The 70679-nt window shown below is 41.3% G+C and overlaps 3 protein-coding genes across 4 annotated transcripts in view; 2 read left to right on the forward strand and 1 right to left on the reverse strand.

The window, feature by feature from the left end:
- Positions 1–6072: 6072 nt before the first annotated feature.
- SAMD8 (sterile alpha motif domain containing 8) lies at positions 6073–24419 on the forward strand. 2 transcript variants are annotated; one of them, XM_054277006.1, is made up of 7 exons: positions 6073–6141; positions 7368–7520; positions 13751–14356; positions 16118–16213; positions 16905–17022; positions 17821–17971; positions 18875–24419. In XM_054277006.1, exons 3-7 carry the CDS (start codon positions 13782–13784, stop codon positions 19177–19179), a joined length of 1245 nt encoding a protein of 414 aa, XP_054132981.1. In that variant the 5' UTR covers positions 6073–6141; positions 7368–7520; positions 13751–13781; the 3' UTR covers positions 19180–24419. The 2 variants fall into 2 exon arrangements, with proteins under 2 accessions (XP_054132981.1, XP_054132982.1); XM_054277007.1 differs by having other exon boundaries at positions 13754–14356.
- A 14487-nt stretch (positions 24420–38906) lies between these two features.
- On the forward strand, positions 38907–52937 carry VDAC2 (voltage dependent anion channel 2). The gene is made up of 9 exons (XM_054276893.1): positions 38907–39095; positions 42700–42771; positions 43731–43780; positions 46009–46161; positions 46251–46303; positions 46739–46966; positions 48101–48251; positions 49150–49207; positions 49992–52937. The coding sequence occupies exons 1-9, from the start codon at positions 38912–38914 to the stop codon at positions 50081–50083; spliced, it is 1041 nt and encodes a 346-aa protein (XP_054132868.1). The 5' UTR covers positions 38907–38911; the 3' UTR covers positions 50084–52937.
- A 12386-nt stretch (positions 52938–65323) lies between these two features.
- The window catches only part of COMTD1 (catechol-O-methyltransferase domain containing 1), a 6282-nt gene continuing 926 nt past the window's right edge, over positions 65324–70679 (reverse strand). Inside the window, exons 2-7 of the mRNA XM_054277214.1 lie at positions 70100–70224; positions 69021–69126; positions 68145–68263; positions 67842–67896; positions 66183–66316; positions 65324–65685 (exon numbers count right to left, since the gene is read on the reverse strand). Coding sequence (XP_054133189.1) covers positions 65533–65685; positions 66183–66316; positions 67842–67896; positions 68145–68263; positions 69021–69126; positions 70100–70224 — 692 coding nt within the window. The 3' untranslated portion in view covers positions 65324–65532. The remainder of the gene's footprint in view (positions 65686–66182; positions 66317–67841; positions 67897–68144; positions 68264–69020; positions 69127–70099; positions 70225–70679) is intronic.

Genomic DNA, 70679 nt, shown 5'->3' on the forward strand with positions numbered 1-70679 from the left:
GATGCTTTTCCTCTGTAAGCCTGGCAGTCCAGGAGAGAAGGTGACCCAAGAGGAGAAGCTTATTGCTAAGAGTTTCCCCTGTAGAAAAAAAGGTCATTCCAAGAAGGAATTCTTGGTGAGGTCTGAGCCACCTTCATTCCATATGCATTGACATACTATGATGGATTTGCTTTATTTTATCAAGAGGTATATCATGGACATTTCAAGCTGGAATGGAATGTATGTATGGAATGGATTTATGTATTAAAATCCGGACTAATTAGGAGATGAGAGATCATCATAATACAATGCAATGGTTTCCAGCTTCAGAGGAAAAAATTACATGCAGCAAGGGAAAAGAGACTTTGTATAAAATATTTCATGAAGCAGAAATGACTTATACTCTGTGGTATTTAGGGAAGAAACTGTTTAAAAGCTTCTGGTATACAAAGAGACTTCTTACTCCCCACTGCCATACATGTTCTGACCTAAAATAATGAGGGAAACTACAAGTACCAGTGCTGCAGTGCTTATTTAGAGAGCATAGTGGGACAGGCAGCCAGGCTCTGCTGTGGGTCAGGCAACCAGCTGGCAGACCCAGCAGAGGAGAAGACTGGAAAAATGGCTAAAGTTCTATTTCAAGCACTATGTATATGCCCTTAATACATTACCTTGTTTTTCTGTTTTGTTCTTGGGTTTGTAGTTGTTTCAGTAAAATACTGTGCTTTAAGCTGATTGATGAGTGCCCTTGAATCAGGAAAATCAACTGAATGAGCAGGTTAAGCTGTTCAATTTAGTTTACTTTTCTCAGGTTTCTGGGTGGAGACTCAAGGTGAGGCTTTACTATCAGTTTTTTATAAATGTAACCCCAGCCCATTTGTTGTTAATCAAGTTCTGTGAAAAAGACGAAACTCATGGCTAGGTCTAGCCCTTTTCAGCTGTAAGACTTTTACTGGCCTCTCCACCAACTGCAATGACTAAGAACTCAAAGTTCATCTGTGCTATGAAAGGTGACAGAAAAACACAAACTCCAGAAAAGTGATCCCCAAGTCCTCTGTGCCTTGAATTTGTATGCATAACATCCATCTATTTCAAAACTTTGCCATTCTATATCTAACATCTTCTAAACATTTAACAGTCTGCAAATGTGGCTTTGGTAAAGCCACTGAACTTTTTTAGCCAGGAGTTGCCTTTGAAACAGACAGGAGGCAGAGACCTGGCTTTCAGATGGATTTGCCTCTACATCGGTGCTTCTTGTCTGGCCCTTTCAATATCTGCTAAGAAAGGATGTAGAAAGCAACAGACTGATATATGGTCACACTGAATGGAGGCAAATTTAGCACTCTGTGCAGGAAATACTTTTTGAGATTCCAATCATTTGGTGGTTCATCTGGCTGTTTGAATGCTGGGCAACTGTAATTTGTGTGCAATTATATATGAACATTAAACAGCTGCTATTTTAGCTGAAATTAATGCATGCCTAATCTTGGAACATGCAACAGACATCATTGTAACCAGACTGTGCCTTCGTGATTGCTTAGAAGGTAGCACTTGGTGCAATAATCTAAATCAAACAGTCCCTGGCTAATAATGTATTAGGTGGCAGCAGTGTAAATTGCCATGGGGTGCTCTAGTAGCACATGGCATTGCCAGGAAATTGTGCAGCAGTTGGAAACAGGAAATTCATGGTGGCTCTTCTATTTCTTCCCTTGGAAATACTCATATCAGTTCTAACTGATGCCATGCCATCTCTCTACTGAAAAAAGAGGCAAAACCAGACACCTTTCACATACCCTAAAAGAAGGCAGCTTTTATAGTGAAAATGTTACAGCATGACAGTTCAGTTAGATAGGATTTCATAGATACAGTGTCTCCAGCTGCAAAAGGGTTCTTATCATTTCACTCATTAGCCTGTTTTCAGGATTGATTTTTAGGATGGTTAACTACTGAAGAAGAATATAAGTATTTGAACTCTGGTACATTTTGAGCGACACTAAGTAAGTGAGACACATTTTCTGGTGATCCACAACAAAGTGCTTTTAACACATGGAACAATTTTGTCTGCTGAGGGTATGGAGTTTATTCTTTTTCTTTTTTCTTTATTATTCTCTTCTAATAAGCATGTTTTCTGTCTTAGAAAAATGATTATGGTTCACTACTTTGATTAGTCCTTAGGCATTCAATCTCTTATTCTTCCATTGCAGAATTAAGACATTTGAATATAAAATAAATGTGTGAAAGTTCACACGACTGACCTAAGTATGCTTCAACTGAAGTACAGAGATTGTGAAGAAATTATAAGGCAGGACTTGATCTGTAGAAAAATGAGATTACCAAAAACCCCACCCCAAACCCAGAAAAAGGAAAAAAAACATTATTTAAATCAACTAGCACTTCTAGTGAAAGATACCCCTGCCTTGCCATGTGTATTCTTTGCTGAATAAGAATTTTCATAAGCAATTAGTTCTCTGTTCAGTGGACGCCCTTTTTTGTCTGTGTAGGTCCTTAACATTTGAGATAGATTATTTCAAATTATTAAAGCTAACAATATTACTTAATGACAATGTTTTAAAAAAAGAAAAAAAGCCCATTACATTAACACATCTAATTTTCCTATGCTCTGTAATATATTGTAACCTAAGCTAGTTGGGAATTTTCAATATAAATTTCCTTTCTTTTATTGCATTGTCAGCCTGAACATTAAATCAATATAACTATTTGAATTGAATAAATTGTTTTCAATCTAAAGATACATCAGTGTTATTACACATTTAACACTCTTTTTTTCCTTGGCAATCCACAGTTGTTTTAAAAATGTAGCATATAATTTGTCATAAATTCTCAAACTGACTTGTCAGCACTGGCACTGCCTGTCAAACTTACATCAATGCCTTCATGTCACATGGCATGAAGTGGCATAAGTCAAAGTGACAGAATGAGGTTTATTGGAAATTTCTGTTAAATAAAGCACCAACTATTTAGATAATTCAGCCTTTTAAAGATCATCAAATGTTAGCAAGAAGTAGTTTTCAGTTTTGAAGTGCAACAACTAAGCAGCTATTACATATCTAAGTGTTAAAGTTTTAAATTATGTTCTATTACTTTTCTGTGCAATCTTATTTAGTAATTTTCAAAATATTTGTTAGATGATGAAATTAGAGCAGAAAAATGCCATTAGCAGTGATAACTTGAGATGGAAACTGACCATCAAGCCTTTTTCCAGTGCTGAGGCTCACAGAATCAGAGATTAATTAGAGTTGGAAGTGATCCCTGGAGATCATCCAGTCCGAACTCCCTGCCAAGGCAGAGTCACCTAGAGCAGGTGACACTGGAACCATTCAGGTGTGTTTGGAATGTGTCCAGAGGAGACTTCATGCTCTTGCTGGGCAGCCTGTTCCAACCTCCACATAAAGAAGCTCTTCCTCACATTGAGGTGTATTACAGCGATTTGATGAGGTCTCCAGGGTGAGAGAAGGATGAGAATCTTGTTTCATGATCAGAAGGTTAGATTTATTGATATATGATATATAATACATTATAACTATACTAAAAAGAATAAGGAGAGAAGTTGCAGAGGCTGCTAACTTAAGAATAGCACAGAAAAGAATCTAAAAACAAGAGAGTTCTCTGTCACTGTGTTTTAGAGAGTTTGCCCTGTGATTGGCCCTTAATTGCACACATAGAATATGAACTAATCACAGGTGCATCTTATTGCATTCCACAGCAGCTGATAATCATTGTTTACATTCTCTTTCTGGGGCCTCAGCTTCCCAGAAGATGAACAAATCTCAAAGAAAAAATTTATATGAAAAAATGTCTGCGACAGAGGTGGAACTTTTTGTGTCTTTGCTTATGGCCATTACTCCTTGTCCTGTCACTGGGCAAATTGCTTCTGCAAACCAGCCCAGCAGCCTCCACAGCCAGGCCTGGACTGCTCTCCACTCTATATGTGTCTGTCTATCTGTCTGCTTCACCTTTGCTCTGGATGCAGCTCTTGGCCAGGGGGTCCCTGCATGGAAATCTGTTGCTGGAATAACACGCCTTAGGATCTGTAAACTTCAGATAGTCCTGGAGTAACAGGCATGTCTAAATCCAGCTCATTTTCCAACTTCTAAAGTCTGGAGACTGAATTTGGAATGTAACATTTAGGTGGATTGCGGTTTTGCCACAGCACAGGGAAGCAGGGTTAGGAAACTTCTGCTTCCATTTTTGTTTCCTTCCTACAATCTGGTGAGCTGGTAGACCCTAGTGCATGTTTATATGTAAAATAAAACAACAAAGCCATAGCACTGTGAACAAAGCAGCAGTTTCCTGGTACCTCTCCTGAAAAGAATGAGATCTCAAATGGTGAGCTAGCTTCAGGGCACGTGCTTAAGGCTGTCACAGTGACTGTTCTATGATAAGACAGCTCCATAGCCTGCTACAGTTGTTTTTGCAGCAATTTTTAATTTTAGTTTGTGCTTATTTTTACATTTTTGGTTTAAACCAGTTGTTCAGATAGAAGCAAATGCAGCCATGTATTGTAGATTTTACCAACTTGGCACTTGGAAGTGTGCAAAAAGTTGTGATTGACTGGCAGTTGGTGGAGAGGAATTAATGTAAAAAACAGAGAATGCACATAAATAGAGAAGCACAAAATCTCATTTAACTTACTTGCCTTGCCCTCCTGTAATTTTGTTTTCCTTGTCAGATACATGCTAGGGGTTTTTGAACATAAATATGTGTAAGTAAGAAAAATTACTAGAGTAAGCAAAATTACTTCAATTTTCAACCAGCTTTATTAATTGATCCATTATAAACAGGAAGACAAAGTCCATTTGATTTTTTTCAGATTTACATGTTTGTGTTTGTCACTGGTGGATTCAGATTCGTCAGTTTTTCATTTAGTGCCTTAACGGCAAAGAAGGAAAACATTGCGAGGACTGAATTTGCACTTGATTCCTACATTGTTTGCAGATGCTGCTAAACTGGCAAAAACGGAGGAACACACCTTCCAACTTCAGCAACTCATTTTGAGAAACTACAGATTATTTAGTGTAAAATCAAAAGCGGGACAGAACAGACTGCATAGAGATAAGCATCTTTGAACCAAGGCTTGTGGAAAGGAGCAGATGTTCTCACGCTTTGAGATCTTCTTCACAGTTTCTCTTCTGAATATCATATCATCTGAATATCATATCTCATTACAATTGAGATAGCACAAGAGTGCATATTTGCAAAGGATTGCTTGATGACTCGACAACTTGACTTAGCTTTGAAGAATTTTGAAATGCAAGTTTTCTTGTTTCACTATTAGCAGCATATAAACTTTGCAATACATTTTTTTCTTTATTTTTAGAACAAGGATCCGACGGCCGCTTTCTCCGAAAAGGCAAAAAGGCAGTGTCATTAACTTCATGGATACACTGGCACCTCCTTTTTATTTCAACTGAAGCTACAACTTAAGATTTTTTTGGACCTCATAGTAATTACATCATCAACAAAACAAATTCTGACTGTTACTCAAACAGTTGCAAAGGGCTGGCAGCTACCCCAGACAGTGGGTATCCAAAATAAATTTATTTCTGGAGCAATTTGCTTCTCGTTTGTCTGTCTCCTTCCATCCCCTCCACCTGTGCTGTTTGTAGGCTATGGAGCTCCCAGAGTTACGGCGCCGTGCTGAAGCTTTCCTAAGTCATGTGTGCTGTTCACATCTGTGCTTTGGATCCCCGCGCAGTGACTGAGCGCTGCCGGCCACGTGCTGACAGCCAGTTTTATTCTTTTTATACAGACATCAGTAAAGAGCAATGGTGCAACTGAAATGTTTTGTAATAACTGACTGCTCTGAGGCTGACAGTACGAAGGCCCTATATGTTTCCTCTGTTATTCTGTCCTTGCGTATGCTTTGAGTTGAAGGATGGGAATATTTGCCCATCCACCGATTCCAAACCTCTAGCACGGCTCGAAGCCCCTCCTGGCAGGGGCCTCGTCCTTCCGTCCCGTCCCGCCCCTTCCGCCGCCGCCTGCCGGCGCTGCCGCCGCCGCTTCCGGACGGGGGATGGGGGGTGGCGGTGGCCGCCGCCGCTGCCGAGGAGAGGCACGGGCAGAGGCACCGGCAGGGCGCGGAGGAGCCGCTGCCGCAGCGCCCAGGGCCGGCGCGGCGGCCCCGCCACTCGGCGGCAGGTGAGGCGGGGCGAGCCGCGGGGCCCTTCCCGGGAGGCCCGGACTGGGGACCCTTCCATCCTTCCTTTCTTCCTTCCTTCCCGCGGGGCCGCCCCGCAGGCTGGAGCCCACCGGGTCCCCATCGCTGCCCCCGCTGCGGCGTCAACCCCAGGGGTGCAGGCGGGCCCCGCGGGTCTCGGGCGAAAGGGCTGCCCCGCCGCAGAGGCTGTGCGGGAAGAGAGCAGCTTCGCCTGCCGGGGGGCGGACGAGCCTCCCGTGCTGTGTGTCCGCGCTGAAATCCGCTCCGCCGTGGTTGGCGCGCCCGCCCGGCCCGGCACATCGCTGGCGAGCGTGAGCGCCCGGCCCGGGAGCACCAGCTGCGCGCTGGGGCCGTGTCGCCGGCGGGCTTCGCGCTGAAGGGGTCAGCCCTTGAGCCCGGCTTTGCCGCTCTCGGGGAACTTTGCCGGCCTCGTTAGGAGAGGCGTGTGTGGAGGTGTGGGACGGCACCAGGGGCCGGGGCCTGCGGACCCTGTGCGGTTTGTTGTGGGGCCTGGGGGCAGAGGGGACCCGTGCGGTTTGTGACTCCCGCGTCAGCCTCCGCAGCGAACAGATCGTTCCTGGAAAAGATGCTTTGTGTCAGTCTTACAGTCAGATAACGAAACGGTTGTACCGGTCAAAATAGATATTCTTGTTACTTTTTTAAATAAAATTGGTGTGTCTTCTGAGGACAAAATGTTCAGTTTTGAATAAAAATGCTGTTGAGTGTGTAGGTTGTGATTATTAAGAAGGCAGCATGGAACAGTGCTGTTACGGGTTTGCATGTGTCCTCTTCGAGTTTCAGGGTTAAATGGTGGGGTCTGCCTGTGGGGAGAGTGTTTATACAAGTTCAGGGCCTGAACATAAAGAAGTTGAAACTGCTGGAACTGTTACCCACTCAGTCTCTTAAATCTATATTACTGATGCATTATGTGGCCTTATTCACTTAGTTATGCTGATTGCTAGTAAAACCCCCCAACACTTCAAAAAGGTAGCTTTTTCCAGCTGCCTAAGTTAATGGAAGAGGCAAATGAAAGGTAGTGTTAATGTTAACGTTTGGAATAAGTTGAAGTGGTCTCATGGTTTTGTATTTGAGGCTTCAGTTTGCAAAATTAATTTTATAAAAATTTTTGATGTGCAGTGCTCATTCTGTGTTGTAAGATGACTTGATGGCAAGATTCAACTTGGTAATGTCTGCTCTGTCTCCACAGAGCTCCCTTGTGCAGCTGGACACGGTGTCTGTGCCACCTCCACAGAGCAGCTGATCATGCTGTGCTCTGGAGTGGCAAGAGCTCAGAAGGCATTTCCTGGCATTTAAGTGCCCCTCCTGTTTGGTAGGGGGTGCATCTTGCTGAATATCAGAGGTAAGGAAATGGCTGTGTCTTTTTCTTCCTTTTGCTTTCTGTGATGTAGAAGAAAGGTGGAACTAACCTGTAGGAGTAGTGTGAAGTGATTTTTATACCAGGTGAAAGGAATTTTGTAAAGTTTTGTAAGGTTTTGTTGTGTAAGTACTGCTTAGATGTGAAGGAAATGTCCTGTACATTTGTAAAGCACAAGAATTTTAAATTATCTTGTTTGCTCTTCTATGTGGTGTTGTTTTTGCTGGCTGGTTGGGGGTTTATTTTAGTAGGATATAAAAATACAGGTTGGCCTAGGAACTGTGATCTTTTGAGTTCTGTGGTATCGCTTTTCTTTATACAGAGCGTGCTTTTGCAGCCCACTTAGCTGGTTGAGGTCCACTAACCATATTACACTGTGTCTGTTTGTTTGATAATCACATGCCTTTTAGAAGTATTTTTATTTCTTCCCTACTTTAATGCATCTAAAATGAGGAAAGCTATTAGATTTTCACTAGACCAGAAAGATCAGATTGTAAATACTTGTGGAGAGTAAGATGAAACATAGTTTCACTTCAGATATTGTTCTGGTATTCATTTGGATGGGGAGTTTGTTCATGTCTTCTCCTATCTCCATTGTAAGATGAGGGTGTGGGAAGAAAAGGGGAGAAAGAAACTTGAGTTGTTACTCCTAAGTTGTATGGGGATAAAGAGCAGCCAACGTTCTGTCACAGAAGGGATACACTACTTGAAACCAGAAGGAAAATATTTGACACTTGATATTTAGCATGTAAAATGTTCAAGAACTTAGTCAAATAGTAGTGAAGTACTGTAAATGGCATCCTAAGATAAGTGGTGGAGTACTTGATCAGTTGTTTAAAAATCACTTGTGTGTGTCTTGAATTATGGCAGTAGTATAAAAATTTGTTTTGTTAGCTGGTTAGTAGATTAGGAGCTGAGCTGCTCTTAGTGTTCACTTGAGTATAACACAACCTGTTTGGCTTAATGAGGTGTGAGAGTCAGGGAGCAGCTTGTATTCTGTTCATTTTGATGTAATATGTAACTGTACTTGGTGCTTCTTAAGACGAACATGTTTAACTTTCAGGACTTTCTGTAGTAGCTGCTGTCACTCTTGCATGGAGGTGTCTCAACAGAAAGACTCTGCTAAGAATATACAGCTAATATTTGATCCACAAGCTGCACTTCAATAAATAACTCTCAAAAAGCTCATCTTCCTTGATGGCTTAAAACCTAAGACTAAGCTAGTTTTACTTTGAGATTTCTTATCTTACCTTCATACATAGCACTAAGACCTCTGAGTACAGTTAAGCTACTGCTGATCATCTCACTTATGATACCAAAGTCACTATTTAAAACTCAATGCAGGTTTTACAGCAATATTTATGCATTTGAAATGATTGTATTCTTGCTTCAGGAAAATGCCATATGTTGTCTCATGGTGGGCATTGTGCTGTGTTCGATCAATTTTATATGTAGTATGGTAGCCATTGTATTTAAAAACTTGAAAAATCATGTATTGTTTTTGCATGTGTTCTTTCTGTCCTTCTGCTTACAAGACACCTCCTGTATTATATGTATCTGGTGGCATTTAGGAAGTAAGGACTAAGCCACTGTATGCTATATGGCAGTGAAATCTTTGGTGCTATTTGCTTTAAATAAGCACTGAAGAATTTAGAGTTTCCAGGAAGAGCAGGTGACAAGCTTCTCATGTAAGTCAGAGTCAGCAGAGTAGCTGAGCCTTGTGCTGCATAACAAGGCAGTGCTGTGTGTTCTTTTTCCAGCACAGCATTGCTAAGTTGGTGTGTGACAGTAGCCTTATTATTGCAGGCTGGCTCAGCACATGTTTTTGTGTAGCTTTTTTGTGCTGGGGAACCAAGGCCACCAACATGGGTGAAGTGGCAGCCTGTGCAGGGAACAGCCTCTCCCCTGACGTGAGGGATGTGCTCCTAGGCCAGCAGACCCAGCGAAGCGGGGCCGAGTTGGGATGGCCTGTTTTCAAACTGCAGCTTGAAACCTTCACACAGAAATGTAGGTTAAATCACTTGAGATCTGGTGGTTGTTCAGCATCCTTCCTAAAATTGCTCTCCAGGATGGTGGGAAATGAATCCAGGGGGAAAAAATCAAGGGGCAAGGCTCTCCCGTGTACCTGAGGACAGGTGGTAAAGCAGTCATGGTGCCAGTAGAGATTTTGCATATGTGTCTAGAATAAACAAAACCAGTCAGCACTCTGCTAACTGCTGCAGACCTAACTAGGTTGTTTAACCCTTAGCTCTGACTGCTCTAATCAAGTTTGCAGCCTAATGTTACTGTGATATTAATGCTGCTTTTCCTTGGCTAGAATAGTGATAAGCAGATTCAACTTCCCACGTTTTTGCCTCAATATACAGTCTCAAAGTCTGTAAGCTAAGAAAGTTAGGGAATTAATGGTTGACTGGCAGCAGTTCAGTAGATGGGAACATGATAGAATCATGGACAATCATGTTGAGGGAGGTTAATTTTCTCTAGGTATACATCTAGGAAATTTTGCTGTCAGCTAGGGTATAGTCAGCCCCTCAGAGGCATCTTATTTCTTAAGATGCCACAGCCAAATTGTAGGAATGTTTATGGCTCACAAAGTAATGTTTTTCTTCTAAAAAGTAAATGTTTATACATATGCAGTTCATATGCATTGTGCTCATGCTGTTAATTGAAAGGCTGGTGCAAGAAAATGGGACACACAACACATACTATTGACAGGCTTGCTAAGTGTTAAGTCACAGTACCAGGAAAATAATCCACTGACTAGCTACAGACATTGCTGATGTCAGGTGAAAAGTATATTTTACCCTCTGACGCTTAGGTCTGTGCTTGCTTTGTGTTACTCATGTGTGTTATTCATCATTAAGTAATGTTACCCATTATTTGGTTCAGTGATAAAACTAGTAATATGGAAGGCAAAGTAGTTTCCAGAGCTGTTTCCTTTCAGAAGAGAGCTGCAGTTATCTAGGGGACTTGGCCTCTGCTGCGTTATTCTTACATAGCAGTCTAGTGGTGTTTTAGTTATGCAGCATTCTTCAGCTTCAAAAAGGAGCAGGAGCAGTTGCACACAGGGCTCTGTACTGTATTCCAGGTGTTCCAATTATTAGGGAGAGTGCCTTTTACCCTTTAAACCACACAAGTGTCACCAATTGAGTAGTCTGAAAGGGAAGGCAGTTTCAGGATTTAAAAAGTTGCTTTGTCATTGAAAAATGAGTTTACCTGTTGCTGTTGAGATGAAATTAGCTACCTGCTCTGTGTAATATTTTAAATTTGTGTTTTGTGGTCATTTCTTTGTCTTTTCCAGTTGGTTAAGTGTACTTTTGTTGACAGTGTTTAAAAACAGAGCAGGTCCTATCAGTTGCATCTTGAGGTTAATGTAGACTTTCTCCCAGGTCCAGCCCATAGTGACCTTTGATGGGTGTGCTGATTCAGTGTTGTAAGGTTACTTTTATTACACCTTTAATAAGGGTTGATTTTTATTCCAGCAATGCCAGATGAAGGAAAACTAGGCTGCTGTTAGGCTACTTGACTTGTAACAAGTGGATAGAATTCTCTTAGGTTAGGGACAGTTTCCTGCCTTTGTCCTCAGAAGCTGCTTTGGTTAGAAGACAGCATCAGTAAGTTGAGTGTGTTTGTGTGGTGAGTTTACATTCACTGCTTTTAGAAAACCCATGATGATTACTATGTTATAAAACTCACTATGATTAACAACTTCTTTTCTTTTCTGTATGTAATCTGTTTTTCTGAGTAAAGAAAGCTGGAAGTTCAGTTTGGCAACTCAAGTTTGTTTATTTTTACTGGATGTTTTGGATTATTATAAGAACAATGTTGACAATACACTCATGTTTTAGATGTTGCTCAGTGGTGCTGACCCTAAGTCAAGGAGTTTTTGATTTTCCCCTGTTCTGCCAGTGAGGAGGGGCAGAAGAAGCTGGTAGAGAGCACAGCCAGGACAGCTGACCTGAACCTGGCCCACAGAACATTCCATACCATGGAATGCCCTGCTTGGTATATAAATGGAGGGGGAAGATTGGCCCAGAGGGGCCAACCACTGCTGGGAAACTGGCTGGACAGAGGTCAGCAGGTGCTGAGCAGTTGTAATGTGCATCATTTGCCTTTCTTGGGTGTTGTTCTTCTCTCTTTTTGTTATTTTCACCGTAATTATTACTGTATTTTACTTTATTACCATTATTAAACTGTTCCTACCTCAACCCCTTGGGTTTGCCTTTTTACAGTTCTCCCCCCCCATCCCACTGCAAGGCGAGTGAGCCAGGACATTTAATCAAATTAAATATCATAATTTATTTCATTAGCTGTGTGACCAAAATAATTATTAGAGTTATTTTTGAGCTACACTTTCAGAAATAGCACAATAACATAAAAATGAGAAAACACCCTTTCATATGGAGAAGGAAGCATATAGCATATGCAGATATTCTAGTAGTTTGGTTTTTTTTTAATTTTGGGCAACTATTTAAATCAAGGTGTTAAAGCTTATATACTTATTGACTGTATATGAAGTATTGAGAAATTTTAGCAATTAATTAAGTACAAGTTTTTAATATACTTTTCATATACAAGTTTTCATCTATTCCTGAGAGAATATCTTCAGATGTATTATGCCCTTAATTATTTTAGAAGGGTAAGTGTGATTTGTGTGCTCATTTTTCTTCTAAAATATTGCTTTTGCACTGCTGGGAAATCTCATTTGGCAAATTGAATCTTTTCTGACATAGTATAAAATACTTTATGGTTCTGTTAGATGAAAGCCAGAAGAAAAAGTTGCATCCAGTAATTATATTAAGAGCACAATAGGTACTGTACCTCCTTAAAAAAAAAGAAGTGAAAAGGAAAGACATTCTGTTTTTGGAGGAGCTGTGCCCCTGAAAAAGATGCAGAACTGTGGTGAATATTCATGATGGATTTGAGTACCAGTTTACTATAGACAGCAGCTAAATAATAGATTAAATACACTGTTTCTTTGCTTTCATTCTGAAAGCCTTGAATGATGTATGTGGCAGTAGAGTATTGTAGTGCCTTGTATTTTCTGAGATTTGGTTGGCATGATTGAAGCATTTTAGTTAATTAGACTGTTTTTTTCGAGTACAAAAGAGCTGTGAAATTGTAGCTCTTTCTTGGATGGTAGCTGTACATGAGCCACCAAATATAAATTATGCACAAATCCATTCTCTACTGCTGTGGGTCTTCAATATTGCATAAACACTTTAGTACTTTTACTTCACTGGTAGCCTGTCAGAGTTCTGTTGTGTTCCACATAATGTCCTGTGGTTAACTTTTTTCTTGGTTGTTTTTCTGGTGACTTGTCACCACCATGTGACTAAAATGTTGCTGAGCTGACTCTCCTTCCTTCATGAAATATTCTAGAGTCAGGAACACAATTATTGAGAAATCTGTATGAAGAGAATACCTCTCTTCTGTTTTTGGTGTGTTACTATGCTATCTATTACCACATCCATTTAAAAAATGCTTTGAAGCTTAAACCAGTACTTAATTTCTAGTAATGCTATTTTTGAAAGCTGAGTATTTTAAAGGATTCACAATTCAGTAAGTATCTATCTTAATTATTGAGATCAAACAAAGAAATAGGATTGTTGTACCATCATCATACAACTAGCATACTTCAGTTCAATAGTGTTGCAGATATCTAGACTTAGGTTTACTTGGAAGGAGTGGGGGAATGTCATGTCATCAAAGCTTCAGTAGTATTTTAAAACAGTGGGATATATTGGACTGTATTGAAATGTATTATTTCAGCTTTAATTCAGTTTTGTGTGTTTGCTGGCTGTACTTCCTCGTGTAGTTGATGAACTGCAAACAGTGGAAAAGTCTAATGATTAAGCTGGTATTTAAAGAGTAGTATTTGATTTTCATTGCCTAATGTAATTAACAAAGCAGGATTTATTTATTTATTTGCAACAATATTAGAACAGTATACTGGATATGTCTAGGAAATATTCTGCTTCTTGGAAACTTTAGGTTTCTATTTAGGAGCAAATAAGATAATCTTAATTTAGATTTCTAAGGCAAGTATTACAAAAAAGCATTGCATACTTGCCTTAGAAATTAGGTCTGTTTTTTAGCTATCTCTTATGTAAAATGTCTTGGGCTAATTGAGCATCTGAAATGGCACAAGAGACGCTGGCATTTCAGTGGTGTGTGTTGAACACTCTGGTGTTGTGTCTCTCCTGGCTGTGCAGCAGGCGAGCGTGAGTGGCGGATCAGGGCAGGATGGCGGGCAGTTCCCAGCTCTGCATTCGGCGCTGGACCACCAAGAACGTGGCCAGGTGGCTGAAGGAGGAAGGCTTCTGTGAGTACGTGGATCTTTTGTGCAACAGACACAGGCTGGATGGAATTACCCTGCTGACACTTACTGAGTATGACTTGCGATCTCCTCCTCTGGAAATCAAGATCTTGGGGGATATCAAGAGGCTGATGTTGTCCATACGCAAACTGCAGAAGCAGCACGTTGATGTCCTGGAAGAGCTGGGTTACACCAGCGATGGTCATGCTGGCACGGTGTGCCCAGCTGGTTCACTACAGGGGGGAGATTGGTTTTGTAATGGTGAGGTACCTCGGGACTATGATGGACCAATGACCGACTTGAATGGTGATCAGTATCAATATGCAAACGGAAAAAACAAACATGCCACACGAAGACTGGACCCAGAGTACTGGAAGACAGTTTTAAGTTGTGTGTATGTCTTCATAGTGTTTGGCTTTACATCATTTGTCATGGTGATAGTACATGAGCGAGTACCTGACATGCAAACATATCCACCTCTGCCGGACATATTTCTAGATAGGTAAGACATTTTCTTTCTAAACACAATAGTAATGTGATGGTTAAAATACAGGCTGTCCTTTATCTGTTTTCAAAGTCTCATATGCTCTTGAAGGAAGTTTCATGTGCTCTAGAAATGCCTCTGCAAAACAGTAATAAAAGTCTAGTAAGTCCTTCTGCTAAAAGAAATGTGGATCAGGTAGATGCAGAGATTTGGGTTTAGGGGAAAATAAATTGAGCTGTTGTTCTAGCTAGTTTATATTTAGTTTTACATCTTAAACTCATTACAACACAGAAATTACTTTGTCCATCCTTGCATTCTGGTAAAAAGCGTGATGGTCAGCTGGCATAGATATGCAGCCATATGCATTTTCTGAAATCCAGTTTCTGCCATGGAGCTTAACGTGTCTAGATATTAAAAAACTTTGGATGAAGGAATGTTTTGATCTGTGAGTGAGCAAGAAAACTGAAAGGGAACAGCATTGGTACTGTATTTTTACTGCCTTCCCACTGTCAGCTTGCTGAAGATGGTCTAGAGAAACTCAAGTTGAATGAAAAGACCAGCATCTCTTAACAGGTTATTAAACCACTGTTGTGACTTATGCAGTACCTGCTCATTTTTTTAAAGAAACTATTTCACTTCAGGCAAAGAAGAGACACATGGCAAAGGTCGAATTCTAGTCATTGACAACACGTTTAATAGAGAATAAATGTTCCCTTTGAGAAAGAGCACTTGCACCATGGAGAACTAAACTGCCTAGGGAGTTTTAAAAAATGAGCTAAACTGTTATAAAGTTTAGCCTTTGTGATCTTCCTATTCTTGCCAGTAATTTCCATTTTCATTTATGGCTTTCAAGAAGTCAGTAAGACTCTAATCTTTTGAATAAGAGTGCAGAATCCTCCATAAATGTATGTATAACTCATCAAGGACAGACCACATCCAGCAGAGTGGAAGAGGGCGGAGAGAACAGGAGCTGTGGCATTATTGGATTTTGTTCCCAGGGTGCTCCCTGGGTATTCAGTGTGCAGGAGGATGGGGGAGGCCAGAAAGCAGCAGCTCACAGAACAGTGACAGAGGATTACTACAAAGCTCATGTTTGAGTGGTGCTTTGCTACCCCTTTGTATCAGGGGAAGCACAAAAGTACAAGGAGCAGCCTCTTGAAATCTGTTGTTCTGTATTTTGGCAACTGAAGAGTGGAAATTGTTACTGGTGCCTTATGAGTGCAAGAAGGTCTTAGATCTTTTGACAGGGAAGGCTGAAATGTTTTAATATAGTGATTATTACTGAAGTTTTGAAAACAATTTTTATTTTCCCTGATACTTTTCTGTGCAGTTCTGCTTCATTACGAGTGTTTAATGTTTTTGGCCTTGCAGCATTTAATTCATTGCATTGACATGGCATTCTTGCAAGCATAAGCAGCATAATTGACATGATGCAAGTTTTTGTCTGAATGAAAAAGGTTGTTGTGAAACAATAGTGGAGGAACACATCCTGTTAGTATGTCACATGTGAATTAAGAGAGCATACTAGAGATTTTCCCTTAGTGAAATGTGTGGAAACTGAAAGCACATTATTAGGAAGGAGATAACATAACTGAATATATTTCAAATGCTATATTTCATTCAGTCTAACAAAAGTATTTTTTACTGTAGTTTATACTGTTGTGAGATGAATGCAAATAAGTTTTGAAGTTAGAACCTCACATGCCCTTATTTTCAATACCAAGACTAGGAAAAAAATTAAGCCTTTGTATTAACTTTCTGCTTTGTCTTTTTTTTTAGCGTCCCTAGGATACCATGGGCTTTTGCTATGACTGAAGTATGTGGTGTAATTCTTTGCTACATTTGGCTCTTGGTTCTTCTGCTTCACAAACACAGGTAGATTTTATAAAATCCAAATTAACTGCTCCTTTGATGCAGAGAAAAGACCACAACAAGAATTTATTATGATTGTTTAAGAAGTTCCATTCTGTAAGAATCTTGTCAACTCCTAGTATGTCTCTGTTAAAATGGATTAGGGAGGATTTCATCAAGATTGATGGCTTGTGAATCTTTCAAAGGAGTAATCTGAATTCACCTTTCTACCATATTTATAAGTAATTTCCTTCAGAACATAGGTATTTCAGAGAGTTGTCAGTATATACACTCATGCTCTAACAGCTTTGTATATAAGAAAGTGCCACAGGAATGAATTACCACAGGATGTCTGAGCCAGCCTGGCAATTTGCTTTCACAGAGGGATAGAAAATGCTTTTGTGTGCATATGTATCTTAAGTTAAATTTTCACTGGTTCATTGATTTTACCAGTTTGCCAACAGAAGGTATGAGTGCCAAAGCTAGCATGGGAGTAGCTGCAGAGTGGAGCTGTACCTTTTGGTGACAGTAAGCTTGCTACAATGTCTCACCCTGCCATGTGGAGCCTTATTTTTACAGTACTACTTAATTGGGAAAAAAAAATTGTTGTGAAACTTGCAGTGATGATGTCAGGACTTAATGGGATTAAGTTGGGGTGAGGTGGAATGTTTCTATCATAACTTCCCTGATCTCAGTTCCTGTGTACTTTTCCCAGATCCATTCTGCTGCGCAGGCTGTGCAGCCTCATGGGGACAGTGTTTCTATTACGCTGCATTACAATGTTTGTTACCTCACTCTCTGTGCCAGGACAGCACTTGCAGTGTACTGGAAAGGTAAAAACTTCAAGTGCTTTACATTATTTTTCCTGTTTCTTTTTGGAAAAAAATACTTAAGACATGATTAAGCTTGTTGCAACCATAGTGTTAGATGTGTGTTTTTAAGAACATCATATTTCTCTCCTGTTCCCTTGTCCTTGCATTAACTGCCATAGGCAGGCAAACATCCCTAGGGATCCTAGAAGCACTTGCCACTCTGGAGAGTATATGGTTATTTGGGGAAAGTTGTTCAGAATGTTTCACACTGTAAAACAGAGAAATTCAAAGAGGTGTGTGCACTTAAGCTACTAAATTCATAAAGAAAGACTGAAAGGAAAGTAATCGTTTCTCTGTCTTGTTGGTTGCATGGTTTTGGAAAAAACCCCAACAAACTATTATTATTTCACCCCTTCTCAGAAGGGATATTCTTAGAATGTGGGATTTTATGGTTTCATCCTAACTTTTAGTTAGGAGAGGTTTGAACTAAACAAATGGAAAGCTTGATAAGGATACATTTGGGAGACTGAACACATTCAAAAAAAGGTGGCAGGCTCTGTGGGTAAATCACTTGCAACAAAATACTTGATCTAAATTCCAGTATTCATAAGAGGTATGATGAATGCAATTAGTAATTGCAGTTACTAATGTGACTCATTGCCACAGTGAAATCCAAAGATGTGTAACCTGCATTTTAATAAAAGACACAACCTGATAAATAGTATTAAACAAACATAGTGCAGTACAGCTCACTTTAGGGATCTACTGTTTGGGCCGTGGAGTTGGAACTTAATAAAGGTTAATATCACTGTTTTGCAGTTGTATGGCAATGTTTGGGCCAAACTCCAGCGGGCATTTGCAATTTGGAGTGGCTTTGGAATGACTCTGACTGGAGTGCATACATGTGGAGATTACATGTTCAGTGGTCACACTGTCGTCCTGACCATGCTCAACTTCTTTGTCACAGAATGTGAGTACAGAGTGTCAATACTCAAATGTCCCTAAGAGTATGTACAGAGGTGTGAGAGTGTAAACATTTGAATGTCCTTAAGTATTAAGAATAGCTGCTCCTTGACCTTCTCAAAAAGTTCAAAGTGTAACATTTAAGCAAACAAATACAAATTCAGATTGCTGTTCTCTTTCTCAAGTTTGTGACAGCCAAGTCACAGTGAGGAAAGGAACACCACCTCCTTCCATGGGGGAATGAATAAGGCACTTTTCAATGGACATGTGAGCCAAGAAATTAGAAAGGCTTCCTGGCTTGCTGCTGGGAGAATACTTGGGAAGATACTTAGGGGTGTCTGTTACTCTTCCCTTCCCTAGGTACCTGCCACTGGCTCCTGCCAGCCAAAACCTGGCTAGTTTTCTGTACATTTAGTATAATCCATAAAGCCAAGCACCAAACCCCATGGCAAGTGAGAATATATGAAACAGCAGTACCCTTCTGTAAACACCAACAGGGATTTGATACATGTTACAGCAAGCAAAGATAATTCGTTTGAGTTCAGCTGTGATGTAATGACTGCAATCACAGTAATGCAGCTTTCATTACATCTTCCTCCTTGTAACATAGGAAAGACATGATTTTTATTAAAAAGTTGGTTGAACAAAGAATTCTGATTTGCAGAGTGCTAAACCATTTGAGGATGCTCTTGTTAATCCAGAAATGCATTTGTAAATGAAGTCATGAACTGATAGACATATATAACTTTTGTGGTTGCTTTTGTTGGATTTATTGGACCTGTATACAACATTTTTGAATGAAGAGAATAACTTCATCTTGTTTTTGGATGAAAAATCTGTATAAAAGTTTGGAATGTCTGGGCCTGCATTTTGAGACAGTCAAGGTTAATCACTTTCTGTTTTCTCCTAGATACGCCAAGGAGCTGGAACTTCTTGCACACCTTGTCCTGGGTCCTGAATCTCTTTGGAATCTTCTTCATTTTGGCTGCACATGAACATTATTCTATAGATGTCTTCATTGCCTTTTACATCACGACAAGGCTCTTTTTGTATTACCATACATTGGCTAACACTAGAGCATATCATCAGAGTAGGAGGGCAAGGATATGGTTTCCTATGTTTTCTTTTTTTGAATGCAATGTCAATGGTACTGTTCCCAATGAGTATTGCTGGCCCTTTTCAAAACCTACTATACTAAAAAGATTAATTGGTTGAAGACTGTGTGGGTCAGTTCAGATTTTTATGAAGCATTATGACTAAGGTCCTACAAGGCTAGCTACAAGGGGCAAGTCAAGTAACATTTTTCACTCCATGATCTCCTCCTTGCCTTGTTTCTTGGATTTTTAGTCATAAAATGGGGTTTCCATACTTTATAGGGATGTGTTTTGTTTTCTCCTTGTGAAAACAGAAAACAATGCAGGGATGGGTAAAGGCTATCAGTGAAGCATGAATATAAACCAGAATACTGTTACCCTTGGCAAGGTTCTGTGTGAATGTTTATGGAACATTAACCTGAAATATGTATTGAATATAACACACCCTTTACAGGTCCAGATAATCTTTGTTACCCGAGTGCCAGCCTTTACATATACTGACAAAAAATTTAAAACTTTATAAAGCCTTTCTTTGAAAGCAGTCATACATGTAATTTTTAAAACAAACTGTGTATATTTAAAAATTGAGGAGGTCTGTGTCATAATGAAGAAAACAGTATAGTTCCATGCTGAGAGGGTCTCTTAACTGTTAAATTACAAGTCTTGACAGCATAAATGGTCTGCATACAGGTTGCCAAAAGTGAAGGTCTGCCTTGTGGCTGTGCAGTGATGATATTTTTTTAAATGAGAACTTATTTAGTCTAGTCTATCAGTTGTCTGTATGGTTGTTCTAGCACTTGAAAGTTTTCCCTTTTCTGTTTAAATGAGTTACAGTAAGTGGAACATCCACTGGAAGTAAACTTAGCTTTAGTGAGTTTAAAGCCACAAAGTAACTTTTGTGTGGTCTTAATTGCTTTATACCCAAACTCATGCATGCTTTTCAGGAGCAGTTCTTTAATGTTGGGAAAAAAGAACAGTTGTCTTCGTGTATATTACTGTCCTGTAAATGGATGGGGAAATGCATGTAGTAACTCTTTCAGGAATAGTAATAATAGTGAGTATTGGAAATAGTGCTCATGTTGATGTATGTTTTAGCACTCTGGTGTCAACAATATGGTGACTATCTCTGGATATATATATGCACAGTATGTTTGGTTATATATATAAACACACAGTATATGTTTTTCTAACAACTATGAAAAGAGGCTAGTTCTTAATTTAAGTTGCTCATTTACTACCCTGAAAGATACCATAAACAGCTGAGTTTTGCTTGTTGAAAAAAACCAAACCACAACCCACAATAAAACATCTCCCAAAACCTCAAAGCAACACTCAGTCCATAATGCATGAGCAGGGTCACACAAGGGTTGCTGGTCTCTTGGGCAGTGGATTGTAAGGGGACAATACTAATGTTGTCTGTAGAGCCTTGAAATTACATTTGTGCTAATGAAAACTGATAGGTACAAAATCATAAAAATGGCATAGACATTTTAATTTGATTATTGCAAGTTCAAATGTGCAAATGTAGTGTAAGTCAGCTTTAGAAAGTTACACAAATAATTCCCAGCTTGGTACAAGCTGACTTAATGGGCACTTTGTACTTGTGTGTGCACAGAAATGAATCCATTTGGAATTTGCAAGGTTTTGTGTTTGGAGGCTTGTAACCTACTGTGGGCTACTCCTTGCTGTATTGTGTTCCTTTTATATACCTTGATTGTAATAACTTGACTACCTTACACTCTTCATGGTATATATTATTTTTGTAACTTAATTTAGCTCCTATTCCACAGAAAAATTATGCATCTTGGAGTATCTCTGTCAACTGTAATGAGCACATGTACACTGTACTATTACAGAGATTTTTTATATTTATAACATTCCAGTTTTTAGCAAAATTGCAGATTTAATAATATATTGTTCAATCTACCATAACCTGATGGCTTTTGCCATCCAAATTGGGGGAGTATGCTTACACTTAAAAAAAAGGAGAAAATATTCTGAAAGATTTAAAGACTTGCCATTTGCTGCTCTTAACTTTCTGATTTCAGAAAGGCAATTTGAACATTCCTCTTGAGACTTTATAATGAAAGAGCTCTATTTGTTAACTTATATTTGCCTTTGCAATGCACACAGTTATGAGTGCTGTTTTTCTAAACTCTAGGAAACATCTGTTCTCAGGATGTGCAAGATTGTAATCTGAGTTATATGGAGAGGCATGCAATTAAACTTGCAAAGCAGTTGATTCTGAAAATAACCATTTGAGTAGTAACTGGCATAACTGCATCTAAACTGAAATACTATTCTGCAACTTACACATGCAGGAGAATTTTCAACTACAGCCCAGTGTAACAATGTTTACAGAAAGTAAAGCTATCATTTCAATTTTTCTTTTTGTAATGAAGTTCATATACATTGAAACGTAAGGATTCTTTGTTCTAATTTAATTTTCAAATTCCTTTAAGTAAATTGTGTTTTAAATCAGCCTTGTCTATCATTGTTTTTTAAAAGAAGCTTGTTCTTTTGTGCTGTTTCCCTTGATGCTAGATACCTAAGTGCAGGATAACTAATATAAAATGGTTGGTTTTGTTAGCAATGGAGTGGATTGAAACATTGTCAGGGTAATTGTCCTCTGCTGTTTTGGAAGTTCATTGTGTCTGTCTGTAAACATGCAAGAGGAAAGCTTGAAGGTGATAGAAGACAGAAAAATGTGATCTTGCTTGCAAGAGGGCAGAAGTCAGTCTGTAAGGTTGGGAATGTAAGTTTATTGTTAATTAGATGGAAACAAGTTGCAGGTAACTGATAGGTTTAACATTTTGTACCTCCTTGTGAGTCAGTGTTTTAAAAGCATTTTGCTGCTTCTGTTGCTGACAAACACTTCAAAGTAAAGGCAGCAGAGCACCTTGGGCCTTGGATTTATTGCTTAGTATGTTCAGGGATGTCTTCCTTTATGTTCACATGCCACCACTGCTCTCCTTTCACGTGTTGCACCTCTTTTGTGCTAAGTTGTCTTCTGTGGTCTGTGTGAGTGCCCACATAATCTGAACCCAGAATAATTAATTAATTACTGTGTAATGCCAGCAAGTGCAAGTGTCTCAACAACATTAGTACTACAGAGTGCACAAATGAATCAAGTAGCAAAGTCTGAAATTAGTAACCATATATACAAAAGAAGGGGAGGGTCACTTTTTTTTGCTAGCTTAGCAAATTTAGTAATATTTGAGACTTGGCAATAGGGTTGAGCTCTTCCTAATAAGTTTGGGGATATTTGTGCACATACCTGCAAATGATAGACACACCGGCTCTTCCCCCATCCTTTTTCTTTGATTTATTTGTACCTTATGACACAGATAGCTTTCCTAAACCTTTTGCCTTTAATTTTTCATTTCTGAAAGATCCCTAAAGTGGGTTATGACATTGCACCTGCACAGAATTAGACCTTTATAGATGTGGTTTTTAACAAATTCTGATTACACTGACAAAAACTTATGAAAGGATCTTTAAGCAAGGTTCTCCAGCTGATCTTGAACAATGCTATAGAAAGCTTCCATATATGCAATTTATCTGCATGTCCAGTGGCAAACATGGTAACACACAAAGTGTCACTACAGAAATGTAGATAGGCCTGAAGTATTTAAATGTCCAAGACTAGCAAGAATTAGATCCCATAAGTGCACTGCTTGACTTGTATGCTTAACTTCAAGCAAATTACTAAATACTCTTGACTTCAGAGAGTGTTACCATTTTAGTTTAAACATATTTTGGATAAGGCCCAGTGCATACTGTGTGGTATCCTCCTACAGTAATGGGAATAGGTAATGTCACTTTCTTTTGGATTTTCTCTGATGTGTCCCCTCCTATCTACTGGAGAAGAAAACATTCCAATTTCAAAGAAATTTCTACTTAACTGGGTTCTGAAAGAAGAAACTGTCAAAACCCAAAAGAATGAATACAACCTTGATAATTACATTACTTTAAGAAGCAATGGTCAGTTAAATTATTTGGGGGCAAAAAGTTATTTTTGATACAAGCATGTTAAATAATGTTATTTAGAATTACTGAAACCCTCTAAGGAGGATAAAAGCACAGGTTCCTATAATCTTCTTTTCTGTACAGTTGTATCTTGTGTAGTGCCAAAAAGAGAGTAAAGAGGAAGGAGTTGGGCTCAGACACCAGTAAAAGTGTTTTGCAGCAGTTAATACCTCCTTGCTTTTTAACCATTGCCTGCATGCTTAGTGCTAGACTTGTCCATTACTGTTTAGCTAGTTGTCTGATGTATGAAAGCCCTTTTGGTTTTTAAACATCAGTCATGGGAAAAAACAAAAAAAAACCAACAACAAAAAACCCAAACAGTAGATGTTATGGACCTAGAGTGTTACAAAAGGAATGTAAACCAACTGTGATAGTTTTTCATCATGTCCATGTAGTTCCTACTGAAGAGTTAGGGAGGATTTGCAGTAATCTACAGACAGTACAGATTCTATTTTTTAACCTTTTTAGAAATCTGACCTGTAACTGCAGATACCAGCATAGTCTTTCCAAGAGAGAAGTATATTTGACAGAAGTCCTAGCAGTGAGACAGCTTACCCTCTGAATTATTTTGTGCATTAGACTTCAACAATAAGAGTTAATTGATAGACCACTGGTTTATAAAATTATAAAATACAAATATTTCTGATTTATCTTTGACCTTGTCACTATTCTAATTGAAACAGTATTCCTGGGGGAAAAAAAGTTCTTTGGAGTGAACCTACTGATGTCTCGTTCATTATATGAAGAAAACCACAAAAAACCCTTACAACTCCTCAAAAACTACAGTATTGAACCTATTGAACACTGAACCTTCCATATAGCAGTATCCTGCAGACTTAGCACTCGTGTCCTAACAAATTTGCAGTGAGTATTATGTACATAATTCAGTGACATGCACATTTAAAAAGCCAGTTTGTAATAAGTGTGTGAGAACTTAAGGTGATAAATGTGGAGCACAATAACCTGACTTATTGGCCCTGACTGTGTAGTTAGAAAGACTAACTGTAACTTAGTTTTGCTCTTTCAATTCACTTTTGTCAAAAAAGAAGAAATGTTGTCAAATTTGAGAAACCACAAACTGCATTCTGCATGGTACTTAAAAAGGATGTGGAAGCCTGGCTTTTCACATGGATCTGTTACTTCAGTTTTGTCCTGACTGAGAAAATAGTGTTATCTAATGGCTAGAAGGTATGCCAGTGAAGTGTAGAATACTGTAAATAAGTAAATATTGTTTTGATTCTAAACTCAGATTGAATTAATATATTGTTTTATATCTTTGTTGTGTTAAACATATTTAAAAATACTAAAATAAAATATTTGAAAGATGACAAATGCTTGATGTATTTTATATGCAAAATGATGGCTCATTGTTAGCACTGTGACTGTGAAAGTATTCCTGAGCACAGGTGTGATGGTGTTATGAGGTTTTGCTTCAGTATGGAAGTAAGTCATGCTGACAAAATATAATTGGCACATGCTGTGGGAATTGGTTATAAGTATGTGCATACACTTCAAATCATTACTGGAGAAGTAACTGTTCTGGGTGATGCAGGAATTGTAGGTTTGCAGCTATGGTCTTAAGTTTTCAGCTACCTGTAAGGGGTTTGCTTTTTCTTTTGGCACTGATCTGTGAGAGATTCTGGTAAAATTGCAGGTTTTCCCTGGACCAGGGAAACAGCTGCCAAATACTAAATTCTTGTTGCTGTCAAAATTGTACTGAAGTTTGATACTAGGGTAGGATAGGTACTTACTGGACTATTCATAGAAATGATTTGATGTGGGCAAAATATCGACAGCCAATTTGGTAAAAGTTCTGTTTTTTTCTAATAGTGCCATCAGTTTATCAAAAGGTTCTTTTCAAGTTCTAATGCCACAGAATGCAAGATTAATTTGAAAGAGGCAATGCTTTTCAAACAAGGATTCATCATTCAATTTAAATATTTTTAAAAAACCACTTTTTTACTCCCTCACTCTGCTACATGAAGTCATCAAAACTGAGTCTGTCTCTTGATCACTGACAGATTCTCAAGTACTGTAATTGGAGGTTAACAGCCCTAAAAAGAAAGAGGCAGAAGGAAGGAAGAAGAGAAAACAGCAGGCAGCAAGTTTGTTCTTCTTAGAGTAACACTGAAGAAGGGTCTTTAGGCAATGTAGGGAATAACAATTCATAAATATTGTGAAGGAGAGTGGACAATGAAGCTTGTGTGGAGTACAAAAAATATTCAAGAGGTGCTGTCCACTAAGGGATCTCTGATGTGTGAATGGAAGCTCCAGAAAGGGGCTGATAACACTACCCTGCAATTTTGCTGTATTTACAACTTCATTAAAAGTCTCATCACAAAGGCCCCTTCCAGAGTTTTTGTATTCAAATTATTTCATGATGTTAGGGGTTTGTGGGGTATTTTTGGCAAAGTTAAGTAGATAAGACTTCTGTATCCTAATGGCACTTCAAAAAAGGTTCCTTAGTGGTTTTTTTAGTACTGCAGGGAAGTTTGTAATACTGAATCTGTACAGAACAATAACCTGATGTGACTGTTGTTTACATAGGCTGTCCTGTGACACATCATAAGAACTTCTGTGCATGATTCTGCCAGGAATACAATGAGTAGTGTTGAGCCCATCCTCCCCTGCTCCAAGCTAGGACCCAAGCTGCATTTTGTGTTATGGCAGAAGGTAAAGGGAGCACGTCCTGCTGTGCTGGAGGAGCAGGATTGTGGCAGCACTGGGCTCCAAAGGGCCTTTCATAGGCACACCTGAATTTCGTTTGCTCCAAGTGGCAGTTTGACCTACAAATGAGCCCAAGTTATGAAGAGAGAAGGCAGCAATAAAAACATAAAGCACAAGCTTCATCTTCTGTAAAACCACAAATGTTCTTTTGCTTCAGGCTCCAGCCAAGCTGTAGTCAGTGCCCAGACTAGGCCTGAGTTCTTGCAGTTGCTTTCCAGTGAGTCCCAGTGTGTCTTGGCAAGCTCTGCCTTCTTTTGTAAGACACTGACCAGGCTGTGGAGGATGGTGCCTTAGCTCAGTGTCCTGCTGAGTGATTTGAAGCTCTCCTGCTCCCACACCAGCAAACAGCACTGCAGGGCGCTGTGGGGCACTGCTCAATACCAGTGCTCCTCAAAAGACAGCAAAGTTTGTTAGCAAGTGCTTTAATGAGGGTGCCAAAAAGTGATTCAATCTGTGAGTAACAGGGTTGCAACACTTGGCCAAAGGCTCTACCTCTTGTTTCTGTCCTGCCAATTAAAAATAGCCCCCTGGCTAATGCCAGGGAATGTAACAGCCCTGCATGGCACAGGTGCAGGCTGTCAGTCAGGAGGCTGGAAATTCCTAGAAAAGCACCTGCTCTCCTGCAGGCTCTATGGGATGATCATGAGGAGAAAGCAGAGGAGAAAGGAGGGAGGTTTGCAGCAGGCTCTGCTGAAGGTGGCCCTTGCTGAGGGTCTCTGCTCTGGAGATGATTCCTACCCAAAGGTGCTCTTCTGTTCAGTTGTTCTGGTTCTCTCTTAATCAGGCTGTTTCTCCAAGCTGTGGGTTGCCACAACTGAAAACCAGAGCTTTAGTTAAAGGCTGGTGTGTGCTTCTGGCAAGCTGGAACATGGAATACCACCACTCAAGTGCTATCTCACTCCAGCACTGCAGAAATGCTGTGTTGAGGATTTGGGCTGGGATTCAGGCTGCAGGGACAGGCTGGTGTGAGGGCATGACTGAGTCAGGGCTGTACTGATGTGTGCACATTGACCAGCAATGGGGTTTATATGCCAGAATTCTTTTATCATCTTCCAGGAACAGCCTCCTACAGGACAGTTACAGCCAAATCCACAGACAGGCTCCTCCTCAGGCATTACCTCTACCACATGCAAATGCACCTGCCCTGGCTGGTGTGGCTCACAGATGGTTCACAGCCTGTCATTTTCACTTTTGCTTTCCAGGGGGATGTGGACTTTATCATCTGATGGCTGTTGATTTGCCCTCGGTGTTCCATATACTATTTATAAATACAAGTCCCTGCTCTGCTTTTCTTAGGGCATGGGAGAGCTGGCAATAAATGACAGAACAGCCCAGACCACTGCAGCACCACGGGAAGCCACAGCAGCACAGGGTGTGGTGAGCATGTCATCCAGAGCAAGACCATAGCCTGAGATTACCTTTGTTCACATTCTGCCCAGATGTTCAAAGTTCAGTTCCAGCTAATCCAAGGCTGCCATGTCAGAGGTAGGAAGAATTTACACCTAGAGCTGCACAAAGATTAAGGACCTGTCTCTGCTCTTTGAGTTAATCTGAAGAAATCCCCCACATAAGGCTAAATGCACATATCATTATCATTGTTATTCTTGTTTCAGCCCTTAAGAGGCAATGGTCACCAGACCCAGCTGTGCAAGATGTGGGAGTATAAACCCATTTGGATCCTGGGGCAGTAGGTGCTTGGGATGCAGGTCCTTGGTGTCTCAAACGCCAGTCTGACCACTGCAGAACTGTGAGAATTCATTCTCAGACAGGTAACAAAGCTGCTGGCTTAGAAAGGAGGATTTCTTACTTCCCTTTGTAAGAAATGAGGGAGCTTAACTGAGGGTGGAGTGACAGATATATAAATTCATTCAGTGCTTCTGAAGACATTTATCAGAAGTAAAATAAAGGTATTTTGGGGTCTTTAATCAAGAGTGCTGACTTTCCTTAATGGTTAGTAATATGTGGTGTTCTTGAAAGGATTTTTCTGTTTTACATCACTAAGAAAAGTTCCGTTTTCTCTGAAGATTTTTGGACATTAATGTTCCCAAGTGCAGAAAAGAAAAGGCTGAAGTTGACTTGGATTCAGATCCATATTTTCTTGATTCCCTTCCGTCCTTTTCTTCCCTCAATCACAAAAGCCTTAAGAAAAAGTATGGCATTATCCATCTTCTAATCATCTTCCCTGGGACGTTGTCCTGCAGGATCTGTGCTAGGCATGAACTAACTTGTCAGCTTGCTACAAACACAGGCAGGGTAACTGAGGACTACCACCCTATTTAGATAAAGAAACCTAAGATGGGGTGTGGCTGATAAGATTGCTGAGTCTTCCAGGACAGACCTGTGGGGAATCTCATGGCAAAACCTCAGAACTGTGCTCTCAGGCTGAGGATCTGTCTGGCACAAACCTTGTGTGCTGCTGCATCCTGTTTGCTGCCTGAGTATAGGCCAAAGGTGAAAGGTTTTTGGAAGGTCTTTTCTTCTGCCAGAAGTGATTAATGGAAAGCAGACGGCCAGCAGGTCAGAATAACAGCTTGAGTGCCAGGATCCTGCCAAAAGAAGTATCCTTGTGCATTAGGATTTCTGAGCACTGGCTTTTGTCACTTGAACATCTGTATCCTGCTCTGAGGATTTCAAAGCACATCTGAGATTCATCCTCGTGGAAAATGAAAGCACAGTAGGTCCCAGGCATGCCAAATATTGCAGTGGGCTTATCAGACAAGCCCATTACACTGCCCTAGCTTCTCAGAGAGCTTATTTAAAAGAGTGAGAATATCTTCAAATAAGTGTCCTGTACATCAATTCCCTGAGCTGTAAGAAATCAGGACTACAACAAAAGAAAATAAACACATTACTAATAAAGCTGCCTGGAATGAGGAGCTGAGTAAAACTAAAAAAAATCACAAACAAAAAACCCCAAATCAAAACGCAGCCTCCTCCCCCTCTACTCCCCAAAAAAAATCAAACCCAAAAAACTGAGAGAGAGGAAAAACAAAGTGCATGCAATTGTTCTTGGTCCCATGCATGGTGCAGTCTAAGCCAGCTGACAGAGCCTGATGGGATGGGAGCTGCAGGCAGTGCCAGCTGCAGAGGCATGGAGAAGACAAGGCTGTGCATTGGTTGGCAGGCTGGATGCTGCACAGGGAGGCAGTTGTACCAGGAAGCATCCACAGCAACACTTCACACCACTGTAACTGCAACTTGTGTCAGAAGAAATCTGCCAACTATATTGAAAATGGTGCTGGAGGCTGAAAGCCTGGAACAGAATGTGCCCCTCCTGGGCATGACCCCAGCTCAGCTGAGACACCCCAGGATGAAGTCCTACACAACATGACTCATGTTATATTTGGCACTTAGTGCAGCTAATCTTATGCTATAGTGCTGAACAAATGTTTGCAGCCATATAATGGCACAAAGTGCAGAAGTTCACTGTATCTGAATCAGTCATCCTGCACTGGGTTCGTGGATATACAGCCTGGAACTGCATTTGATTAATGCAAAAGCCATCTTTATTTTAGGATTTTTGGTTTTGTTTTTGTTGCTTCTTTTTCATAACCTGAGAAATTGTCAGAAATATTGGATATAATATTGAGTTTGATTTTCAAAGGGTAGATTCTTTGGCCCTTCCGGGCTTGAAAGTGTTTGAAAAAACCTCTTTATTCACACTTGGAAAGTGTAGATATTTCATTTACTGCTGCTGGGTGAATTTTCAGTGATGGCAGGACTCTGGATGATGATGCCACCAAGCTGAGGCATGTTTGGCTGCTGCTCAATGGAGCCGTTTCCTGTGTCTAAACAGAACCAAGATCTCCATGTAAAGCATTTCACAAGCTTTATCTTTGTCATTCTCTAGCTTCTATTTTAGTATTCTGTATAATAAATCTTATATTATTATCTTCTGATCTCATTACAGTCTTCTCCTATGAATGTCTAATCTTGGTGGATGAATCTAACACATTGAAGGATGACTTTTGGGTAGCTGCTGATTTAATGATACTGGAAATACAGAATTGCCAACACCAACCATGAGACTCTCTGCACAGCTGAATTTCTATTTCTTCTATTACTTGCAACCTTGGTACAGCAAGATCTTTTTTTCCTTTTTTTTCTCTGAAATAATTAATCTATCTAGGTTATTCTAATTAGCAGCTTTCTATTACAGTCATAAAAAGTTACAAATTTTGTCCCTCTTACCAGGAGAAATAGGGAGAAGCTGTATTATCAAGAAAGCCCAACACCTGAACCCTGACTCAGAATTATAATTTCTGTGGGTTGGTTGAATCTCCAAGCCTGTCTGCAAGAAGAATAGAAGTATGGAAGTAAAATAAGATTTTTTTTCTTTTTTTCACAAGGATACTGGGGGTGGGATAACTTAAATCAGTTTGGCACATGGGACTGAAGACCTGAAAAGCCAGATTTAGTGCAAATAAGACAATAGAGAGAAAAGTTTCTAAGTTTCTCAACTCCTGAAATGCACGAAGTCAAATATCCATTTACTGAAGCATATCAAAACCATTTCTATTTCTCAGTTTCATGGGCCCTGTCAAACAAAAATGCATGAATTCACACAAGGAGACCCTTGGATGTGCTGGATGACTGTATACTTCCAATACTCCACTTAGAAAGCATAACCAAGCTATTGATGTTCACATGGAAAATACATTTGTAGACAACCACTGCAGAACAGCAGGGTTTATAATATGTTCGGTAATTTTCTAAAATGTTGGAAGCTATTTCAGAAAAAAAAAGTTCAACTTGTTTAAAAATATATATTTTTACTACATTCATGAACTTAACACGCAGTGTGTACCTAAGTTTTAATCAAAATGCAGCTGGAAATGTGAAGTTAAAATGTATATAATAATTTATTGAATTGTAGTTCTTTGCTATATTCTATTTCTTAAGGTTATATTTTCTGTTTGAATCATGTGAGTTGCCTGGAAACTTTCATCCTGGATCTGAAAACATCCTACCAGAAAACTTTATCTCTACATGACAGAAATGGAGCAAAGGCTCACTTCTCTCTCTGAAATGATTCCTTCCTTGTGATCACTCCTTATGATCAATGAACCACGTGCTATTTCTCTATATATGTCCTGGCTAGCCTCTTAATGTTTATTACTTCCTTAATCTGTTGCTGGGTTAATTGAATCATTGGCCCATGTCCTGCTGTGAATGCCCATGCAGAGACAGAGGTCTGTTTGGTTGACAGCCCTCAGTGACATTTTTGAGAAATATGTATTTTGTGGATTATTACTTGTAGAGCTTTGTCCTAAAGATCTGTCCTGGGTTCTGGTTGTAAGTGACACAGATGAAGTGAGTGACACTGAAATTTTCCACAACTTGCACCTGTGAGCCCATCTGTAACCACACACTATCCATTTTCCACAGCACAGGCTTTTCAAGTCCCTGCAGCATATTGTATCTGAAAGGCAGCAATTTTTAGCAATAGCTACTTCTACTGGTAGGCAGCAGCATCAGACAAATGTCTCTCCAACCATAGTGTAGAAGAAATTTTTGAAATGCCTGAATTGTAAAAATGTGGTGAATGTGTTCTGAGGGTGTGAAATAGGTCTGCCTAGACATCTCTTCCTTCCAAACCACTTCCTTCCACTAGGAAGTGGTTTCGTTTTATTTTAGAATGGTGCATGATTTCTCCTGGTGGTTTGGCTGTATACAAATAACATGACCTCTTTAGGCAGTGATATGTCATATTGTTGTACCTCTCTTGTTACCTTTGAATGTGGAGGATTTTAGTGTGTGTAGATTTTTAAGCAATATCTTATCTGTCTTTCTATTACATGCTGTGATAGTCTTACACCTGGGTAGGCAAGTTTTTCAATGTGACATTAAAAAATAAAAGTTGTAGTTATGTAAGGGTTGGAAAGCAGGACAATTTTTTCAATGTTCACTTTGTGCTGGGCTGTACAAAAGAGGTCAATGTCATTACTCCCTTTTTGCAGAAGGACAAAGATTCTTAAAGGGAAGTGAAATTAATTGCTTGAGGTAAACCTGTAGTAAAGCCCTGATTTCTTCATTCTTGTCAGCAGACAGCTGTGCCCTTAGTCCTGTCACAGTTCATTACTCCCTTGTATTTGTACTTATTTGTGCTTCTGCGTCTGGATTTTGCTCCCTTTTCTCTTTCCTCCTGAGCAGAGAAGGCATTTAGTGTTCTTATGCTCCTGAATGGTTATATGTAGGGACTGTCCTTTCTGCTCAGAACCACGGCCAAATTTACAATGCAGGGTTAAATGAGAAATCTCATTTCACTGTTTCAGCTGTGGGATGCAGTGTGCACAGGTGCTCTGGGGAGATGGCTGAGACCAATTACATTAAGACCAGAGATTAAGTGTGTGCCTCCATCAGTACACCCTTAACAGAAATCAATTGCCAGACTGTACCAGGGGAGATCCTCCTCAAGTTTATAGGTTGAGTGGGTGAATTTTACTAGACAGCAAAAGGGCAATTTTTTTCATGTGATATCTGAAATACCCACCTCAACATGAAATACACAGAGCTGTCTCAAATCATTTTAAGAACTATTTCAATTGGGCAAACAGCATTTTTCCTTACAAAGCACTGAACATTTTAATTAAAACTTCAGAAAATATGTTCTGACTTACACAAATTTCTGGACTAGAATCTCCAATGTGATTAAATAAAAATGAATCAATGAAATAAGGTATTACTAAAATAAGACATTTACTGGTGGTGATTAGGTGGATCTAATGATAAGAACCACTATCATGAGCTGTGCTGCATTGAGTCCAGCACTGAGCACCTGGACACTAACTAGCACATGACTGTACATATACACTCAAATTTCTGTGAAAGAGGAAAAATTTGCCACAGGTCCTTTTTTTTTTTTTATTTTGTGTGTGTGTGTGTGAGGGTGTGTGTTCTATTATCTCATATTCAAATGAAAATGCAACCATTAAAGGACTGGATGAATCACAATTGCTGGCAAAGTTTGCTTAGGTTCCACATGCCGTGGAAGGGTGTGGACTACACAGTTTTCCAAGAAAATCATGCAGGCAGAAAAAGTAATAAATTCGCTACTTTTATATTTCTTTGCACAACTGCTGTCAGAATACAGCTGTAGATAAATGACTTCTTGTAGGTTTGTCCTATCACGACAAGCCTCTCCTCGCAGGTAAGCAGCAGTGTCAGCTTGCTCCGGGTAAAGCGCAGCCGATCCCAGGCCCATGGGTTTTCCGTCAGCCCCGTGGGCGCTGTCCGGGAGCGCAGGAACACTCGGCGTGCTGCGGCCCGTCAGTCCGCTTTAGAAGGGCGGTGCCATCAGCCCGAGCTCCCTCTGTGTCGCTGTCTCCTCTTCCAGAGCCTGGGCTGTCTCTCGGCATTCTCAGCACCGTCTCGGTGGCGCAGCCGGCCGGGAACGCCTGCCCTCCGCCGCTGCTGCCGCGCTCCCGCAAGGCAGCGCCCGGGGAATGGCGGGGAATGGCAGGGAATGGCGGGGAATGGCAGAGAATGACGCGGAATGGCAGGGAGTGACGGGGAATGGCAGGGAATGACGGGGAATGGCAGGGAGTGACGGGGAATGGCAGGGAATGACGGGGAATGAAGCGCTCAGAGAAGCGCCGGCCCTGCCGGGGCTGCAGCACGGAGCGGCAGCGTTCGGCCGGCACTTCACCCTGCATTCCCGCAGGATAAAACCGGGGCCACGCCGCGCTCCTTAAGGCTGTGGATCAGCTCACGGCCGGTCCCGGTCGCTCGGGGTCCCGGGCATCGCACCCAAAGCCGAGCGCGACAGCCGCCGCAGGCTGCGGGACCCGCCGGCCAGCTCAGCTCGTCCTGTCCCACAGCACCAGCATCCTTCCCACAGCACATCTGCTTCCAAGAACCTCCGCTTTCCCCTCTGAACCATGGATCTTCCTTCCCCCAGCCAGAGGCGATGGTGCCTTTCGGCCTCCGGAGCCAAGGCACGATCCGTGTCACAGCTCAGGCAGCCTGGCCCGGCTGGAGCTTCCTCGAAGTCCCTGGAGCCCATCTGGGGCAGGAGCTCAGGTTCCAGCAGCCTGAGCCCCCCAGCCTGGCTGTTGTACATGGCCGGCCGTCACCTGCTGTGCTTGTAAAGCCTGCCACAAACAGGCACCTTAGAAAGAGAGGTCACCTTAAGAAAGTCCTACTTGCAGAGAGAAATTGATTGAAGTGCAGATTAGTATGACAGCAAATATTATTAGGATTTTAGCATTGTTAGTTTTTTAAAGAGGGAAACTTAGTCCTTCAAAAGCAAATGGCCAACATGCTGTTACTGTAGAGATATTCTCAGGTTTAGAGCTGTACATCAGAGCAGTTTACAATAATGACCATCATCAGAATATTCTGAGCACAATAAGGACACTCTGTAAATAATGTGAAAGGTTGTGAAGCCAGGATTGCACTTTTTTTCTTTGGAGAGGGATTTGCCTGTTCTCTACTCCCCCTCTCCAAGCCCCCTTCTGAACACAGAACAAAACTCTTGGGCACAGTCCCGTGCATGTTCCTCCTCTATGGCTCAGCTTTGCTTTGTTTCCACCAAGTTGTTATTCACAACATTTAGGTTTAACCCTGGAGTGGCTTCAGTGAGAGACAAGGCCATAAAAACATTGCTGAACATCTTGTGCACCCGTGTCCCTCACTGGGTCAAGCTATACAAGGGGAAAAGCAGTGTCCTGGAGGAAACCTAATTATTTTCAGCAAGGCAAGTACAGTCTTGGAGGCCTTTTGCTCTGCAGCGTTAATTCCTTTGGTGTAAAGTGTCCTGGCTTTTCTAAGACCTGTAATCCTCAGTCAATTTCTTACAACAGAAAAATTTGTAACCTCTAAAACTAAGTGCCATGCATCCATTTGACACAGTAACTGCTACAGCCTTCATCATGAGCAGGAATGTCAACAATACAGTAGCTGAGTAACTGGTCTCATATTTATTTCAGGTGAGAACTGCTGCACCAATCTCTCAAACCTATTGTTTGGCATAAGTGATTTGGAACGCTTATGCCATCATATCTGGGCATATCTCTTTGAGCTTCTCAGTGTGCTTTGCATTAATTGTTGTGTTTTGCTTAGAGCTCAGCATCTAATTTTGTGATTGCCCCACCCTTTCTTGAATTTATCTCCTGCAAGGAATGAAGCCTATTAATTAACTTATTTCTGGGTGTCAGGACACCTGATGGTTTGTAAATCTATCAGGAATATAAAACATGTCTTATTCCTTGAAGATAAAAAAGCCCCAACAACAAGAAGGCAATGAAATCTGCAAGAAAAAGAAAATTTAAGGAAAATATTATTATCAATCAAATTAAAATTCAGAAGAATGAGTAAGTACAGGCTCTTCTGCATGGGGTTGTTTTTATTTCAGTTTCTTCTTGCTCTTCAACAGAACCTTTTCCACATCCTTCTTATTATTTATTTGGGAATAAGATGCTTTAGTATTGAACATGTACTAGAAGAGTGTGCAGAATCTCCAAAGGCCACAGTGTCACCACAGGTAGGATTGGATTTTTAGTTTGCTTAGCTTGTGGAGCTATGGACAATCACCTTTCATTAGTTATGTAGTTGTAAGGTGCTTCTGTGTCTCCATTAGTCTTAGTAGGTATTGCAAACAAGCTGGTTCCCTTGTTGACTTTCTCAAATTTGGTTTCTGTTTGCTTTCTATGATGGGTCTAATGCTGGCTAAATGCCCATGCACTAGAAATTATTTACTCATTTCCTGCTCTGAGATATGGATTAGGATGAGGAGGGCAAAACAGGCTCAAAACTTTAAAGCGTATAAAGAAAAGTTTATTAACAAAATTAAAAGAAAAATAATAAGAAAATCAGAATAAACCTTCAGAACACTTCTCCTCCCTCCACATTCTCTTTTCTTTCCTACTGACAACATGAAGAGAAAAAACCTGGGATTTTCAGTCAGTTTATAACCTCTAAAATAGTCTTCAGTTCTCAGTTCTCTTAGAGAGGGGAGTCTCTCTTGCAATGCTATGGAGACTCCTCCACAGTAAACAGTTCTCTCCTGGCTTTTAATTTCCATGAATAGCAGCCGCCTGGAAATCTGCAATCGTGAAGTCCCTCCCATCTTTTCTGCAGCTTTCCCACAGCTGCATTCATGGGCCATGTCAACTTATTGGGGTGCTATTTTTAAGGATGAGCTGTTCTAGCATAAAAACAAAAGTTTTTTTAATCCTTTTCTGGGAACAGAGATTTTCTTCTTCTGTTCCTTGAGAAAGGTTTCTCATTTCTCTCTGTTTAAACTTTTCATTGGATCACAGCTACTGCAACATCTGCTTATTTCAACACTGATGGTTCTGCTCATGGCTGTAGTTAGAACACTGCATCTACCCAACACATTCTCTGAATTCTAGGGAAAAAACCAGAGTTTGATATATCAAATACACCTTCACCATAGTTTTACAAAAAGAATTTCAGCCCAATATTAAGGCATCCAGTCAATCCCCTCCCATCGTAGAAAAAACCCTTGGCTTTGTTTGTTCTGAATTTGTTTCTTGGTAGCTTCAACTGTTTTCCACCCTTTCCCTGCTGGTTACAGTTTCATAATATGAAACTGTATGCTATATGCCCTAAAGAAGCTTGTTTCAGAATGAGGCAGCTGTTCATTGCTAGACCTTTATTAAGGCTTCTCCACTGAATCATCAACTGGAGATCTGCATCTGGAGGGGAGAGCAAACAATGACTTCAGGCTCCTGTCAGAAGTGAATGTAAGTTATTATCTGAACTGTGTGCTGGACACTGGGACATACTGCAGGCACTTGCTCTCTTTTTGCTGCTCACACACACTACTGTGGTAATTGTGATTATAAACTGTGGAGAGAGAAGCAGAGTTTGTGTTCAAATGGCAGTAAACTTGCAGTGACCTGTGGGTTGTTTGTCTCCAAGTGGTGCCAGTCAAACAGGTGATCTGGTGTCAGTTATACACAAATATGGCTCTATTCACACAAAATGGTAACAGTTCAACTGCAAGTGGCCCCTAAACCTGAGAGCTGCTGAATTTCAACAGAAAACCAGCCCATTCACAGGAAGTGCATCTACATAGGAGTGTGTGCACTAAATTGTATGAGGGGATTCCTAAGAAGGAAGGTCTAGAGTAATTCAGAAGGCTTGCTATTGCAGGCCTGAAGCTGTGCCTTTTTGGTGCTCTGAGCTTTAGCAGATATGCTGAGATGAATAAGGCATGGTTGTACAAGGCAGGGGCAGGGCAAGAGTGAGTAACAAACACTGGCAGGCAGAGGCTGTTGCTACAGAACCCCGGAATGCAGAGGAGTTTGTGTGCTGTTGTCTGTCTCAGATTATTGCTTCTGCCTTGTCTCACAAAGCAAGTGATTCATCGATTTTTTTCTCAGGGCGGGGCAGTAATTGCTTTCCTAGATTGCTAAAAATAAAGCCAAACCATTACTAAAATATTAATCTTTAAATTGGGGGGGGGGGGGGGGAGCAGAATGCTGATGTGTCCTATAAGCAACTGAACTTTTATCCAGAATGGATTTATAGTACTGGTATGAATAATAAATGCATGTCTTTAAATAATGAGCAACCTATTCCACAATCTATTTTTACTTAATCAGATCTCTGTTTATTCCTAATGTATGTTTCCATGTACAGTAAGACACACTGGGTTTCTTTTCCTACTGTTATTTCTCGGTATGTGGCTTTCCTTCTTGATTCATCAACACGTATTTATCAGTGCAATGCCAAACTGTGTTACTTAAAACTGTCAGAATGAAACATCTCTTGGATCTTTTGGTGTGAAAGCCATGGACTTGCACACACACAAAGAAAATCTGTTGCTTATCTTTTGCTATAGCAAGAAGGTGCTGACTGCATTTGTTGGGCCTTGCTGCTAATGTGCTCTTTTCTTGATATCCTGGATAATTACTGTTGTACCATGTGTTCTGGGAAATGAATTGTGTTATTATGTATTTTTCATATCACACAAATATATTTTTTTATTTGTAAATGAATTTCACTTTCTTGAGGAATTTGAGATCATGTCATAATCCAAGCAAGGAGAGAAGAATATGAATTTTAGAAATGGCTGTTGTGCGGTTCCTTGGCCTTGCAATGGTCTGCATTGGTGACTCGGTGATTCCTCCTGCAGAGCTCTGCAGAGGCTGCTGCACAATAGTCGTGTGACTGTGGTTTCCAGCTATGATTTATGGTCAGACAGCACTATCTAGGAAAGCTTTGAGGGTCATTGCTTCTCTTGGCCTGAGACATGCTGTGCTCTTATGGGGGGGGCGTCTGTGGCTGGTGACTGGAAGAGGTAAAAACGGAGCTTAGGCATTTGGAAAGTCTGTGGTAACTTGTCTGCAGGAGGCACGAAACCTGGTTAGATGGGCTAGAACTGCCAGAGCAGCAATAGGACAGCCATCCTGCAGATGTCCCTGTGTGTCTGCGGCCTTGGGGCAGCAGCGGAGCGTGCGAGCTGTGCTGCGCTCAGTGGGACAGCAAAGGCGAGCAGCCCTGCGGAGCGATGCCGGGCACTGCGTCATAGCCCCGAGCTCCGCGGCCGCTGTTCCCTGGAGCAGGAAAGGGCTCCTGGGGACTGTAACGAGGAGCAGGGGCTGTGCCCGGCAAGCGCCACCGGCGCAAAGGCCCTGGCTCTCCGCGGCTGAAGGGCGGCTGCAGTCCGTGTGCCAGGCCGGGAGGCGGGTGGGCCCCGAGAGGGTGACCGGTAGCTTCTCAGGAAGGGCAGCGGCGCGCGGCTGCTGTTGTATGTACGGCCGACGGCCGCCCGTCTCCAAGGAGAGAAGAACGTTGCCCAGCAGGCCCCGGGGCGGAAGGATCCCGGGCGCGGCCGCTGCGGCCGCTGCGGAGCTCCTCCTGCCCCGCGGGCGGCCCCAGCCGCTCCGCCCGCCCGAGTGCACCGGCCCCGCCCGGCCTCGCCCCTTCGCACGGCCCGCCTTCCCGCAGGCCCCTGCCGCCGCCGGGGCTGCCCGGCCGAGCGCCTGCCGGGCCGCGGCGCCGCGGTCCGGCTTTAGGTTCGGGGCTGCGGCGCCGCCCGCGGCTACCGAGCTCTAGGCCGCGGGCGGCGGCGGCTGCCGCGGGGCCGGTGGTAGTGTGGCGCGGCGGGCGGGGCAGGCGGCAGGATGGGCGGCCCGGGCAGCCCGGGGTCCTGCGGGACGCCAGCGGCGGGCGGGCGGACTGGTGTCTCCTTCACTTCGCCCTCCAGTGCCCAAAGCTGCAGCAGCGCGGTCTGCCGCACCCCTGCACCCCCCCGTGACCGGCCCGAGCCCACCTGCCCCGACGACCGGCCACAACCAGCACAAGCAGGTGCCGGCCCCGGCCGCTACCGGCCCCGCGGGGCAACGTGGGGGGGGGCGGGCGGGGCTCGCCTGGCGGCGAGCGGGTCCGGGGCCTCGTGGGCCGGGGGTCGCGGGGCCGCGGGCTCGTCCCAGCGCTCCCGGGTTCGCGGGGCGGGCGGGGGCCTCCCCGTCTCTCCGTGGCCGCTGTCCCCGCGGCCGGGCTCGGTTGCGCGAGGCGCGGCGGGGCGGGCGGGTCAGGCCGGGATGCCCAAGATGGCCGCGCCGAGCGGGTCGGTTCACCTTGCGGCGGGGCGGGCGGCGCGCCTGGCGCCCGGCCTGGGGCCGCCGCTCGGCCCGGCCCGCGCTGCGGCCGCATCCCCTCGCCCCTCGCTGCCCTTCCCCTCCGGGAGGCGCTGCTTTGCTACCCCCGCCTCGCTTCCTGAGCCCGTAGTCCATTTCCAGATCTTGTCCTTTAAGTTTCTACATTGGCCTGGCCGATATTAGGCTTGCGTGTCCACCTCCGGTCTGTGAATAGAGAGACGGTTAATGCAAGGGTAAGGAGGTGGCTTTTTTTAAAGCTCTCTGCACTGTCAGTGTAAGCCTGAAGGTCACCGTGTGTCCGGTATATTTTAACAAATTAATTTTTAAATAACCTTAATTTTTCTGCTGCTATTTATTGGGATACTGGGACAATTTCGGCGTAGTTGTTGCTTTTCTAAATTACGTGAGTACAGATTTTTTTTAAAAAATCTATTATAGGCTGATATGATTTCTAGTTTGATCTTGAATGTCTTGAGATCTTAAAAGTGTTAGAAATCCTAATAGAGGCCTGTGGCATTTTTTAATTGACGAGTGTGAGAGTTTTGAAATACTGCCTCCAAGGAGAACTGTGATGTAGTAATTCCAGTAACGTTAATGCATTTTTCTGTTCTTGGGGTGACTTATTTTTTTTTTTTTAATGGCAGAAGAAAGCATGGTTGTGCCTCCCGAGTAGCAGATTAATTAAATTTTTTTCATCATGGTGGCATGAAACAAAGATTAGGGTGGAGCTCTCACTTGGCTCAAGTATATTCTGTACTTCAGGTCTATTATTTTACAGTTTTTAAAGCAAACCTGTAGTTGCTAAATGATGCTAATTGTTTAGTGACTTCTAATTAGTAATTTTTAAGTGAAGGATGCTTCAAAATAGGGTTGGGAAAAATGATTTGTCATTTTAAGAATTTGCGAACCTGTCTAACATTGAAGGACACAGGACTGATTTTTTATGGCCCTGTTATCATTTAATGAGCGTTCTGACGGTGCCACTGGTTTATCAGGCATTTAGTATATCCAAAATTAACTCTTGGTTTCCTGTTTTGTCCTCATCCATCCCTGTCAGTATTACAGTATATTATTAGAACAGCAGAGTGACAGTTGGACTCTCTTTCAACATTTTATCACACAACTTGTATCTGTAGACTGGAATGTCTGACAAATACTGGTTGGTTTCCCTGAAGTGGTAAGGATGCTTAACTAGGTCAGATAAAACAGTAGCATCCTTTTTACTGTAATAATCCTCTAAATTTTGACGCAGATACAAGTTTGTTACCTTCTCAGGACATTTCTGCTTAGCATAAATCTCTTTTCTGTACTGGTTGTCTAGTCAGCTTGGAAACAATGAAAACAAAAGGGAAAAGCTCGTTTATTTATACTGTGAAAGCATGTCTGTGGTAAAGGCTAATATAAAACTCCAAAACTAGAAATGATTATTTTTCTGGCAATGCTAGTTAGAGGTGAGATGTACTCATTAGAGGAGACGTGTAGCTAAACCCTCTGTGTAAGATGTTCAGCTGCTGAATTGTAGGGGTGCTGTACAGCAGAACTCTGCAGGCAAGAGTTCTCACACTCCCTTGTAATTGGTCTATCAGCTGCTGCTTTCCATGGAATAAATAATAGGAACCATTCAATGGCATCTCACTGGGATCAGGGTCTGTTCTTCTAGAAACTTGAACTTGGGCTAAGCTTCTTTATGCGTCAGATGCTTTAAGCCATTTTCATGTCTCTTTAAAAAAATGTTTAGTTTAACTCCCTGAAAACCAGACTTGTTCTTGAGCAAGTGATAGATATCTTGGTATAGTGACTTGGTTGTAGAGTTTAGACATCTTTGCTAAAGAAGTTTTTCTGAATTTGTGTGTATGTATGTGAAACTGAGTGTAAATATTGTTTCTTAGAGGAAGTTGAAATTATCCCCTTAGGGAGCTGAAGTAGGGTACTCTGGAAATCTGCATTATGAATTGTAGAAAAATAAGGAACAGTCTTCTGCCTTCCTGTTGATTGCTAAAGTAGTTTGGTTTATTTTGTTGGGTTTTTTTTTGTTTTGGTTTTTTTTTTTTTTTTTTGTTTTTTTATTAGTACCAGTTCATACAATTTGGCCGCATATAGCAGATATAATTAGGGTTTGGAAGTTAACATGTGAGAACACTGCCATTGTTATTTTTCAAGTTCTAAAGATAGATAGTTTTTTCATTTACTTAAAAAGAAAAAAAATCAATCCACCACACTAAAGGAAGATAAAAAGTCAATTATGTTAATCTCAGTCTCTCAGCTAAACCAATGTGACCAATCAGTTTGAGAAGATAAGATTTTTTGTTTGCTTGTGTTTAGCATTTTCATGGCCTTGTCTAGTTAGTTTCATTTTCCCCTCTTCCACAGTTTGGGGGGAGTTATTAATATACTCTTTCCTACATTTCACAACTTTAAAATACAGGGCCTCTGTAACAGCAGCCTCTTGCTACTGAAATCATGGGAAAACAGTGTTTGAAGGGAGGGCAGATAAGAGTGCGTGTTCCCAGGGAGGAGAGCGATAGGGGCCTCCCCGAGACCTTAGCCTGCTGTCTGTCCATGGGGCCGCAGCTCATCTGCACTGGCAGGTTCTTTAACAGCAGGGCTACCAGGGGCTCCCTGTCTGAGAAAGGCACTTGTAAGATGTCTTCTCCCAGACCCCACACTCCTCCTACTTGGCTGTTTTAAACTAACAGGACAACTTCCCAAACTTTAGGTTGATTGCTGGGTAATGGCATTAGATCTTTCTTTTAAAATTGTATGTCTTCTATGTAAAATATGGGGCAAAAATGATGTTGGAGAGCAGATAAAGAGCTCTCTCTTTACATTTTCAAAACTAAAACCTTGTGGGTACTTTGAGGTAGTTTTCATAAACATGTGTCAACTTGGACTTTGTGGAACTTCAGGGAATAACTGTCTGCATTACAGGTTTTTAGCTTTCTAGTGTCCAGGTTTTTGGCGGTGGCTATGCCAACTCTGGAAATGTGAGTTATTAATTCCTGGTAATGAAAGATGTATGGATAAATCTACCTGAAAAGTTAAGAACTGGATGGTCTTGTAATGCCTTTTCTCTGCTGTGCCTCTTCTCTGCATAAGCCGAGAAAACATCTCGTGTTCACAGTGACCTTCAGTGAAAACCTGCGTTTCACAGAATACTGTAGTATTGTATCTATTAATTTTAAATATATAATTATTAATTGTTTTTATGTAGCAGAATCTGCCTTAAAGATTGTCTTGAAAGAATTGTGGTAGCATTTTTTCATGTGTGCAGTGGCAGAAGGTTCATTATTAATTAACCCTTTACCTTTCAGCTCCAATGGCAATTCCTCCAGCATACGTAGACCTTGGCAAACCTGCCAGAGATATCTTCAATAAAGGATATGGTAAGAATAATACCTTTTATAAGTGATGTTTGAGGTGCAACAATGAGTTGCCTTTTTAAGTCTGTATGGAAAATTGAATGATCAAATGCCAGTGTTTTTGGGGAGGGGGAAGGTCTGCTGTGTTTTTTATCTTTACCACCAACAAACTGATCGTTGAAGGCTTTTTGTGGCTTGTTTTGATGTGAAGGCTGTTAAGTCTCACTGCTTGAGCCACATAAATGTCAGAGGTGTACAAGTATGCAAGAATGCCAGCAGCAAGTGTAGTTTAACTTAGCAGCACTTTGTTTACTGCTCTGTCTGTGCCACAACATTTGTTGATATAGAAAGGGTTATATACAAGTCTAATGTAGCCTTTTTTGGACTAGAAAGAGGAATGGCTATTGGGATAAAGAATCCTTCCACATCTTAAAATGCTGTAATACCAGGTAGCTGCATAGTTAAATCATTCTTTGTTACAGTGCTCTTTCTTTCTGGTCTTTGGAAATGTGGGGGTTTTTTACTAAGACTGTTGCTTGCCTCTCTGGATAGCAATGTGAATTGACACTCTCACAAAACCTGCTTATATTCCATTGGTTGTGTATTTCCCAGTGACTTTGCTTTTACAGTTTTTTACTTTGACATATTTTGTCTTTGTGCAGAAAGAGGTGGTTTATGGGTTGGGATAGCTCTTTAAAAGGGATTGACTATTATATAAAAACTGTTCCATTCCAGGGACAGAAAATGTGTTTCCTTTTAGAAGCATCATTTGGTAGTTAAATCTACTCATGCAGAACTGAGAGGCACTTCCCTGCCTTATTTTGGAGAGGCCTCCTTTACCTGCTGTGGCGTCTGTATGCTGAAGTTAGTCTATAGCTGTTTATACATATTTATGTAGGACACTGCTGAGCCTGAAAGACCAGCTTGTTCAAAAATGTGCAGGGCCTTAGTTAATCATGTAACTTTGACTTCTGTTTATTAAGGCTTTGGGTTGGTGAAACTGGATGTGAAAACAAAATCTGCAAGTGGAGTGGTGAGTTTAAGTAACTTTTATTCATTATATATTTTTCTAGCTATGTTCTGATACTTAGTTAAAAGGGGCACATTTCAGATACTGTTAAATATTTTATAGGCTATATGAATGATAAATATCTGGTGTTAAATAATATCAGAAGCCCTTAAACTTCTGAATGTATCAGGAATATTGCCATGTTTAGTAATCTTCTTATAATAAAAGGGCTTATTAATTATCCCTGGTCTTACATGTGAAGGTAAACAAATAAAGGATTTTAATATACCAATTATAGTATACAGATTTTATTTCTGAAGTACCTTTGGTACTGTTTGGTGGAAAATTCTGCCATCTTGGTTTTTGTATGAAGTAGTTGGCATTGAATAAGCATGTTGAATCTTTGCCTCTTCTAGGTACTTAAGTGCTGCAGTAGTGTTCCATGCAAGATGTCTTATTGTGCAAGCAGTGCCCCCTGTGACTTTTATCTATTTCTATAGCAGACTTTGCAAAATACAATGGTAGTTTTTTTTTTTTCCTCCCCATAACTGGAGCCTGAGTCCTGTAACTTACTGTTAGAAACAAGGTTCATGGGGTTGTATGCTCTGTTTTTTCTAGAAGTCTGTATGCCAACCAAAACACAGTTGGCAAGAGCCCTTACTATTACAGAGGTAGTTGTTCTTACTGTAGCTTGTTTCTTTGGAGACTACCATTTATGCTGGTAAAACTCTCTGAAAAATCCAAGCCCTAAAGTGAATCCCGTATCAGTTACAAGCCATCCTTCCCAGGAGGAGAAACTGCTGCCATATATGTACTACAGATGTTTTAAAGCAGAGATAAGAAGATAATATAATCATTTGTTTCTCCTGAAGCTATTGTCCTAATGGTTACAGCCACACAGACCCTGTGCAGTAGGAATAGCACAAAGCAAGAAGTTAAATGTGAAGGTATTTGTGTAGTTCCCATCCCTTGTCATAGACCTGCTAGAATTATGCAACTGTGTATGGTGTCACTAACATCATACAGATAAATGTCTTGGACGTGGTCGGATTTGATCAGCCACCATTAAAGAACAGTCTCAGTCATGTTTGTTTTGTGCTCCTGGAGCTTTTACTAAGAGTGCCTAAGGACTTGCAATTTCAAATCTGTTTCCTTCTGGGGAAGGTGAGTGTAAAAGTTTGTTTGAAAATAGTGTATGGAGGAAGACAGAGATAAAAATGTTTATTTATATGTTTTAAAAAGTTGAAATAATTGACTTCTTAAATCATAAGGGCAATAATACCTCACTGGAAAGAGCTCTTTAAAAGATATTTGCAAACCTGGCTTTCACTTCTAATTACCTTCAGTTTTTGAACAGTGGTACACAGAAACTATTCATTCTGTTCTTTGTGAGAATCCAAATAGTGAGAGACATCAGCGTTTACTTCCTTTAATAAAGAAATGTGAGTGATACTGTTGATTTCTAAGTTACTTTGGAGAATTTCAGGTCAGATCATACCATACTATAAACCCAGCCTGATTGCTAAGCTCCCACTTGAAACATTATTTCTGTGTGTCATTGAACCAAGGTGCCAGGGCAATAGGAATTTTATCTGTGTAGTAGAAACAGAGAAAAGAGTAGAAGGTGTGCCTATGGCTAGTATGAAAGGCTGGTGCATTGGGCAGACTAAGAACTCTTTAAAAAACAGTTAAAACACCAACCCAAACAAAAAACCAAACCACCCACCCCACCCCCAGTTTGAAAAATGATGCCATTCTATGACCTTTTACAGTTGCACACTGTAAAATGTAAAAAATACACTAAATCACAAAATACATATGTATATGTCAAAATCACAAAATACTTATCTTAAAGAATTTTACTGGAGTTGTAGTACGTGCCTAATATGTTCTTGGCTCTTGGTTTGCTTTTTAAGTTGCTCACTGGGAGTATCAGACTGAACCTTACATTTCAAGAACTTGTTGCTGCTTTTGAGGAGAGTCCTTGTGCTGGCTACTGTCTTGCTTTGGAGTTAATTTGCCACCTGTACATTTTGTAATAGTGGCAGGAACACTGCAGTTGAGATGGGGATTGTGGAGAGTCCTCCATGTGGGCATGAGTCATTAATTCTTCTTGGCTGTGCTAGTCTCCCTTCTCCCCTGCAAGTTGTCTAGTGATTTTAAATTTTTTCTATGTAATAAGATCTTGGTGGTTGCTGAAGGAAACACTGTGTAATGCTTTCAGGATCACATGTATCTTCTGCGCTTTTTAGGAATTCACAACATCTGGTTCATCGAACACAGACACTGGAAAAGTGAATGGAAGCTTGGAGACCAAATACAAGTGGGCTGAGTATGGTCTGACTTTTACAGAAAAATGGAACACAGATAACACTCTGGGAACAGAAATTGCAATTGAAGATCAGGTAATAGATTAGGAAAATATTTATTGGTTTTACCTCTGTGTAAGAACTGAATTTATAGCTTTATCTTATCTTCTTCCCCCTTCAACTAGCTTGCCAAAGGCTTGAAGGTGACATTTGATACAACTTTCTCACCAAATACGGGGTAAGAATTGTTAACCTTTTTACCTTACTTAGGGAATCACAGCACCCATGGTCCATTGATCTGGTCTGTGGTATTTACAGAGCTTTTTGTATGGTTTGCTATTGATCCAGCTTAGCAAATCACAATGCTAAAGGCTTCTGCTCTTTACCATGACATCACTGTGGGGTTAGTATTGCATATTTCACAACTTTGCTTATTTTCTGGGATAGAAATACTGGAAGATTGCAGGAAACGTGAAACTGTTGCTGCGTTCATCAGAAAATGCCTGCTTGCCATAGCCCTGGGTGGTCTGAATTGGCTGGCTCTACTTTTGCCTGGTCCAGGGGATACATGTGCAAGACTTGTAGATATGTTGTGTAGAGTCATAGGGCTTGAATCTTGCTGATCACTGAGGAAGATCGTGTATGCTTAACATAACTCCTCTCTCTGTTTCAGAAAGAAAAGTGGTAAAATTAAGTCAGCATATAAACGTGAATGCATAAACCTTGGCTGTGATGTTGACTTTGATTTTGCTGGGCCTGCAGTCCATGGTTCAGCTGTCTTTGGTTATGAAGGCTGGCTTGCTGGTTATCAGATGACTTTTGATACTGCCAAATCAAAATTGACAAGAAATAATTTCTCTGTGGGTTACAAGACTGGAGACTTCCAACTGCACACTAATGTGTAAGTACTGAAAACTTCTCCAGCTTTCCAGAAGCAGGCTTACTTTAACTTCTAGTCAAAATACAAATGCTTGAAATATCAAGAGGTGCTTACAAGGCCATTAATGGAGTGGATTTTTCAGTAGGAAACTCAAAATAAATGTAAATGATACTTTGTATCTCTTTCAAAATCAAACACATGGGACTGGTCAGCACTTGGAGCATACGTGGTACAGATACTTAAGTACATGCAGATTGGAAGTGCAGTGCTTCAGTTATGCAGAACTGATCATAATGCTTTTTCTGGTTACCCCATTATATTGAATAGTATCAGATTACAATTTAAGGGCAGTAGATTTGTTAGAGGTAGTAATTAATGTTGCATTAATGCTGTGGTAGTTTTAGAGCAAGACTAGAGCATTGTTTCTGGGCTTTTTGTGGAGGTTCATCTTGCTTGTGGAGGTTCATCTTACATGAAACAGTGTAAACAAGTGTAAGACATCTTTCTTCAGACTTGCTGCCTTTAGATCTTACTCCAGAGCAATCTGATCAAGACTTACTGAAAAACATGATGCTTTCAACCCAAGTAAATAAAATTGGTGGAGTTCTAGTGTGTTTAGTTAGTTAGAAGTTTTGCTTTTGGGAAAGCACGGGGATTGTGTCTCTCTGAATTCAGGGAAATTGAGGAGTATAGCAGAAAACTATAAAATACTTTAGAGTCTGAGCTGTAAGAATTCCATTTCAGTTTGCTAATGTAAAACATTGTGACAGATTTTTGAAAGGTCATTCAGTTCTCTAGGAGTTTCACATATTCAGTAATCGTAAGTGCAGAAGGCCCATTTTGTAACCATTAACACACATTGATCAGTTTGTAAGGATTCGATCTAGAATTTTGTTCAAGGACTTTATTTGGCAATTAACATGAGAAATAGCTGTAGCGCTCTAAAATACCTTTTTATTTCCATGAATTACTGTAGTTTAATTTTGCCCTGAAGCCTTTGTTCATCTCCCCTTCTCTTTTCAAAAAATCTGAAATAACTCAAATTTTGAAGTTCTTATTTGAATAAAAATCTTTTTTTTTAAATCCCTTTTTTTGTTACTACTTCTGGAGTGGATTATGCAAATAGATAGCTGACTTTTCTCTTAATTTTTGCAGCAATGATGGTTCCGAATTTGGTGGGTCAATTTACCAAAAAGTGAGTGAGTCTCTTGAAACTGCTATAAACCTGGCTTGGACAGCAGGTAGCAACAGCACTCGCTTTGGCTTTGCAGCTAAATACAAGTTGGATCCCACTGCTTCTCTTTCAGTAAGTATGGCTGTAACCTGAAGGGTTGTGCAAAGTACAGTGTATTTTCAGTTGCTGTGAATCCCTGTGTTATTAGTACAGAATAGGCTGGGAGGCCTCGTAGGAATTACTCTTACAGTCCAGGCAATTATAATTAAACCAGCAGTATTTAAATTCTGTCATATTGCTTACAGCAAAGTCTCATAGAATCTGACTGTCACATGTGCTTATGTTGGAGATGCTAATGTACTTACAAAATGAAAAACACAGTTTAGAAAAACACAATTAAGAAAAATGTTTGTGTCTGGTTCTGTAAGTTTACACAATTCTTTTTAAACCAGTTTTTGGGGAGTTCTATCACATTCTGGAAGAACACTGGCAATACTGGTTAAAAGTTGATAAGCAGCATAGTTTCCTTTATGTTACAAAGTTGGAATCATTTTGTTGGGGAAGTGATGCAAAGTGAGATAAATAATTTTGTATATATTGTTTATGATGATATTACCCAATGTTTGCTGCGTGACTGACAAGATACTAATTCCTGTGTAATATGAACATGGAGGAGTCCTCTGATGTGGCATTTTTTAGGAGACTGGTGATAAATGTCTCTGGCCTTCTGGAAAGGGGGAAGTGGTGAAGTTCACCTATGAAACTATGTTTCAGTAACAGTTCTTCCTGCCCTTACATTCCTTCTGCTCTTAAATATGTTATTGCTTCAAATTATGTTACTGCTTCAGCTGTAAGTTGAAGGATGAGGGCATAGCTGGAAGGAGAGAATTCAGGAAACGCAGGTGAACTGAAAGAACAGATAACATTTGGTTAAACTGTTAACAGCAGTGTTGCCATAGTTATTCTAGATGGTAACAAATAACTAATCAGTTTCAGCATTTCAGTTGCTTTTTTTTTTTTTTTTTTTTAGGCGAAGGTGAACAATTCTAGTCTAATTGGAGTGGGTTATACCCAGACCCTGAGGCCAGGTAAGAGCTGTCATGTGAATTATATCATATATATATCTTCTATGCATCCTAAAAAAAATAGAGGTCTCTGCATTTATATGCATTTTTTTCCTTCAGAATATTTTTCCTTTGAACGCCAAGTAGATATTTTACAGTAGCTTCAGTCATACATCAAACCATTATCTAAGCAAGACAAACTATTTTATCTAATGGTATTAATATATTCCTCACTGATCTGTGCAGGAGTGGACTGTATTATGTTTGACAGCTTAGCTTTAGGCTAGGCAAAGCATGTCTTCTTTTTTGGCACTGCTTTGTCCAATCATACTGTGTTGAATGATAGCAGGTCTTCAAATTATGAGTAATTGTCAAAACCTCACACTTCCTACTCTTCATATTTAGTAAACAAGCTCTCCAGACCTTTACTTGTTCCACTTAGGTATGAAAGCACCTGTTAAGGCTGTATTGCCATTGGTTAGTTCCTTATTTGAAAAAATCTAGTTTCATTCCATCCCTCTATAGCTAGGAGTGTCTGTGCACAGATTTCCTCCTCCTTTGCATGTCTTAATGCAGGAAAGGAGAGCTCTTGCGTATTTAGCAATTAGAGACTTCGTATATTGATGTTATAACTTTACAAAAATCATGGGACTAATTTTCAGTAGATTTCATGGATGTATTCTCCTCTAAAAATCTTTAGAGGAAAGTAGTTGTATAAAAAGAGAGCTACAGCTGGGACTTGTGATGACAGAGGTTAAGTTGCATGAAAGCTACTGTGTTGTAAACATGCTTCTTAAAAATCTTACAGGTGTGAAGCTTACACTGTCTGCCCTGATAGATGGAAAGAGCATCAATGCTGGTGGCCATAAACTTGGTCTTGGCCTGGAACTGGAGGCTTAAAAAGGTGAAGAAACTGCTGCAGAGAAGGGATATCAGAAGAATTTGGCCTTAAAATGTATTTCCAATGTGACCAGCAGGCTTTTTCCCAGGAAGGATGACCTAGAACAAGAGCTGTATTTGAAGTATTTAGACAGTTACTTGTTAGCTGGTTTCTAGTTAAATTGGTTACCCATCTAGTTAAAATTCTGCATTAGTGCAGTCACTTAAACATTATTTAAATGTATTTAACTGTTTAATGCGCTACCCACAAATAATGAAATAGACATTTATGAAAACTGTACAATTGTGTGCATGTTTGTTTTTATGTTCCTTTTAACATTCGATATTGCCATTGAATGAAAAATGGATCACTGGATGTTTTGAAATGAGGTCAATAATTTTGTTGAATGACCTGAACTAGAAATACATTTGGTATCCCAAGACAAATTATGAATAAAACAAGTACACACACATACTTGTGCCTCAGATATTTTAAGAGTGAAGATGCGAGGGTAGTGCTCAGTTAAGTTTTAACTTTAGGTAATCCAAGAAGTAGTGCTCTGTACCTTCGTGCAATTAAGGACCCCCACCCATGACAATACTGAATATAGGTGAACAGTTGGATTCCTCAAGCAAATTGAATGTGCTTTTCTGTCAGGTAAGGTTTGTCATGACACAATGGTTTATTCCCCCTGTGATCCACGAGCGAGATGTGCTGTGCTCCTAGTTGGCCTTCTGATGCAAGAAGCGCAGATCGGTGTACTTGGCACACTGAGACATTTAAGAAATGTTCCTTGAAAAACCTCACCACAAACACACCTTTTGCTTATATTTGTATGAAGTGAGATGTATCTCTGCAATTGAATGTAACAGTGTAATGGTATAACAGCCTGCTTATCCCAACTGCTGTGAGAGGTTTCTGCTTAAAATGACTGAAATAAAGACAATTTTAAATGGACACAGAGGAAAATGCATCTGATCTTGCTTTCCCTTTAATAAATCTTGGCAGATACCCATTTTAAGTCCAGAAACTTGAGGAATAATGGGAAAACTTTAACATTTTTCTAGAATAGTAATGAAGAGAATATAAACATGAGGGAAATTTAGTCTGCAGACCTGACATCCCTGAAGGTTGAACTAGCTGTGAATGCTTTTAATGTGTAGTATATTAAATACATGTAGTTGTGCTGCTTAAATTTAAGAGTTGGGATTTACTGAGCTTGGGGGAATGCCTGGAACCTACTTAAGATACTCTCATAGCTGAGAAGAGTCCCTTGATACTTAGTCTTGCAGTCAGTGGTTCACAGCAGCTCCCTTTGTAGTGCAGGTGGCTGGCTCATGATGAGGAAGCTCTCTCTGGTTTGAAAGTGTTACCAGTTGATACTGGATTAAAATTCATGTCCACAGAAGTATCAGTGGTTTGCTGGAGGTCCTGTTCCATCCTGCGATGTTGCCCTCAGACTGAAATTCTCCCATGCAGCACTCTGTTATAAGCTGCCTGTGTTTAGGCTTTAGCTGTGGAGTAGCTGAGCCACCTTCTTTGCAGAAGACAGAGTAGAGCTTAAGCCTCCAGCTCAGGCTCTTGAGCAGGCTTGCTGGTGTGTTTGACTAGTTTTCTTATATGATAATAAAGCATTTGTGTTGTGGGGTACCTTTACTGCTGTTGTCACTAAATGCCTTTGTCTGAGTTGCATTTCCACCATTTAGGGTGGAAGAAGCATGTAAGGTGCAATATGTTGCTGTTATTGCATGTTGTGCATATTTTTATTTTGAGGTGGTTTTTATGTGCTAGACCACTTAAAAGCTAGAAACCATGCTGACAGACAGTGAATTTTTGTATGTGTTTTCTCTTCAGTATAACCATCTTTGGTGCCTCACAAAGACTGGGCTTCTTCAAAAACCACCAAAAAAAAAGGCTTAAAAAAACCAAACTAAACCACCAAAACATTCCCAAAACAAACCAAAACAACCTACCAAAACCAAAAAATCTTCCCAAAATGTTGTGTGCCTGTATACATTGTCCAGCTGCAGCACCCAGACAAATAATGGATTTTTTATTTTGGTTATGAATGATGCCTTGTTTCTATCCTCTTTTGAGGGGGCTGTAATTGACTTTTGTTTTTGGTGGTAGTGGTTTTGGGAATTTTTTTATTTTAGAGGCAAACACTATAACCCTTTTCTTCGCTATCTGCTCATCTAGATATTTTTTTCCTGAGGTCACACAATGGGTAAGTGATATAAAAGCACATATTGATGAGTTTCCCTTTGACTCTTTAAAATTAGTAATGGAAAACTTGAACCTATTCATTTTACTCTTTGTAAATGTGCATGACTTAACTAGCCCTCAGCCTTTAAACTTTAGGTAGTTGTAGTTGTTACAGTGCTGATAGGCAACCAGAGAAGTAAAAGGGCTCTGCAGTAGTTTAAAGAACTGTGAAAATGTGAGTTTTTCTAAAATACTCTGTCATAAATCACTACTTTTAACATTAAAATGAAGTTCAGTGTCCTTTTCTTAATATCTCTCAAGTAAGGCTTATTGAAAATGGCTTTCAAACTAACTTTTCAACTGTTACAGAAACTTGTGGTGTAATTGGAGTTCTGTGGTAGGGAATGTTGGTAGTTTATATAGCTCCATTTTATTAAAATATGTAAAAAGCCTTAACGATAACTTTCAGTGCCAGACAGCCTTTCCTCAGGTGTTCTGAATAAAAACCCCCACCACTTGAGATCACCAATGACCAGAGCATCGTTCTGCATCTTGTTTGTGTAAATTGTAGCATTGCATTCCTGCCTGGTACCGCTGGAGTAGCGGGTGTCTGTGTACATTGCAAGGGGACTTAATTACACTTTCATAAATAAAAATCCTTTCACATGAGATTGTGATGCCCTGGATTTCACGAGTTACTGTCTGAATGTCCTGAATGTTTATGCTCTTCCTGTGCTGTGGAAATTCTCCAGGTTGGTTCATTTAACCTTGCACTCTTCACGTGGTTCAACTGGGTGTGGTATATTCCTAAATCTGCCTCTTGCACACTGCAGTTGTTCAAAAGCAGGAAATTTTGAACTGTTTTGGAATGGGCAGGGAAACATTTTGCCCCCGAGCGTTGTGACGGGTTTTTACCTTTCCTGTGGCGCTGGATAAAGCGAGGCAGCAGTAAGGGTGCTTGCTGCCCTCTAATGTCCTGTTCTGGTGTTGAGCTCGGCTGCAACAGGCCGACAGCCGGGCACGAATACACAATTAACTCCCGGTGCCTGCTCTCCTCGGGGAAGTAGAACCGGGCAAACGAGCCAGCTTATGTGCGGATGATTCAGCCCTACTTCTACCAAAGGTTCTTGTTTCCTTATCAAACCAGTGAGCAAAGACAGAAGCAATTCTATGCAAGGCGAGGCAGTAATAAAACTGGCTCACACCTGTAGTAGTAGGGTATTAGTGGCAGGTAGAAATGCTTCCTGGGAACCAGCTGACAGGAAGGGAAAGCCAGAGAAAAGGCCGGTTGGGTTACATAGCATGAAAAGGCTAGGTTTATTGTAACTGGATTTGTTGTGTTTGTCAGTTTCCACTTGCAGTGGAATGTTTCTGTTCCCAATCTGGAATAGTAATAAAAGCATAGATTATATCCATTAGTGTAGTGTGCATTCATTGAATTCAGTGATATTTTGTTTCTCATTATTGTTTCTGGGCCTGCCTTTTAGTTGTGCTTTGGGTCCTTCTTTCCACATGCTGCTGGATCAAATGGGAAGCAATAAACAAGTGGATTTTTCTGAGCATAACGTGCAGCATCTTTCACTTCAGCTGCAAGTTTGATACAAATGCTTATGTAAATAGAGGAAAACTTTTTTTTGCAAAGCAATTTCTGAGAATATTAATTAAAACTTATGAAAATGCTATTAGAATGTGAGGTGTTACATACTGAGATTTGGTTCATATCTACCCTCATGTATCTGCTGATGCTGGGAAAAGTGCTGACAGACCTTTGAAGATGGCAAGCCTGGACTGTTTCAGCTCCAAATATTTGACCTTTACTTCAGATCTTTTTAAATGAGGATTTTCTGCTGAGCCGAATACCACAGCAGAACTTGCAGTACACTTGCTGGTTAACAGTAGCACACATACCAGAAATGTTTTGTGGGTTTTTTGTGGGATATTCTTTGTCCTGGATCCATGGGAGAAGATCCTAATGCTGAAGCAATGATGCTGTTTAAGGGTTTGGCATTCTTAACACTCACTTTTTTTTGTTTACTTTGCCTGTGTTCCTATGAGCATGAAACCACTAAATGGCCATTACAGAAATGACAGAAATGTCCCTTGTCTCTGGCTGTGCTTCACCGCGTCAGCCCGAGTTACCGAGCTCCGCCCGAGAGCCGGCACGGAGGGGAGAGCTGGGGTGGGGGCCCACAAGGAACCAGTCAGTTTTGCCCTCGGATTCTTAGCGGTCTGTGGTGGCATTGTTGAAAATACGCTTTTCAATGACTCTTTAGTACGCACACGTGCCTCCTTCGTTTAAGAAATGCTAAATTTCGCTGTGGTGTGGTTGGGTGTTTGGCTGCGGTGTGGGGAGGGATGTGTTTGAGTTCTCCTGCACCGTCCGGGACATTTTCCCGGCAGCTTCCGAGCTTTGTTGCCAGCTCGCTGTTCCCCGCGACCCGGCAGTCCGTGCCGCCGGTGACGGATGGGGACCATCGCCCCGAGCCGCCCGGGCCGCTGCCGCCCCCCGAGTCCGCCGCGGGCTGCGGGCGCCACCTGGCGGCCGCCGGTGCGCCCTCAGGAGGAGCCGCTCCTGCGGGCGCCGTCCCCGGCCCACCGACCGAGCGAGGCAGTGGGAAATGGTGATGGCAGCGAGCCCGGTCATCCTGAGACGAAGAAATAGAATCAAAGGAGGAAAGGCCCCGCGTACGCCGGCACTCGGGGTGCTCTATCCCTGCGGCTGAGACCCGGGCAGCGCCCCTGGGCTCTGAGGGAGCGGCCAGCGCTGTTCTCACGGCCTGCTGGCTCCTGGGAGCCTCCACTCCCGTCTAAACACAATTCATTAACGCAACAAGTTGTCTTCCCGACTGCTGCTCTGCCCCTGACGTGACTGTACTTTTCTAGAAGAAATCCCCAAGTGGCTTAAGATACCTTGACTTGCAAAGAGATGTTCTGGCCACCCTTGCCTATAAGAAACACTTGCTGGCAGGAAGACAGGGCACACCAGCTGCCAAAACCCAGCAGGCAAAGGGGAAAGATTCAAAACATTGCTGACCGGTGATATTCCCATGGCTGGTGGCATCAGGCAGTGTGGTGGGGCTGGACCAACACTGTGGTGGCCGCAGGACATGTTAGAAGTGCAGGCTCATGGCCACAGCCCAGGGACCGCACACTGCTACAGTGTGGGTTACTCACAAACTCTTCCCCCATCACAATTAATTGTAATTTATTAATTGCAATTTATTTAATTGCAATTAATTGCAATTCAAGTGTCAATCAACCCACTGGAGCATGGGGACAGGGAAGAGAGCCCAGCAAGTCTGCTAAGGGCCTGTCCCATGTGGACGTGGCCAGCAGTGTGCCCAGGTGGCCAAGAATGCCAATGGCATCCTGGCTTGTATGAGAAATGATGTGATCAGAAGAATTAGGGAAGTGATTGTCCCTTTGGGCACTGCTGAGGCCACACCTTGAGCATTGTGTCTGGTTCTGGGCCCCTCAGCTCAGGAGGAACAGTGAGGTGCTGCAGCACGTCCAGAGAAGGGCAGCAGAGCTGGTGAAAGGGCTACAGGGTAAGTCCTATGAGGAGCAGCTGAAGGAGCTGGGGTTGTTTAGCCTGGAGAAAAGGAGGCTCAGAGGTGACCCTATCACTATCTACAACTACTTGAAAGGAGGGTGTAGCCAGGCTGGGGTCAGCCTCTTCTCCCAGGCAACTGGTGACAGGATGAGACAACATAGCCTCAAGCTGCACTATAGGAAGTTTAGCTAAGACATTAGGGGGAATTTCTTCACAGAAAAGATGATTAAATATTGGAATGGACTGCTCAGGGAGGGTCTGTCCTAGGAGGTGTTTAAGAAAAGACTGGACATGGCACTCGGTGCCGTGGTCTTGTTGACACAGGGGTGTTTGGTCACAGGTTGGACTCAATGATCTCAGATATCTTTTCCAGCCTAATTGATTTGGTGATTCTGTGATGCTGTGGTGAAACAGCAGTCTGCTGTTTGAGCTGCTGGTGCCATGGGGCAGAAGTGGTTAGCACTGCTGTGAGGAGTGACAGTGCCACCATCCCCTTCACACAGAGAGGCTGTTAGAAAGCTGCTGTGCAAAATGTTTCAGATGAGGATGGGGAGCAGACACAATTTTTGTTTGGGCTGTTTTTTTAATGAACATACAAAATTTGTCTTTCCTGGATAAAACCAGAAGACTAGTGCATCCATGATGCTGCCCCAGGCTTCCCATGGCCTCTTCCTGGCTGATGCCTCACCTTGTTCTCTTTGGGGACCCTTGTTGGTCTTTGGGGCTTTGTTTCCCTTCCAAGCAGAGTACGCAAACACCTCTTAGCCAGTTGTGTTGAACCACTCGGCTCCTGGGGAGTCAGAGAAATGGGTGTATTGCCAGCTGCCCTGGGGCTGAGCCTGGCCCCAGGCCAAATTGACAGGTGTTTTCATTTCTCTAATTGTCAGCATGTGCTCTGGGGAGTAGGGCAGGGAGGTTTTTTTGCTTTCTCTTGGTGGTGGGGTGCACTGTGTGTCTCTTAGCCCTGACAGAATCCTGCCCATTGTGATGGAGTGTGTAGCAGCTCTTGCTGTCATTCATACCTGAGATGTTCATTTGTCGGCCTGAACAAACCAGCTTTGGCAGACATTCCCTGGAGGTGGCAAGCCTCCTATGCTGTCAGCTGCAGAAGTTGCCCTGAGTGAGACGGCACTAGGTAAGTGTGTCTGTCTGTGTTTCAGGAATCAATGTTTTATGAAATGTTTTTAAGAGAACTGCAATTCACAAATAGTCTTTATGTGCTAATTTACTGTTGATGTGGGCTAATATTGCAGTCTTAGAAGGCTGATCTTCTTCCACTGTGTTTGGGAAAATATTTTACTTTTGTGTTAGTCTTTTGAAGTACCTTAGGAAATCTGCTGCAGCATTCAATCCTGGTGCAAGATTGGTAGGCTCTTGGGTGAGTTTTCATGCTTTGTAGCACAGGTCCTCTCTGCATTTTGAGTTTGTGAGCTTGTGTTGAAATTGTTTGCAGTTAACTTAAATAGCTTGAAGCTCCCCTGGTTTAGTTTTATCATGCCCATGATAAGGTGAGTTCATGGGTGAGCACTGACCTAGCAGTTTAGATAGCCTGTCTGCCAAAACAGCACAACCTAACTAAAACACCTTCTCTTTCTCAAAACAATCTGGCTGAGAGTCCCATTTCCTAACCCTTCCTTTTGTGTGTGGGCAGCTGAAGCAGAGGTGTACGTGGAGTCCCAGCACAGTCATCAGCAGCAGCTTCTCGTGGGCACAGCTGCTCCTAGCTCACAGCACACCCCAGTGCCAGAGGAGTGCATGTGAGGTGCTTGTCCTGGGCCCCTCTCTGGTCTGGCAAAGCATAAGCCACTGGTGAGCAGAGAGAGCAGGGCTCTAGAGAGCATGAGCCTACTGCCCTACAAACCTGCTGTGCTGAGCTGATTGTGCTTCTTGTTGATGAAATGAGATTGCCCTCATGTGTCTGTCTGGGATTTCCTGAATCAAAACCGTGGAGTGTCACATGTGCCTGGTCTGGTGGGTGTGGGGCACGAGGTGGCCACACTGCAGAGTGAGGCTGTGCTTCCCTGGGTGGGAATGGGTACAGGCCTGCCTTGGCCCATGGGCTGAGCTGCACAGCAGCTGCTGGTACCTGAGGGCAGGGTTACAGGCACAAAGAGCTCAGCCTGCAGAGCAGCAAGGGGGAGAACAGCTGAGGAGCAGAAAAGCATTCAAAATGTGAACTTTCCAGAAGAAGAAAGGCTCTAAGTTTAATACTTTACAGGATAACTGGGGAAAACCTGTTGGTACTTCTCCTCAGTTTTTCTTTCCTTTGACTTACAGCCTTTAATCCCCCCGAGAAAAAGTATAAGGAGTTAGCTGAAATGATTGTGTTGCTGCAGCTGTCATATTCTAATGTTCTTTTATGAAGTAAGATAAACCCAAAGCAGAAAATTAAGATACTTAAACACAGAAAAGGCAGTTGTAACTTGTGCCGGTGATTCCCTGATTTTGTCTACTTCTTTTGCTAGAGAACTGTGGCCACAGCACAAAGCTGCTTGGCCCTTCTGAGATCTAGGAATCCTCCATTGGCACAGACTGCCGAAAGCCAGCTATTTTCCTGTCTCAGTTTATTAGCCTGAAGGCAAAAAAAGTAATATGAAACCTAATAAGATCAGGAAGGACTGCATCAAAGGTTGAATGCAGAAATGTTTGATCATAAAATTAAAATCTATAGTATAATGCTTACATGTAGTAGGGGCTGTCAAAATTGATTGCTTGTGCAAGTTTGATGACTCTTTTGCAACATAGGCAGTGCTTAGCTTTGCAGCCTTAATCATGTAGCTTAGTGTAGTTTATGTAGAGGTGGCCATAATGGTTCCTTGGGTCATCAGGCAGACAGATCCTGTCTTCTGCACATCTAAAGTATTCATTAAGACTTTACCATAGTCTGAGTCTGGAAGTTTAAATATACACTTGAACTTAAGCTTAAGCTAAAGGGTGACTCAATCTATGGTGAGTGACTACATTGAAAATCAAGAAAGGAAAACTTGGTAGCAGCAATCACAGTAACCAAAGCTGCATGAGAGAGGGGTGTGAGATGGGCTTGATGGTACCTGAGACACCTTCTATAAATGACAGAAGGAATTTAAGTGCTGGGTCTGTGGGTGTTGATTAAATGTGTCTGTCTGTGCTTTTGACTCCTTTGAGTTAGTCTTCAGTAGTATCTTGGATCAGAACTGTGAGGATGGTCTGATCCCATGCAGCAGTCCTGGACAGGGCCAAGGGAGCTCAGCTTTGGTGCTGTGGCACAGATATTCTGCAGGACACCTTATGGGGTCTTGATAGTCCTCCTGACCTGAGGAGAGACTACTGCCTGTTAGTGGGAATAGCTCCCAGGAAATGACTGTGCCTAAAATCCACAATAGCTGGGGGAAGACCCAGAGGTGGTGATATAGAAGCTGGCTCTAAACATCTGTGGAGAAACTCCAGATTTTTGTACAGGAATAATTTTGTCAGGACTTTGACCTAGTGTGTTTTGTTTTGTAATTGTACTTTGATAGTGAATTAATGCTTCTCTTCACTGGGAATGGTTTGAGGCTCACTGGAACACAATCTAGCAGCATAATCTGCTGCTTAAAGAAAACCATGGAGGGCTTTGCTTTTTCTTTCAGGTTGTGTTAATCTCTTTGATATAATGCATGATGGCACAGTAGTTGCACAGTTAACTGTGGCTTTCTGCTTTGGAATGACCCCACTAATTACACTACATAGAAAAGATGGATTAAGTGTCTTGGGAGAGCATTTTACACAGCTGACATTTAGATGGCTGGAGGATGTTGAAGGTGACACTGGAAATGACATGTCCAAACTCTGCTGATGTGCCCAGGAAGCTGAGGATACATTGGTAGCTGGGTGGAAGCTGGTGAGGGCACCTGAGGGACCCTTTTTCACCCGTTTGTGGAGCTGAACATTGCCAGAGGTGGAGACAGATATGTGTCCCTCCACATGGAGCGGCAGAGAGATCTCACTGCCCACTCCCTCCCTGACCCCATGTAGCCTTTACAGCTCTCCTTGAATCCAAAGGTGTCCATTGTTGTCTGAGAAAGCTTTCCAGTTCTGCTCATTGCAGCTGTTTCTGCTCCTAGGCTTTCCAGGTTTTGATTTGTAGCAGATATCTGCAGCACTGGCTTCTGGCAGGCAGATGGAAAAAGACCTACCTTATGGAGTAAACATTGAGAGCTGTGAGCCACAGCCTGTGTGAATTTCACTGTTGCAAGAAAAAGGGTCGGACATGGAATGCAGGGTAAAAATAATGCTCAGAATCAGCATTTTTGAGCTAAGTATTGTAGGTGTTTTGGGTCTTTTCTGGTTGGTTGGTTGCTTTCTTTTGGTTGGTTGGTTTGGGATTTTTTTTGCTATTCCAAGGAGTTACATGCTTTGGTTAGCTTTAAAAGTAAATACCTAATGTTTGCTTCCTAAAACCCCACACAGCAAAAGATACAAGGTGACATCATGGACAAGCATAAGGTTCCTTTAAAATAACCCTAAATTTTACCTGCAGCTGTTATTTCTATTTGAATTTGCAGGCATTCATTTCCCTTATTGTGAAGGTTTCTTTGCACCAGTTTTAAAATGTATTTGTCTCTTTTAGATTTGGTTGTTTTTTTTTTTTTTTTTTTTGGTGGCTTGTTTGCTTTTCTTTTCATGCTGGAAGAATCCCCCTTTTCTGCTGCTGGGTGTTTGGCTGTTGTACTACAGGACAGTGACATCTGGGCCATAAGCCTATGGACTTCTCTGGCCATGCCAAATGACATGACAACCTGGGTATCCTGTGAACCAGCCCTCTCTGAGAATGGATTTCTTCTGTTGATGTTTTATATTTGTGGATTTGATTAAAATGCTTGGTGTTGTGAATGTACAGTACGGCTTTTCTTGGGTAATGAATGCTGTGGTGTTGTGTGGGTGCGCAGTATTTAGGTATTGCATTTACTTGTGACAGCAGCAATAACACTTTCTCATTAACTATCTTCTGAAATCTAATTTCATGATGTCAAAAAGTTACTACTTTCATCTCACCAACATAACCCAAGTCCCTACCCCAGCATAACTCAAAAGGTTGCTGGGAAAATGCACAGTCTCTTGGTTTTTTAGTAGGTGAATAGGAATAAAATTATGAGCCTTTAAACTAAATAATAATTTTTTCCTTGTAGCCTGAGATCTGTTCAATCAATAATCTTTCTGCTAACTCTGGGGAGAATTTTAGTTGCCTCCATAAAATGTTTTAATTATTTAAAATCATAAAATATAAGTAGGCACAATTTGCTTGGAACTCATTAGGGAAATATATGAATAAGAAGAAAAGATAATGTTTGCTTCTGCATTAATTTAAAGCAGTCTTTAAAATATGAAATCTAATCCTGGAAAGCAGTGACTTATCATCAATGTTTATTTTTCTTATAATCAGAGTAAATATTAAAGCAGCTAGTTATGTGCTTATCCCTACAGTATTGCACTGAGCCAAAAAGGAAGATAAATAACTTGTCTGAAATCTCCCATTCATTTCCCTCTTTTGCAGGTTTTATGTTTGTTCATTTCCTTTTTCAAAACATTGCTTCAGAAATTATTATAAAACAGGTGACTTAGAAACCATGAGTAGCTGCAAATGCATGAGGCCAATTTTGTGTGATTAGAATTATGCAGAGGTAATGCTTTATATTTGGGCAGAGCCTTTTCATCTAGTGCAGATCACTGGCACAATATGCAGCAGCAGAGAAACGCCACAGCCCTGGGAAAAGGCTTAGCAGACCAGAGAGCAGAGCAAGTGATGAGTTAGGAAACAAAAGAATTTCTTTAAGCTTCTCTGAGGAAACTTCAGTGCTCACTGTGGCAGGAAATGCTCATTTGCAGCTCTTAGGTGTGCACAGAGGGAAAAACCAGCTTTGTCATTCTCTCGCTCAGTACTTGTTTGGGATGTCATCAGCAATCCCTTCCCAAAAGATGCTTCTTGTTGTATTTGTGATTCCCACATTTTCATTCTGGGAAGGCCATGATAGTGCTCCCTCTCCCATTAAAATGGAATGAGCATTAAAATCAAATGGGCTGCAAGCCATGCAGAAATGGGCCCAGATTGTTTGTGTGGGGTGCTTTAGGTTATTCTACTGTGTTGGTCTGGATGTCCTGTGGAAGAAGGGATGGAGCCACTCAGCACAGTCACCTTCTCCACTGGAGGAGACCTCTGCACTTTCAGTAGATGAGATGGGTAAAACCAAGCTGTATTAATCTCAGCTAGTAGGGTGTTGTGGTTAAGCCCCGCTAGCAACAGCTGCTGATTAAAAACACTTGAGTTTGTTAAAAGAAGGACTGACAGTGGTGTCAGAGGTTCAGGAAATGCATGAAAGTTATGTTAGACTCAGTAGCCCAGTTTGTCTTTAGGCCATTGCTTTCTTTAGTAACATGAGAGACTGAGGATACTCCCTGCATCATCCCCCAATGTCCCAGCAGGGTTAAAAGCTGCAGCATTGAAAATGCAGAACCAAGCCTTGAGCCCTGTGTCTACCCTTGGACAATGAGCTGGTTTTTTTGGGGTAGCCATCTCTCTAGATTTCTGAGCATTTAGTCTCAGTCCTGCTCATTTAATTAGCTAGTGGAGATGCAAAGCCTACTCTTAAAGTCTTCAGTTCCCTTCCCTGTAAATATCATACCATACAATTTTGAATGTGTGTCTTTGGAGCAGGGACTCAGATACCTAACCAGCAGCTAGGATTACATGCTTTTTCTCATGGTGGCTTCTGGGAGTTACCACACTAGGTGGAATTATTTTTTTCGTTGTTGTTGTCATTCTTTTCTGTTAATGACCCATCCTTCAGCCCCATTTGCTTCTGAGCAAGTCCCAGCTGTACATTTGTCACCTGTGCTGGCTGGGATCCTCTCTTGCAAGCAGAAGAGATGTTGGTATTGCAGGAACAGCTGGGCTGGGAGGGTTTGGGCGGCAGCTGTGCCCCTGGGTCAGCTCTTCTCCTGGGGCAGAAAATCCTGAGCCTCTACAGTGTGAGCAGTAGCTCAGGCAGGTGCATTGCCTGAGAGGGGTGAGCAGACCCACGAGTTCCATACCTGGTGCCTCCATTAGAGAGAGACAAAGACTTGGCATTGTGTTAGTGGGTGGCCCATTCTCATCAGCTAATGGAAGTCTAAATTCTCATGGCCCCACAAATTCCCCATAGCCGATTCAGCACTCAAATTAAACCATGATTACATATTATCAGCAGTCATTTCATAGTAAGGGTGAAGGATCAAATGCAGTTAGCAGTGATGAATTCCAGCTGTGCAGGACAGAAGCCTGAAGAGAAGGCCAGTTTCTGAGTAACTACAAGATAGAGTAATGTATTCTAAATATTTGATTCAATTAAGCTTCCTTCTGCTCTTTGTTTCCACTTACAGATGGCTCATCAATCTATAGTTTAGGGACACATTGCTATTCTTTCTAATGGTAATTAGGTGATCAGGATGGAGACAGGTTTGATGAAATACTCACATTATGATCTGCATATTTAAAATGGAACAGAGCCCAAAGCAGAGGCAAAATGATAGCTGGCTGCTGCACATGGCTTTAGCCTCAAGCACTTGTTAGGTCTTCCTCTAGCATAGGTAATGGGGACTTTGCTAGTTCCCACCACAGAAAGAATAGTTATTTTTTAATTATTCAACTATGAGTGCTTGTATCTGGTTTTGAATGTTGCTAAACTTTAGTTTCTTGCAAAAATACTCATGATGCTTGCCCATTTTTGGCTCAGCTTCACTGGGAGGATTCTTGCAACCTGGAAAATAGTAGTAAAAGAGTTGCAGTCTGTGATTGATGACTTCCAATGACTTCTCCATGTCTGGGAAAGGCCACCATGGTACTTTTAGGGCAGGGTATGTATTCTTAACAGCTTCTAGCTTGCACAAGTTTATCAGCTGTTAGCCTCTGAAAGCAGGAAAATTTGAGAAGATACCCTTGCTCTTAAAGTGTCCCATTTTGTGTTTTTAACCCTTAGGATTCTTTTGGTATGTACTGACAAAGTAAAACTGTAAAGCAAAACATGGCCAGAAGCTCTGCATGCAGAAGTGTAATGATCCTGTACCCTCCTTTAGCCATTCCATCTGAGAGCTGTTATAGCCACTAAGAATTTAATAAGGTATCATTTCTTTTATGCAGAGAAGAAATTTGAGGAGTGCAGAGTTTTGAAGTTCTGAGGGTAAATCTGTACTCAGAAAACAAATTGGGCAAACTTCATATCCTATTTAAATTCTCATTTAAGGGCAACACGCACCTTGTCCTGGCCTTCTCCCAGACATGGATTTTGCAGTCAGTCCTCAATTAAGCAGATCCTGATATGCTTTGCTGAATCAGGGTTTGAAGTGGAAGTGACAGAAATAGAATTGAGATCTCCTCAGTCATAACCCTACTCTGAAGCCATCAGGCAATGCTTCCTTCCTTCATTGCTCTCCACCGCAGTATGCTATGGCAAGTGTCTGAGACAGGCAAGAGCCATGCTCTGAACTTCTGCCCCTTACCAGAACCCAAGCCACCCAGCTGAAATTTCAAAATATGAGCCAAGTAGACAGTCCTAAACATTCTGAGACAAGGAATCTGTGTCCACCAGTGTCTCAAGTCATTCAAGTGCACTGTTTAAGCAAATGGACAAAGTATTCTCTTAGTTCTGATAGAGCTTCCCTTCAGGATGTCAACAAAACTGAACATTCCTCTATACATATGATACCCAGTGTTATCAGTCCCCCAAAAGAGTTACCAGTGAAGCTTTTGCTTGTAAAATCCTACTTTCAGTTCCTTATTTAATCAATTTTTATCTGTACTAAAGAATTGTGGGCTGAAATTTTGTTACATGCTGCCTAGGGAAGGGAATCTCTGTTTGCAATAACAGTTTGAACAGCCAGTTCACAGCTGTATTGCATCTTCATACAATCAGGATCCTTCTGTAGGCTTGCATCTTTCTAGGAAACAAGCATCTAGCAAGTTGCTTCTTTGAGGGGGCAAGGGGGAGGGACACAGGAAAGAGGGAGAATTGTTTTGCTTTGCTTCTTGCCCATTTGCTTTTCCTCATACTGACTTTAAAAAAAAAAATCTATCTGCACTGTTACCTAGGCTAAAGAAATCCAGTTCTGGTGCAAAAAGGTTTTAGAGAATAGTTACTGTATTGTGAATACTGTTTGTCCTTTGGCAAGCTTTTAAAAGCACCTTTTTTTTTTCAGATGATGTTTTTTTGAGGCTTATTCTGTAGTATCCTTCAAAAATAAGGAACGACTTAGAATATTTTTACTCTGAGAAGGCTAGCAATCTCCTCAATGTCATTTCATTAAAAATCCATTTTTCTATTATGGCTATAAACATTAATGAACTGCACTTCTTTTCCTTTTGATGGTACTGACTGATTATTCCACTGCTCAAGAGGCTCTTCTAGGACAGAAAATTACTTTGTTGCATTGAGGCACTTGGACAATCTATACAGGAGGATTTTTTCAACCACTGTCTTACAAGGACAATTTCACGTAAGTTTATTTCCTTTATTACAATTAAAGTAAGAAACCATAGAAGATCTCATAATAAATCTCTCTTCTCTACTTAGTTGCCCTTAGGATCCAGCTGCTCCTAAAGTCTACTTTCCCAGGCTATGCTATCCAGTGGAGATATAGGTTAAATTGAATTTTTTATACTGTTCCACTTTCATTTTTCCTGATGATTTGATTGATATTTCCCATCTGCTGGGCTTCCTCGAGTTACAGCTTGAATGCTAATGTGACTCCATCTCCCACTGGGAGCATGCTGATATTGACACGTGCATCTCTGAGAAGCTTCTCATTGAGGCGGTGGATACTCTGCGCTGCCAAGTCATCCTTCCTTGGTTTTAGCACCTTTCCATTCCAAAAGACCTATTGAAAAAAGAAATATGATGCACCTCCTTCATTCTAATATGGTCCTTGGACCACAAAGGAAGCTTTGGAAAAGTTCCTGTATATTTCTTACAGATTGATATTATTTGTTGTATTTCAGACATCTTAATGGTCTCTGACATGGAACTCTCAAAAGTAAGTGGGACAGAGTCCACAGGCCTTGCTAATTGTACTTCTACTGTAGATTTGAAGCCAAAATAAGTTTAATATCCTTTTTTTCTTGTAATAGTAGTTAATTGATAACTTATTAATAGTTACTGATTACAAGCGCTACTTTTGATCTTGTGTCAGTACTCTACATAGGCTACAAGACAAACAAGAATAATTCAGGGCATTCTCTGTAATGAATAACAAAAAATTTCTATGATTTCTATTAGTGTTTTATATAGCTTACGTAAAGAGTTTATGTTGAATTTTCTTTTTGATTGTGTTATGTGTAACTGCCTGTGCATTACCATCAGAACTGCAGTACTTACATTATCAATAGCTATTATTCCCCCTTTCTTTATGAGGTGAAAGCATTTTTCATAGTACTCATTGTAGCTTTCTTTATCGGCATCAATGAAAGCGAAGTCAAAGGTTTCCGCTTCTCCATTGGCCAACAGTTCATCTAGATGAGCAACACAGTGAGTTGTTATACCCTGGTTAGTGCTGTGTAGGAGGAAGTAATCCATTTGTGTCAAAGCTCTCATTAAATGTTTTCTGCTGCCTTGACCAGGCAGCCTATTCCTTCGCAGGTAATTACTAGAAAAGCTTATCCCACAGAAACCAATCTAGACATTATGTATGCCATAAAACACAGTTACTGAGGTCTGCATGCTTAGGAGTTTGTGGAGTAGCTCCAAACCTGAAGGATCCAGCTGGGACTGCTGAAAGGTACAGCAAAAACAAATCAAGCACTTTGAAACTGGACATACTCTACACCTTCAGCTTTTTTTCAGCTGAGAACTGTTTTCTTGAGCGGATTGGAATTTTTCTCACTTTATGAACAGGTTCTAAAAGCTAATCTTTGCTTGCAGATCAAGGGCCATGACAGAGGTCATGAACAACCCTGTCAGAGATATTTGCAGCAACAAACTGCTGTAAGCAGTCCCTCTCTGGGCCAAGTCAAGTAGAATCCAGTTTTAAGTTCTCCTAAACAGATTTCTTGACTGAGAATTCCAAATTGCCAGTTTCAGAGGAGGTGATTTCTGTCTCCTAAGGTCCTCTGACACCCCCTGACTCGCCCTTAGCCTCTGTCAGCAGATCATCGTTCTGTCTGAAGCAATGCCTGGACAAAGCATTGCTTTGACAGACTTCAAGGAGTGTGCATACCAACTAACTGCCTGTGTTTGCCTCTTTAGAAAGGATGAATTTGAAAGTAATACAAGGTTATCAGGTGTGGATCCTGTAAATACCTTTGCTGGAAATCTTCTGCATCCAACAATCCTAGAAAATGTATTGTATTTTCAGAACATATATTAGTATTTCCTTTGCCTTACATTTTCTCTTTCCTTGAATAAGAGAAGTCATTGCCTCACTAATGGCCTTGCATGCTTTTGGCACGTCCTAAATTTGAACTACTCTGAACACAATTCAGCCTAAAAGATACCCTTCTTTCATTTTTGGGACCCCGAGTGGTAAGATGGGAAAAAATAGTCCTCTCTGGCGATACCTACTGGATCACTCCTTGCGGGAACATCCAATTCTCAAGGAGCTGCATCTGGTCAGTATATATTGGCTTCTGAATTTTTTCTGCACCTCAGCCCTTTCAGGGAACTCTTCCTCTCTTAACAAAGGAATACTTGCTCAGAATGGACAATGCTAAGAGAAATTTGGCTTTGTTTGGTTAGTCTGTTTTAATCAGCTTTCCAGAAGCAGTATAGTATTTGATAAATTAAACAAAGTGATGGACAGGACAGGTGAGTGACCAGTACAGCCCACAACACAGGACAAGCATTTTCTTCCTCCCTACTAGTAGGTAGGAAAACTGTGAACTCCTAAAGATTTTTACTTTTTAATACAAGAGAAGCTGCCTCCCTATTAGCAAAAGGGATCACATTCACAACCATATTTGGTCTTAAATTTCATCACTATTGCATCCCTCTTCTATTTCTAGGGAAGGGGAAAAAAATCTGTTATTTCAGGTTACTTACCAAGTGTTTGAATTGCTGGCTTAATCCGCAGGTCAATTTTATGCTCTACTCCTGCCTAAGATGAAAAAGAACAGTGTTAATGGTAGGCTGTTAGTAGGCTGTATTCAGGGAGTGACTGGGGTTCAGATAGTTTTCCTATTATTTCTGGATTCCAAACACCACTTATTTTTCTTCCCAAACAGAACTCTATCAGCCTCCTTTAATGGTAAGAATATTTCTGTGTGAATTTGCAAGTCTAAAACAACAAGATCTCTTCACATGTAAAGGCAGCTGTCCCCATTGTGTACAGGAGATGCTGCTTACCTCTTTCCACAGCGGCCTTCCAATTTTGGCATAGTCCTCATTTATATCACAGGCAATAACTCGGCCATCATCTGGCAGGAGAAGTGCCATACTCAAGGCATTATAACCTGTGAACACCCCTAGGAAAACCATAAGAGACATCAACACTTATTGTATTATGGAAAAAGGGTTACAGGGCTCTCTTTAGGAATAAAATCCCCAAAGGAATCAAGGATGGCAATTTGTTAATAGACAGTAAAGATTTTGCATTTTTCCTTCCATTTTAATGTAATGGTAGGTTGAGAAGAAGTTTTTTTTTTTAGCAAACTTCAATGTTAGCTTTTTCCAAAAGGCTCGTGGCCAGACAAAGCAGAGTCTGGTCTTGAATGTGTAACCTAGAGAGACTGGATGGGCAGCAAAATACCAGGGAATTGTAACAGCCAGGCCAAGAATGAAGATGGTGGGAACCCATACCTGGCTGCTCAGCATCAGCCTGTCTTTTCGGACATCCTGGTAATACAGGTATTCAAGCAAAGTGGATTTGATACAGGGCCTGTGCTGCAAAATCTCTTCTTCTAGCAAGAAAATGGTACAGGAAGGACAGAATACACCCTGTCCTTCAACTGTTGAAGACTCAAGAGATCCATTTAGCCCAGTTTTTCGGATTGCCTCAGAATGGATGAGCCATCCATCCTGATGCCAGAACTATTTAATGCACAGTTGGACAAAGTGGCAACCAAGTGCAAATCAGACACTCCTTTTCATGCTGTAGTTTGCCCACCTGCTTGTTGACAGTTACGCAGTACCTTCCTGTATTTGGATATTTTATGTTAAACATGGCTGTATTTGGAGAGTGATAGTCAAGAGTTTTATTTTACTACAAAGTGACACTCTTACCTATTTCAATAACTTTCTTGGCTTTAATGAGTTTGGCCAAATTTGCCATAAGCTGAGCCTCCTCACAGGACACCATCATTCTGCCATGGGGATGATCAGCAGTGAGCTAGGAAAGGGAAAAAAGCCAAACGTATCACATCAAACAAAAACCAATCTACCAATATCCTAAAGAAAAAAACGCAGTGAAACTCCAGGAAAAACGGACATCTCTGTCTTCTCATTTTAGATTGCTTTGTGGATGGAGCTAGATGGAGCCATCTATGAGCCAGAAATTGGCTTGAATTTACCTATAAGTAAGGAGGATGTTATGTGTGTCATAAGCAGAGGATATTACCATGGCTGTGGCAAATGCAGCAATATTTGTAACTAAATGAAGAATCATAGAGGAACTCTGACCGTGAAAGTCCTTTATTTCTGTGAATTTGTGCAAAGAGATGCACTTCCTTTAAGATGTGTAGAATGCTTTAATGAACTGCTAGGTTCATGTCTGCCAAAGGTCAGACCACGTAGTCTGGGCTACAGAATACAAACTTGGAGAATCTGTGCCCATGCCAGGGTGGAAGGGCTCTTGGCACTGAGGAATGGGCAATGGGAGAGGCAGGGCTGTGCCATGACCATTGAAGGGAAAGCGTATCTTCCTATTTTCTTTCTTCTGATAGGGATCGTTCCAACCAACCTGTTCCAGCAGTTAGCATTTAATTTCTTTTATACAAGAACAGTTTGTCTCACCTGAAATGACTCAAACCTGACTCAGAATATCTCATCTCATCTCTGACACTGCAGCCTGATGGAAGGCATCATTTCTCTGAGCTACAGGCTCCTTACATGCCAACCAAAGTGAACAAAAGTCATTTCTTCAAGTCCAAATCAAGTGCAGCCCTGACAAGTGGCCTTGGGAGCCGAGGATAGAAAGACATGTCTACAATGGATAATAAATGGTCATGTAGGTAGCCCTGAACATAGAAGAGTCTGGGTATTACCAGTTTAAAAAACCCCTCTAGTGGGTATGCAAATGAGAGGGAGGAGGGAGATGTGACCAGGATCCTAGCAGCTCAGGACAGGGTGTGGGTGATACTGACCAGACGCAGCTTCTTGAGAATTGGATGTTCCCGCAAGGAGTGATCCAGTATGTATCGCCGGAGAGGACTATTTCTTCCGATCTTACCACTTGGGGTCCCAAAAATGAAAGAAGGGTATCTTTTACCTACCAAGAAATAAGTAATAAGAACTTCTACACTTTTCAGTTATTGCCATTTTAAATAAATATTGAAGTATTACCAAAGGTTAAAAAGTTCTCTGCTCTAAAACAGCCATGAAAATGGAAGATGCAACATAGCTGGACAACCAGGTGGACTATAATTTTTTTTCCTTTGTCCTTTTTAGTCTCTAAGATGTCCATTCCAGGCCGCCAAAGGCTGAAAGGGAAAGGCTTTAGTACTGTGTTTTTCAGTGGCCAATGTGATGGTTACAAACTGCCATAATCTTACAGGAAAAGTAACCCCATCAAAACTCAAAGGGCAAGTTTAAAGAGAGATAAATGAATGAGGTGCACAATTTTCTTAGTCTGTGGGCCTTCTTTTGCAGATGAATAGAGGCCACCGGGTTTTAGCTCCATCAGCTGATGTGTCTTCTCAAACCCTGTGCTCTCCTCATGATGCT

The sequence above is a fragment of the Melozone crissalis genome, unplaced genomic scaffold, assembly GCF_028551555.1.
Source record: "Melozone crissalis strain CALT ecotype California unplaced genomic scaffold, PUWL_Pcris_2 ptg000019l_1, whole genome shotgun sequence".
Taxonomy (NCBI): domain Eukaryota; kingdom Metazoa; phylum Chordata; class Aves; order Passeriformes; family Passerellidae; genus Melozone; species Melozone crissalis.

What these genes read in the sequence shown, in the direction of transcription:
- VDAC2 (XM_054276893.1), top strand. Translation starts at nt 38,912, where the DNA reads ATGGGCGGCCCGGGCAGCCCGGGGTCCTGCGGGACGCCAGCGGCGGGC. An exon ending in ACTTTCTCACCAAATACGGG is followed by an intron (nt 46,304 to 46,738) that starts GTAAGAATTGTT and finishes TCTCTGTTTCAG; the next exon opens with AAAGAAAAGTGGTAAAATTA. An exon ending in TACCCAGACCCTGAGGCCAG is followed by an intron (nt 49,208 to 49,991) that starts GTAAGAGCTGTC and finishes AAAATCTTACAG; the next exon opens with GTGTGAAGCTTACACTGTCT.
- SAMD8 (XM_054277006.1), top strand. Translation starts at nt 13,782, where the DNA reads ATGGCGGGCAGTTCCCAGCTCTGCATTCGGCGCTGGACCACCAAGAAC. An exon ending in ACTTGCAGTGTACTGGAAAG is followed by an intron (nt 17,023 to 17,820) that starts GTAAAAACTTCA and finishes ACTGTTTTGCAG; the next exon opens with TTGTATGGCAATGTTTGGGC. An exon ending in CAACTTCTTTGTCACAGAAT is followed by an intron (nt 17,972 to 18,874) that starts GTGAGTACAGAG and finishes GTTTTCTCCTAG; the next exon opens with ATACGCCAAGGAGCTGGAAC.